Raw genomic sequence first — 72,089 nt, 5'->3', positions numbered from 1 at the left:
TGTTTGCTGCCCCCTCTGTTGGGGAGGTGTACATAGTACAATAATGATTGCCTGCAATGAAGCTTGTGTTAGCTTTATGTATGGTCATACAACAATAAAAAGATGGCAACAGATAGGGATGAAATTTTCTTGTACATTTCATTAAGAAATCAAGAAGTGAAGAACATTTTCACATGCTATTGGAGCTTTTAATTTTGGTTTTGAAGATGTTTCATTGATTTGAAAGATTGTTCTTTGTGTACACATCATATTCAGGTAAACAGTCGATTGGTACAGTACATACTTAAACAAATAGCACGAAAGGCATATTTGGGGACAGTCAGGAATTCAAACCTAACAAAGAGGACAGGTATAATTACAAACAAAGGTTACATATTTAGCTGGAAGCAAACGAAATAGGAGGTAAGGATAAAATAAATGTTTTCCTTGAAGCTGGGGCAGTGCTTTTAACGTAGCGTCCAATGTGAGATCCACTACTATTGAACATGCAGAAATTAATGAGATTCTGGATCCATATTATGGCAGGATTAAAAATGAAATTGCACTGAGGATTATGTTCCATTAAAGTAAACAGCTGCCAAGTAATACTATCTCAGATTACATTCTCAAGTTAAAGAAACTCTCTCACCACTGTGGGTACACTACTATTGGTATACAATTCAATCTCCATGAAAGGTAGCCCAGAGCTTGAGATTGCAAGGAAGATATTTTCCTGAAGCAGCAGGGGTGTACCGCTTGACTTCAATGAGATTCAGGCCATTGCAGCAAGGTAACATTGACAGTCGGAAATGTTGATGCTACTGTTGTCCTGCCACCAACCATTGAAATGTCCTAATTTCCAGTCAAAGTGGAGTGCCTGTAGGAAAGTCCATTTTATCCAGATGGCATGCAAGACCAGAGGAAACGTTAATGGTCCATATTATTGTAAAGCTCCACATCACCATGTCGTACCGGATTGATGCTTGATGTAATAATAGATCTTAGAGCTAGTTCAGGACTCTGAAAGTCCTCCAATGAGCATTGATTGATATGGAAACAGAATTAAATCTTACTGTTTTTGGCTAAGTGCGAGTTCCATTGAGGTTTTTGGAGGGTTTCTTGCCTTGAAGTACAATCAGCTTTCTCACTGACATAGAATCCCTGACAGACAGCAGCTTGCCCTTTTTGATTGGATTGAGGAGCAGTCCTAGTCATTTTTCATTATGGCTATTTGGTTGAATAAACTTGCAGTGTGTTTGCCACTCAAGCAGCTGGTACATGTTGTAGGTATTAGATTGATGTTTCAATGTGCTGTTCATAAAGACAATCCTTCCCAGACAGATCCCTCATGTCAAGCATGATAAGTAGCCTGTCCGTGTGACAGTGCAAAGGTGCACATCATTACAGCACTGCTGATGGCCTTTGGCTCTGGTTGAAATTTCAATACACTAACAGATGTGGTATAGCAAGGATGCATGAAGATTCTTGGGAAACAAGTACTAAGAGAGCAAAGGAACAGCCCTGAGATGCAGCCTGGCCCAAATCCATGAGTTGGATGCCTGTCCATGTTTACAAACAGTCCTTGTAGCAACCTTTCAATACTTGTTGCCGGTGCACCTGACTATGCAAGTCTGTGCTTCCTAAGTGGCCTGCAAGTGAATTGGAGCAGTGCCATGATGTTCACAGAGGTTTGGCAAATGACGGATACCAACGTCCATGGATGATTGTGTGTATGGCTAGAGGCCATGGATTCTGCCTTGAGATGCTGTTTGGTGCTGAGTAACATGGGAAGCTTCAATTGTAAGGAAGCTTAGTCAGACTGCACCTGGAGTATTTTATGCAGTTTTGATCTCCTTACTTCAGAAAGAATATTATTGACATGAAATATAATGAAGGTTCACCAGTTTTGTTTCTGAATTGGCAAAACTGTCCTATAAAGAAAGTTTCTTTATCATTCCAGGGATGTGGACATCTCTGGCTGGGTCAGCATTTATTGCCCATCCCTAATTGCCCTCAAGAAGATGGTGGTGACCTGCCTTCTTGAGTTGCTGCAGTCCATTTGGTGTAGGTACATCCATAATGCTGTTAAGGAGGGGTTCCAGGATTTTGACCCAATGTCACTAAAGTAATAAATATTGAGCAAATTGGGCCTGTATTTCCTCGAGTTTTAAGGGATATAATTGCAACCTATAAACTATTTAAAGAGAATATAGATTGATGCAGGTTTGTAACATCAATAGCCACTGGTGAGGTGCCAAAAGACTGGAGGTTGGTTAACGCGATGCCACTATTTAAGATCGGTGGTAAGGAAAAGCCGGGGAATTATAGACCGGTGAGCCTGACATCAGTGGTGGGCAAGTTATTGGAGGGGATCCAGACGGACACGATTTACAAGGATTTGGAAAGGCAAGGACTGATTAGGGATAGTCAATGTGGCTTTGTTCATGGGAAATCATGTCTCACTAACTTGGTTGAGTTTTTTGAATAAGTACCAAAGAGGACTGATGAAGGCAGAGCAGTGGACATGATCTATTTGGACTTCAGCAAGGCGTTCGACAAGGTTCCACATGGTAGGCTGCTTAGAAAGGTTAGATCACACAGATGACAGAACTGTCTCGAAGGTAGGAGACAAAGGGTAGTGGTGGAGGGTAGCTTTTCAGACTTGAGGCCTGTGACCAGCGGTGTGCCACAAGGATCGGTGCTGGATCCACTGCTTTTTGTCATTTATATAAATGATTTGGTTGTGAATATAGGAGGTATGGTTAACAAGTTTGCAGATGACACCAAAATTGCTAGTGTCATGGACAGTGAAGAAGGTTACCTCAGAGTACAACGAGGCCTTAATCAGATGGACTGGTGGGCCAAGGAGGAGCAGATGGAGTTTAATTTAGATTAATGTGAGATGCTGCATTTTTGAAAAGCAAATCAGGGCAGGACTTACACACTTAATGATAGGGTCCTGGGGAGTGTTGCTGAACAAAGAGACTTTGGAGTACAGGTTCATTGTTCTTTGAAAGTGGAATCACAGGTAGACAGGATACTGAAGAAGGCGTTTGGTATGGTTGTTTTTATTAGTCAGTGCATTGAGTACAGGAATTGGGAGGTCATTTTGTGTCTGAACAGGACATTGGTTAGGCCACTTTTGGAATACTGTGTGAAATTCTGGTGACCCTGCTATAGGAAGGATGTTGTGAAACTTGAAAGTGTTCAGGAAAGATTTACAAGGACATTGCCAGGGTAGAAGGGCTTGAGCTACAGGGAGAGGCTGAATAGGCTGGGGCTATTTTCCCTGGAGCATAGGAGACTGGAGGATGACCTTATAGAAGACTATAAAACCATGATGGGCATGGATAGCGTCTTCTCCCCGAGGTGGGGGAGTCTAAAACTAGAGGGCATAGGTTTAAGGTAAGAGGGGAAAGATTTAAAAGGGACCTAAGGGGCAAAGTTTTCACGCAGAGGGTGGTGTGTGTATGAAATGAGCTGCCAGAGGAAGTGGTGGAGGCTGGTACAGTTACATTTAAAAGGCATCTGAATGGGTATATGAATAGGAAGGGTTTAGAAGGATATGGGCCAAATGCTGGCAAATGGGGCTAGATTAATTTAGGATATCTGGTCGGCATGGACAAGTTGGACCGAAGGGTCTATTTTCCTGCTGTACAGCTCTATGACTCTAAGATGTCTCCCCTGTTGTGGAGTCTAGAACCAGGGGGGCTGAATTTCAACTTAAGGGGAGAAGTTACATGGAACTAAGATGAGGGTGTTTTTTTGTACTCAGTGTGTTGTCAGTTGGAGTTTACACCACAGGAAGGTTGTGGAAGATCAGTCATTGAGTACATTTAAGGTAGAAATTGACAGATTTCTAAATTTCATTGATGTAAGAGGATATGGAGATAGTGTGTGGAAAACGGCATTGCTGTGGAGGATCAACTATGATAGTATTAGATGACAGAGCAGGATAGAAGGGTTGAATGGGATACTTCTGAATACTTCCATGCAGCAAACATGAGTTTAACATTTTTTAATCTTTCTTTTCCTGAAGCCATGTCCTATTGCCACCTCAGCAACCACAACTGAGTGTGAACAAACCTGCTGACCGCTTTGCTGGCTTGCCTCATTTGGTGGGCATCATCTAGTGGTCTGGCCCTAGAGGCCTAGATCTGCTAAGGAGTGGGGGAGAGAGACGTCTACTGCATGTGTGTAACTTCCTTGTTCTGATCAATGAAGGTGTTTGGGTTCCTGGACAAAAGGAGGTGGTATGGCAGGGCACCTTTGCAGTGTTCTGAGATTACAATCCCAGATACATGCTACTCCCTGTTGATGAGCAATAACACTTCCCTCACCCTTTGAGAGGATGGGCCATCTAGAGAAATGCCAAGGTCTCTCAGATCTTGCTAGCCTCACCAGTGAATGAATTCACCTATAGCTCAAACGATGGAGAGCAGGTCCCCGCATAGGCAGCAAATATTATTTGCTCCGCTAGACCTGACTGTCCATGGTGGCTGTCACCTATGTCATGGATGGAGCCATGCAATTGTAGGACAGAGCCACGGCATCAGAGACAAGTGCACAGCCACCCTTCACTCCGGTCCACACTTGATTGCTAGCACGTCTACTAGAAATTCCCCTGTTTGCCTATGCATTTCTGTCAGCTCACTATTATCTGAGTTTAAAGGTTCATCATTTGTACTGAGCTCAACAGGGACCTATTCTCCAGTTATCCTCCATGTATCAAAGAACTCGGCTGTTTCTTCCTCCTGTGGCTGATGGCCCTTATCAGTTGTGCTCACTAGAATTTGACCTTGTACTACACTAAATAGATTAGCCACTGTATTATGTGCCTCTTCACTGGTGAAGGGTGGGAAGGAAGGCCTTCACAACTGTACCTCCAGAGGTTTTGTTCAAGGTGCTGTTAGAGATGGGAGAAGTAAGATGGTCAGAGGATTCTGAATAAAAGGTAGTTCAGTGTCATCAAAAAGATATAGTTAGTGAAAAAAAGTAAAACAATACATGCAGTGTGTTCCTGAGATACCTATAAGGTGTTCATCCCAAAATCTTCTTTTGTGGTTGTGTCTTTGTCTCCTCTGACCCATTGGTGAAATACTACAAGATGTGTATATCAATGCAGCATGACAATCAACTAACATAGACCAATGCCCATGCGAATGCTGTGTCCCGGATAATCCTCATAACCCCTCCAAAACATACTTTCACAATGTCCACACTCAGTCTGAAATACTATCAGGAGATTGTTTATATACCATAGGACAGTACTTTCATAGAATCATAGAATGCCTACAGTGCAGATCAAGGCCATTCAGCCCGTCAAGACTGTAATGACCTTCCAAAAAGCATCCCACCCAGACCTACTGCTCCCCATCCTATCCCCATAATCCTACATTAATCATGGCTAACCTACCTAGCCTGCACATCCCTGGATACTACGGGGTATTCAGCATGGTCAATCCACCTAACCTGCATGTCTTTTGGATGGAACAACAGTTCCATGGTTGCCAGGACCCCATTGATTTTGTGATGGAATATACATCGATCTTTGAGAAATATCTGCACAACATTGATCCACGTGTATTATTTCTTTCTTATGGTGAAAACAAATTTGTCCTGTTCCTTCTGGATCCAAAAGAATAGCCCAGAATTCATTGGCAGTGTCTCAAGCTATGAACATCCTATAGTGACTAGCTCATGAAAGATTGTGGTGGGGCTTGTAAAAAACGATGTACAGGATTACTTTACTCACACCTCTAATCTATATGTTCTGTCCAGTTTCAAAACTAGCTACACATGTGAATTAGTTGTAGAAATTGTCCGTTGCAATACCCCTGTCTCCAGTAATTCCTTAACCATTGCCACACTGCTGCCTTTGCTTCTGTTCTAATAGGGTTTCTGACAGGAATCATTGCTGTTTCTATTGGTGCAATCCTGCTTATGTGCAGCACACGCTCGAGGAAGTTGGACATATATCAGACTCCGATCTTTGACTAGTCTCAGGTGATGGATATCAGCACCAAGTAGTGAGTATAAGCAGCAGTTATATCAAATATAATTTTTCTCCCTTTACAGTTTGCCAAATGATTTGTTTCCTTCAGGAATTCACTAGTACCCTTGTCCTTCTTATGGTATCAATCCCTACTATTGTTTTCCCGTTGTTAGGGCTAGCCCAAAAATGGACATGGACAATCACATTCCCTATCTCCAATAGTTGGGCTTCAGGATATTTGTCTCTAATTTGCTCACATCTGTGTTATATAGAAAATTTACTTTGTGGTTGATTGGGGATTGGGTCCGAAGCAATCATATTTACTAAAATTTTATGCTTCCCTAACAAAGCTATTGCAGATATTCATGAATCCTCTCCCTCATTGTCACCAGATGCTGACATAGTGTATTTAATTCTCACGGTCGTCTCTTGATTACTTTAGTGACCTGCTCATCAGTAATGTTTGTACTGGACTGGTTCATTTGACTGGGCCACATTCCTCTTTTCCTCCTAGATTTACCGAGGGAAGGAGGGATTTTCTTGGGAGGAGAGGTTGATTAGACTGGGACTGTACTCTTGGAGTTTAGAAGAATGAGAGGTGGTTTTATTGAAAAACATAAGATTATTGGAGGGTAGGTGCTGAGAGATTATTTCCTCTTATAGGGACAGTCTAGGACCAGAAGGCATAATCTCAGAGTCTGGGGTCAACTAGCTAAGATAGTGATAAGGAGGAATTTCTTCTCTCACAGGGGAGTGCATTTGTAGAATTCTTTACCAAAGAGGGTTGTAAAGCCTCCATTATTAAGTGTATTCAAAGCTGATATGGACAATTTCATCTTTAATAAGGTAATCAAGGCTCATGGGAAAGAAGGGAAGGAAGTAGAGTTGAAGATTATCAGAGCAGCCATGATCTCAGTCAACATTAGATCAGACTCGATGGGCCAAATGGTCAATTTCTGCTCCTACATTTTAAAGTCTTACTCCAACGTTCCTTCTGCCCATGTCCCCATTTTCTACAGTTACTACACTTGGGCCTCCCTTTTTTATACTACCTGGAATTCCAAGGAAATTACTTGGTTTTAAAATGCTAAGTTACAATTTTGCTTGTCTGTAGTAGGATAGTTCTGAGTTCATCACCAAGAATCACCAACAAGTACAGATCTACAATTTTCAGGTGGTTCTGACTCAGTCACTCCTTTAGCATTTCCAGAATACTGGATCATTCTGAGTGGGGTTATACACTCCAGAGAATCCCTTGTTTGCTACATATTTTCTTTTGGCACATTCACCGGAGGTTTATTTCCAAGTTTTGGGAGACCTCTATTAGCACCATCCAGTTACATTGCCCAAAGCCCCTGTACTGGACTCTTACAAGGACCACTCGAAAAAAAAGATAGTTTTCAGTTCTATGCCCCCTCTCCATTTCCCAAACCAAATTGGCCTCAAACTGCTGTCTTTCTATTGACTTTGGAACATTTTAATAGTAAAAATTAAAATTGCAGGGACCAAACAAGATGAACAGAAAATGCACCAACTGCTGAGATGAGGTGAAGTTAGGGTAAAATTTAAGAGCGAACCCTCTCTGTAGCTCTATAATCTCCTCCAGTCATACAATCATTCAAGATATCTGCATTTTTCTAATTCTGATCTCTTGAGCGTTCCCAACTTTTAATGGTCCATGAATGTTGGATGAGCCTACAGCTGGGCCCTAAACTGTGAAATTCCCCCTGGGAACCTCAATAAGTTTCACTTTTCTTTTGTAAAAAGCGTCTTAAAAGCTATTTCTTTGAGCAAACTGTTGGCCATTAAATCTCTCAGTGTCATGTTTTGATTTTAAAACCCCTGTGAAGTTTAGTAAATTAGAAGGGGCACAGTGATAATTTTATATTTATTCAGCCTTCCGCCTCACTCTGCTGATGTCTCATACGCACTATCTGTGCCTCTTACTGGGAGAATTGTAAATTGTGAGGAGTACAGTGGAGAATTTCAAAAGGACATTTACACCTTGGTGGAGTGGCAGATAAAGTCCAATACTGAGGAACAGCACTTTGCCACTATCGAGTGTGCAGGAGGAGAAATCTGACTGCATGTACGTAAGTCAATAAAGGTAGCAGGACAAGTACAGAGAGTTGCTAATAAAGCATACAATATTCTCAGCTTCATTAATAGGGACATAGAATATAAGAGTGGTGAGATTATGATGAATTTATAGAATAGAAGAAAAATCCATACAGTGTGGAAGCAGGCCCTTCAGCCCAACAAGTCCTCACCAAACCTCAGAGCATCCCACCCAGACCCATCCCCCTAATTTACAAACCCCTGAACAGTATGGGCAATTTGGCATGGATGATTCACCTATACTGCAGGAGGAAACATTAGCACCCAGAGAAAACCCATGCAGACACAGGGAGAATGTGCAAACTCCACACAGATAGTCACCTAAGGGTGGAATTGAACCCAGGTCCCTGGTGCATGAGGTAGCAGTGCTAACCACTGAGCCACCATGCCACCCCTTATAAGGTGCTGATTTGTTCTGAGTACCACAGTGTAGCATGGATGTAAATCCAGTGGACAGAGAACAGAAAAGGTTTACAAGAATGTTTCCATCAATGAGACCATTCAGTTATGAGGAAATATTGGAGAATTTGGACATTTCTCTTGGAGGAGAAAGCTAAGGAGTGATTTGATACAAGTTTGAAAAACATGAGAGGTCTATGCGGAGTGAATATGGAGAAATCATTCCCATTCATAAATGGATTGAGAACCAAAGGACTCTCTGATGTTTTGCAAAAGAAGAGGTGAGAAGGTGTAAGGTGAGAAAAAGCTTTATCGCACAGCAAATAGTTAAGGTATGGGGTGCACTATCTTCAAGTGTGGTGGGGACAGGTTCAGTTGAGGCTTTAAAGAGGTCAATGGAATGATTATTAAAATTGGAACAATGTACATGTTTGTAGGAACAAATTACTGCAGATGCTGGAATCTGTACTGAAAACAAAAATGCTGGAGATCACAGCGGGCTGGTGGGGGGTGGGGGGGAGAAGGCTACTTTTGGAGTGCTGGGTGGGAAAGGATGTTGATAGTTCAGATTAAGTGATCAAATGTGAGAATGGCAGAACAGTGGTGTGTCTAACTGCCAGACTTGAAAGAACAGACAGGCCCACTGGGGTCGGGGGAGGGGAGAGAGGACATTGTAACAGAGAATGTTAACAAGTAAAGCTAAAAGAAAGAGAAGGAATGCTTTCACAATTTGAAGGTGTTGAGCTCAATGTTGAGCCCAGACGTTGTAAAGTGCCTAGTTTGAAGATGAGATGTTGCTCCTCCAGTTTGCACTGTGATTCGCTGGAGCATTGCCACATGCTGAGGACAGACAAGTGGGCATGTGAGCAGGACGCTGTGTTAACATTAATGGCTATGGGAGGTCAGAGTCATGCTTGCGCACGGACCAGAGGTGTTCTGCAAAGCAGTAACTCAGTCTGTGTTTGGTCTCTTCAATGTAGAGTAGGCCACATTGGATGTAGCGAATACGATACTCAAGATCGGAGGAGGTACAAGTGAAATGCTGCTTCATTTGGAAAGACTGTTTAGGCCCTTGGATCGTGAGCACAGAGGAGGTGAAGAACAAGTGTTGTACCTTCTGTGGTTGCATGGGAAGGTGCTGTGGGAAGGGGGGAGTGGTATTGGTGTTTAAGGAATGGACTAGGGTGTCCCAGAGGGAATGATCCCTGGGAAATACAGACAGGGAGTGAGGGGAAGATGTGTTTGATGGTGGCATTCTGCTGGAGTTGTCTGAAATGGTGAAGAATGATCTTTTGAATGTGGAGGCTGGTGGGATGAAATGTGAGAGAGCAAGGGGGACCCGATCACTGTGTTGTGAATGATGGAAAGGGGCAAGCGCGGAAGCACGGGTGATAAGTCGGATGTAGTTGAGGGCCCTGTCAACCACAGTAGGTGGAAAACTGCAGTTATGGAGGAAGGAAGCTGTTTCAGCAGCACTGTTTTGGAAGGTGGCATCATCCGAACAGATACGACATAGGTGACACACCATTGTTCTGCCATTCTCACATTCCAATACTTAACCTGAAAGTATCAACATCCTTTTTCACCCAGCACTCTAACAAACCACCTCCCCCCACTATTGCATAAATGCTGTCCCCTCCACACTTCACTTCAGTTCTGATGAAAAGTCATCAGCTTTCTCTCTCTCCATGGATGCTGCCTGGCCTGCTGAGATTTCCAGCATCTTTTTGTTTAATGTATAGGGTTTATGGGTGAAAGTCGGGAGATTAGCTGCATGTCAAAATTGTCAGAGAGCCGGCGCTGACACAACAAGCCACATTGCCCACATTACCTCCTTCTGCACTGTGACAATTCTGTGATCCTGTACTAATACAAGTTGAATCAGTTGTTGTTTTGCTGCATTCCACCCCAAAATTCAGATCTGCAAATACCAGTCAGTATCAATCAGACTGCCAATTCCCTCTTCTATTCCAAGAGCTTTTTTTTGTCTGTTATGCCCCAAAAACCCCCAACTTGTGGAGAGGTATAGTCATTCTATCAGCCCCACACCCTCTACCCCTTTTAGCTACCTACCTAAGGAGTTGGGAAGGAGCCGGGTCACAACTGCGAACAATGTGGTGGGAGCTGAATGTGCAGGTTGTGTCCTACAGTGAAAACGGATTGAGCGTGAGTTGAAGCGTCGGCGGTGGATCAAGAGTGGGCTGTGAGAGCAGGCTGGTGGGGCAGCCCAGAGCGTGAGGCTGGCAGCGGCACGGTGAAGGCTGGAAAGCCCAGAGTGGGACTGCGGCAATGAAAGGAAAGTTGGACTCTCTTAAGTTATCTTTTTTTTCTTATTCTAAGTTAATGTGAATGGCACCATATATGTACGGTGAAGGTACACACTTTTCACTGTATTTTTACATTGAAAACACATGACAATAAATGATTCAATTCAATTCAGGTGGTGGCATAGTGGTAATGTTTCTGGATTAGTAATTCAGAACCCCAGTCTAACATTCTGGAGAATGGCAAAGGTATAATTTGAACTCAAATTTTAAAAGATCTGGAATTAACCAGCTAGGTAATGGCAAACACATAATCTCCAATTGTTGTAAAAACTGAGTTGGATCACTAATGTCCTTTAGGAAAGGAAATCTGCATTCCTAACCTGGTCTGGCCTTCTTGCGACTTCATGTGGTTAGCTCGTAGCTGGCTTCTGGGCAAATAGAGATAGGGAATAAATGTGATCAAGCTGGTGATTTGACATCTGGAGTACTGTGAGCAGTTTTGGTCCCCTTATTTAAGAAAGATATTATTTCATTGGAGGCAGTTCACGGAAAGTTCTCTCGGATGATCCCCAGTTTGGAAGGATTGTCTTATGAGCTAACGCAAAACACGTTATAACTCTACTCATTGGAGTTCAGAAGAATGAGAGGTGATCTCATTGTAACATATAGGATTCTTAAGGGACTTGACAATGTAAATGCTGAGAGGATATTTCCCCTCATGAAGGACTCTAGGACCACAGGGCATAGTCTCAGAATTCAGTGGTGCTAATTTAAGACTGAGATGAGAAGGAATTTCTCTTCTCAGAGGATTGTGAGTCTTTGGAATGCCTTGTTACAGAGAGCTGTGGAGGCAGACGGCTTGTGCATATTCAAGGGTCAGATAGAGCATTGATCAGTAAGGGAATCAAGAGTTATGGGGAGAAAGCAGGAAAGTGGACTTGAGGAATGTCATATCAGCCATGATCCTATCAAATTGGAAGAGCAAGCTCAACAGGCCAAACAGCCTACTCCTATTTCAATTTCTTACGGTCTGTAAACTTGTGGTGACAACAAATAAAAGAAAAGGCCAGCAAAACTCCTACCAATTAACTCGTGGACACTCATCAGTCCTTATTAAACTCAGAATATTGTTCATATCAACTTCTTAAAACATAATAAATTTTAAAGTTTTGGCAAAGATCTGTAGCTCGGATTGTGGGTGAGGTTGTTGACTTACTCGTCAAGCTGGCTTGTTCTTGTTCAGACATTTCATCACGATGCTAGTTGACTTCATCCAATGAAGCAATGTTGTTCCACTCCACTTGGAATTTATACTGTCCGGTCCATTATGGTGAGTACTGTCATTTCCGATTTTGATCTGTATAGGTTTGTATATGGGGTCCAAATCTATATGTTTGTTGATTGCATTATCGGTGGAGAACCATGCCTCTAGGAATTCCCATGCATGTCTATGTTTGGCTTGGGCTATTATGGTTACCTTGTCCCGGTTAAACTGATGGCCTTCATTGTCTGAGTGTACTGATATTAAGGAGAGTTTGTCGTGCCGTTTTGCTGCTAGTTGATGTTCGTATATTCTGATGGCTAGTTTCCTTCTTGTCTGTCCGATGTAATGTTTGTGGCAGTCGTTGCATGGTATTTTGTAAACCACGTTGGTTCTGCATGTTGTGGGAATGGGGTCTTTAATCCTTGTAAGTGTTTGTCGTAGAGTGGCTTTGAGCTTGTGGGCCACCATGATTCGTAGTGTTCTTAGGAGTCTTGTTGTCAGTTCCGATATGTTCTTGATGTGGGGCAGTGTGGCCAGTGTGTTAGGGTGTGCTGTGTCCTCCTGCTGTTGTCTGTTTAGTAAGCATCTGTGGATGAAGTTGCGGGGATATCTGTTTATAGAGAGGATTTTGTATAGGTGCCCTTCCTCTTTCCTGCGTAGTTCTGGAGTGTTGCTGTGAGTTATGGCCTGTTTAAATAGTGTCCTAATGCAGCTTTGTTTGTGGACATTTGGGTCATTGCTGTGGAAGTTGAGGATTTGATCAGTGTGGGTTGCTCTTCTGTGTACTGAGGTTTGGAACTTCCTGTGGGTCATACGCTCAACTTTAACAACCAGAAACGGAAGTTGATGGTGTTTTCTTCTTCCTTTGTGAATTTAAACCCTGCGAATACACTGTTGATGTGGTGGTGGGTCTCTTCTAATTTGTTGCGATTAATAATGACAAATATGTCATCTACATATGGATCCACAGTTTAGGTTGAGTGTGGGGGACGGTGATATGTTCTAGGCTTTGCATGACTGCTTCTGCAATGAGTCCTGAGATGGGTGACCCCATTGGTGTACTGTTGATCTGTTTGTATACTTGACCATTAAAGACGAAGTGTGTGGTGAGGCAGAGGTCTTGTAATTATTATTAGAAAATAATAAATTTTCACATGCACTTTTTCAAGGCCACACTGATGGTCATGGAAAACCACAAGTTCTGCCCCTTAACAGTTGCAGCAATGGAACTTTGGACCTAATTTTGAAAACAATCTGAGACAAGAAAGAACTAGATGTTTATTTTATTTTTACCATAATGACATTGCACATTTAGTACAATTATTTATATATTGACAATATTTAAGACATAATTGATGTTTGTAAATAAATTTTTTAAAAACTATTTGCTAGGGTGACAGCACCATATTGTTTGAGATTGCTCATAATACAGAACTGTGCTTCTGTACAAACATAGTGCCAAAAATACAATAATAAGCCAAAATAATTTCACTTATGATTCATATGTGGTGTCATGAAAAATAAGTGTGCATTCTTGAATATTGGAACTAATCTATCTTAAATAATATTTTACTAGCTTATTTATTAATGAAAGTAAGTCAACAAAGTTTTGTTTCATTGCCTTTGGCAGATATAAAGGAAAATGCTTAAATATTATTTTCTAGGAAGTTTTATCATTTTTATTCAACACCCCCCTTAAGTTCTGAAATTTACAGTACAATACTGTTCATGGATTGAAAGAATCAGCAATAACCTTTTCTGGAATAAATTGTTTTCCTGAGATCAAAGGACAAGGACAAACTGTTCTAAAGAAATTGAAAGCAATTAGCCATTCCAGGGAAAATTAGGGGTCAAATCTTCATAAACAATCTATTTTAACAGCTGCTTGATAACTTTTTGCTTTGTGACAAATGAGCAATTAAAATTGCCTGCACATGAATTGAACAGACAGCTAACACCAAATGTAACGAGGAAAAGGAAGCTACTCCTGATAAGAAAGTAAGCTACAGACTCGGTAACTTCAGAAGTGTCATAAATAACATTACACCACAAACTTAACAAGACATAAAATCCTATAAGAATTCAACATAAAGGTTCTTCAGCAGCAGAACTCCATAAAGCAACACTGCACAACGATCAAACCCTGGACATCCAGAGACAGATGCTGCTGGTTGGAATCTTAGCTAAATTCCACCATTAATTGGTTAATAGTTAAGTTGGGTTGTGAGGCTTAACTTGCTTTCTTGAGGGGTCTTATTTTGGTTGCTACATGCAATAAAGTTTAAGTGATTCTTTCAGTATTTGATTGTGGGTTTTCTTATGTAGTTGAATTAAAGGTAGCTTGTAGTAATTTACACACAACACTGTTCATGCCCGTCCCAGGTTAAATAAACTAAAAGCAGCTAATATGTGCTAACATCTCGCATTTATTGATCACAAATGAGCTTTTCTTGCTTCAGCTTATCCTCCAAAACAGTATTTCATATTGTACCCAAGCAATATTCAATATGTGGCCGATCATTTGTTGGTATCAATTCTTTTAATCCAGCCATGATCATGGCGACTAAACTTGTGGTTGTCTTCAAGGTTTGCTGGTGTTCTGTAAGAATCAATTATTGTAATTCAGTTCACATTGCAATAGAAAGGAGAAGCTAAGAAAATGCACCTTAAAACACAAGTGCCATTAGTATAAAGTTAAGTATTATTAGTTAGGGCTCCTTACACTTCTTTTTTGAAATAGGATCATTGAGAACAGATATATTGAAAAAAATTATAAGGAATGCGCTGCCAATTAGAATTGAAGTTCAGCAGTATAATAGTCAAGTTGGCATATATTTTTCTCTTTGTGTAATGTTAAAGAAAATACCTGTTACCAAGCTATCAATGATCTATGCTGACACCACAGTAATCTTTAACTTTATACATAAGACAAAATAAATCATAGTATATGCAAGGAATACAGACCAGAATTGACTGAGATGTTAGTATTCTGACTATTTTGATAGTGAATTTGTAATAGTTACAATGTGGGTGCAATATTAACATAACTTTATGATTTTTTTGCCTGCTTGTCTAATCGCAACAATCTAGATGATACAAGTACAGAAACTTACCTAACATACTGGGGACCCTTCTTACCCTCAACAACATCCTTATCCACATGAAAGCTTACAATATCTGAGTTAGGAATCTCGTACATAGGTTCCATCAGTAATTGTTCCTGAAATAAAAGGATACAAAATTATCCTTCAAAAATGTAACTTTAGCTAGACTTTATTAAGTTTGAAGGTTTTGCAGTTAAGTCGTTTTACTTGCCCCTTGGAGCAGATAAGCATCAGTGCGAACTATTCTAGCAATGACTTTCGCTCTGTTATGAGGACCAAAGTTGGATTGTTTTTCTAATGACTGCACAATCATCAGCATTAACTCCCAGACATTGAAACAGCTTTCTTTCATATGCAGCAAGACCTGGACAACATCAAGGCTTGAGCTGATAAGTAGCAATAAGTGTGTCTCAAAAGTACCAAGAGAATGTAACCATCACAAATTGGCTTTCTATTGTATTAACTTCACTGGAAACCCCACTGACAACATTCTGAGAAGTACCACAAACTGAGCATTCAATACCATGCTGCAAGAGCAGGTTGGATGCAAGGAATTCTGCTTTCAGTAACTTACCTCCTGACTCCTCAGTGCATGTCCACCTTCTATAAAGTCTAAGTCAGCAGTGTGATACAATATTTTCCAATTGCATGGATGGGTGCACTTGCAACAATACTTGACACGTGACACCATTCAGGACAATGCGGCCTGCTTGACTGGCACCCTGCCCACCACCTTCAACATCATTTCCTTCACCACCGACACAGACTGGCAACTGTGGGTCCCATCAAATGAGATGCATGGCATTCCTCCAATAGCATCTTCAAAACTTATGACATCTCCCAACGCGAAGATACATAGGAACGCCACCAGTTGCAAGACCTCCAAACCACACACCATCCTGACACGCAACCACATTGCTGTTCCTTTTTGGGTCCAAATCCTTGAACTCACTTCTTAATAGCACTGTGGGAGTATCTAATGCAAGGCTACAGAAGATCAAGAAGGCAGTTTACTTCCACCTCCTCCAGGGTAATTAGGGATGGACAATAAATACTTGCCTAGTCAGTGATGCCCACATCCCATGAACAAAAGAAACAATGGAAGTGCAGTAACCACAGAAAGCCAAATTGAAGCACAATATATGGTTAATACTTCAATGCAGTGAACCAAGGAATACAATATTGTTTATTCCCATCTTTTTTACACATTGTTTCTAATCTCACTCAGGACATAAAAGGAATGTAGGGTTTCACTTTTACATTAGTGGCAAGAAGTATAAGTCAAGAAATTTCCAGGTTTGGCATTTCCGTCTTGACATTTATTCTAGGGATGGGTGCATGCTCAAGTCAGCAAAAAGGTTTCCTCTCCAATACGGCTGATGGCTGGAAACACAAGCTCTTGAAAAGCTGGCCCAACTACACAAAAATTGGAGGGGTTTAGGAATTGCCTATCCCAACTGTGAAGCCGGCCAGGTGGAAATGCAATGTGTGGGTTCATTGTATCCACATTGGTGAAAGTTATGGACAACTAGAAAAGGAACAAAAATCCATTTTTGAAGGTACCCAGTCTTGCCAATTCAGTGGTGAACACTGTGATATTCAAAAGACAGTCTTCCTGCCCTCTCAGCTGGTGATGGGGCAGGAAGGCAATTTTTGGAGGAGGGGAGAATTAAAGAGTTCAAGGGGCAAATATAATATCACACAGACTTAAATGCAGTTATGTTGTTTCAAAAAACTGTGAAGACCACTAATATGATAACGAAGTGTGACATCAGAGGTATAGAAGGAAAACCCCTCTCTCATTAAAAAATGGTGCTCTGGTTGTGTATTACTGAGATAATAGGCTCAATACACAAAATCAGAGAGTAACAAATTGATTTTAGAGCCAAGCAGTACTGATGTTACTAAAGGAACCCAATTCCTCCTTCACAGAGAGGAAATAAAATCGGAAAGCTCATCCTGGTGCACACTCTTGGAGTATATTTTGCACCATTTCAAAATAGCATTCGTGAAGACTAGGCAGCAGGCCGATTATTACCTCAGTTGGCTGCTCGTATGTGGTCAGAAAGAATGAATGAAATAGAAGAAATGTGACAGAATATAAAACTCAAATAACACATTTGAAATGAAGAATAATGGAGTCAGTCAAAATGTTATATCATATTGGGATTTATGAGGTGTGTTTGCAATGTAAGAGCGTTTCTGGGATTGAATCTTAAGTTTTAACATGAAAGTAGTATTACTTATCAGTGCAAAAGCAAATCACTGCAGGTGCTCGAAATGTGAAATAATAACAGAAAAAGGAAGAAATACTCAGCACCTGCGGAAATGGTGGTGAATTGGTAATGTCACTGGCCATGTACTCCATGAGCCCAGGCTAATGGGGCAATGGTTCAATTCCAACTTATGATAGCTGGTAGAATTTAAATTCATTCATAAAATCTGGAATTGCAAGTAAGTTTCTGCGATGGTGTTTATGAATCTATCATTGATAGATCTTTTTTGCAACAATCTGGTTCACTAATGTCTTTCAAGGACAGAAATCGGCTTTTACCTGGTCTAGCTGACATCTCGTCTACCAGACCAGCAACGTATTGACTCCTATCTGCTTTGTCTAACAGTTTGCCAGCGACACTTGTAACTGTTTAAAGAATTAAATTGCCTGACATTCTCAGGAGAAAGAAACCAAATTAGTATTTCAAGTCTGTGTCCTTTCATCTGATGAAATATTGATGAAATGAAATGATGAAATGTTAACAGTTTCTCTCTCCACAAATGCTCCACAGCTGTTGGGCTGATGTTTACCAAAAATTGGTTAAGTTTCAATTTCGGGTTTTTCTCTGAGAGTTCTGTGGAGTTATCTCATGAAATTCACTGCTGCTCACTTCATTATATATGGACCTTGCCTCTATGATGCTGCACTTTCATGACCACGTACTCAATAATAGCAGGAGTGCTCGCCACTACCAGGACATCCTGGGATATCTGCTGTGGGTGCCATGTTTAAAGTTCAATTGTGTACCAGGTCACTGCCAGCCATGAACAGCCATTCACAGTGCATGTTGTAGGTGGGAAATGAAAAAGAACAGCTTCTGAAGGCACATGGGTGACACAGTGACACTTCAATGTAAATGCAAACTCACATTTGTAAATGTGTTACCTCTCTGATTGACTATCACTATAACTGCAGCTACAAAAATCAAGCTACACGGGTTACCTGTCCTTAATGCCATACCATGCCCGAACATTGGCTGAAGAAATGCTACTTCTTCCCTAAAGCCCAGCATAGCTCGACAACATGTCATTGTTCAATGTGGGAGCAACACACCTTAGAAAACCTTCAGTTGACAGCTTATTTTTTAATTGAACAGGTAAGAACTAGAAGAATAAATAAAGAAAAATGCTTCTGGAAATAAAAAGAGTCTGCTTGCTTTTTGACCAGTGGCAAATTCGCAATCAATGAATGATCACTTGAGCTAATTCAGATCTATTGGAAGTGGTGTCAATTAAGACCTGTCTGGCTTTAAAAATAAAATTAGGCAGAATATATAAAAGATATAAAAGAAGATATAAAAAATGTACAAGTAAAATGAAGAAAAATCCCAAATGGTTCATAAAGGTGATAACGATACGGCAGAATTTTGTTTTCCTAGCAGATATCCTTCATTCTCTCTAAGTTCTGGGCTGCAGTTATAACTACAAACAAGACTAAAGTGCTGAAAACAAAATTAAAGGCAGGAAACTTGTGGCGAAGCACAAGGAGGTACCATACTTCTCTGTCACTCTTTTTAAGAAAGGCAGCTTAAAATGGTGAAAGATGGCTCTAATGTAAGAAAGTGATTTGAGAACAAACTACACAAAACAAACACAGAAAAAAATGCCTGACACTGCAAAGAGGTATTACTTAGATCCAAACTTTGGTCAATTCAACCATTTTCTTTTCCAAATCATATGAAAATAATAAAAACATACATGGGACATCATCACTGCTTCTTGTTTTGGTGTGAATGTCCCCTACTGGGAGAAGTCTGTAAATTTTAAAATACCAATAACAGATAATAATGGAAAAATAGAGAAGTCAAAATGATCTTAAAACAAAAAAAGAATTACATTACACTGCATGTTTTTATACTGAAGCTTAAACATCATATAGTAAACATAGCAGAAGTAAACATCTAACCATGGACAGGCAATCTATTGGCAGTTAAAGAAAGGCTAAATCTTTATTTCCTGGATCAGTAAATGAATGACAGACCGTCAAAGAAGTTCTCACTGAAGGGCTAGAACGGTTAAGAGAATAAACTCTTTGGTATTTCTGAAGATGACCAGAAATATCCTGATCATTTTTTTCTGATTTTAGAAGATCAACATAAACTTAAAATTAGCTATAAGCAAAATTGTGACCTGTAATATAAATAAATATTTGGAAAGGTATTGATTAATCTTGGATTTCCATGGATTTGTAAAGCAAAGGTCACGTCTGATTAACTTCATTGAATATGTTGAGTAGGTAATAGAGAATGTTGTTGAATAAAGTAATGTTTCATGCAGTCTAAGTGAACTTTAACAAGGCTTTTGACAGGGACTCATATGGCAGACTTGTCAGAAAAGTAAAAGTAAAATGGAATCCAATGGAAAGTCGTAAGATGGATCCAAAGATTACTCAGTGGCAGCAAGTAATGATGAATGGTTCTACTCCCAGCTTTGAAACAGCAGGGGAGCTCCAGTTGGACAGAGGAAGTGTTTCAGTGATAACCTCAAGGACTCACTTGCAAAGTGCAGAATTCCCACAGACATCTGGGAATCACTGGCCCAAGACCATCCAAAATGGAGGAGGAGCATCCAGGAAGGCATTGAGCACCTCGAGATTTGACATCTGGACAAAGCAGAGGCCAGGCGAAAACAGCGAAAGGAGCGCGCTGCCACACCAAGTCCCCACACATCCCTTCCTGTCACCACCATCGGTCCCAAATGTAACAGATCCTGCGGTAGCCACATCAGTTGCACAGCCACCTGGACACTCACCCTGAGAGTAGAAGACAATTATCCTCATCTGCGAGGGATGACCAATGAATGATGAATTGTTGACAGCTGTTTTAAAACTGGGAGGCTGTTTACAGTTAGGCATTGCAGGCCTCACTACTCAGACCCTTGCTTTTCAATGTGTATATCTTTGATTAAGATTTAGACGTAGCGGACATGATTAAGAAGTTTGTAGATGGCAACAAAAATTCATTGTGTCATTAATAGCATCAACTGCAGGAAGACATCATTCAAATGGTCAGATAAGCAGAAAATGTGAAATGGAATTCAATCCTGAGAAATGTGAGGCAATGCATTTGGGAAAGGTAGAGAAAGGGAATAAAAAGTTAATGTTACAATACTGAGAAATGTAAAGGACCCTGGATTGCATGTCCATTGGCATTGCTTGCGAATATATTATGTTTAAAAACCTGTTGTCATCTGGACAAGCACTGTCAGTCCAGAACCGTCCTGTATAGCTGTTGCTATTTGCTTGGGTTACAGCAGACAGGGGGAAATCGGCACCCCACACTGCGTGCAGGGTCCTAGAATCCTGCTGGACAGGCTGATGCTGATGCAGGACTCCTCCTGCCCCTGTATCAGCAGTAGAAGCCAAGACACTAGACCATGCCAGCCTGGTCCGAGGTTGCACCTGGGTTAAAGCAGCCTCGACCATCTGAAGGAATGCCCAGCACACTAGGAAGAAGTCCTTCTTCACTCTGCCAGTGTAAGTGCTGGAATCTTGTCTCCAATACCTCATACACCACTACAGTTAATCACTCTCACTACTGTCTGCAACATCTTCCCTACTTGCTGACACCCACTCCATCCTACACTTACACCTACACCATGAACACTGCATGCTCTCTGTGCTGCCTACTCACTCACTCAGGACACCTCTCCACCTGCATCAACAGGAATAGGGGTGACATCCACTTTCATCTCACATAATACAAACATATGAATATACAAACAACAAACAGCTCGGCCTCCTCTTCCATTGAAAAATGTCTTGGCTGATCTGATTTTAACCTCATAAAAACTGAAAGAACTGTAGATGCTGCAATTTAGACAAAAATACACATTGCTGGAAAAGCTCAGTAAGTCTGGCAGCATCAATGGAGAGAATTCAGAGTTAACGTTTCAGTTCAAGGGAAGAGTCTGGGGAAGGGTCACTCGACCCAAAACATTAACTCTGATTTCTCTCCATTGATGCTGCTGGACCTGCTGAATTTTTCCAGCAATTTCTATTTTTGTCTCTGATTTTAACCTCAACTCTACATTCTTGAATACCCTCAAAAATCTGTCATCCCTTCGTAATCAACAAGGTATCTACCTCTGCCTGAAACATTTTCAAAGATTCTGCAAACACTGCCTTTGAGGAAGAGAATTCCAAAGACACACAGCCCTCAGGGAGAAAAAAAAAATCCTCATTGCTGTCTTAAATGGACAACCCCTTGTTTTTAAACTATGACCTCTAGTTCTAGATTCTCTCATAAAAGCAAATATCCTTTCCACATCCACCTGTCAAGTCCCTCCATGATCTTATATGTTTTAATTAAGTCACCTCTGACTATTCTAAACTCCAGCAACTACAGGCCTCTTCTGTCTTGCCTTTCCTCAGAAGGCAAGCTGCTCAATCCAGGTATTAGTTTAGCAAACTTTGTCTGAACATCTTCCAATGCATGAACAAATTTTGTAAATAAGGTGACCAGTATTGTACACAGTACTCCAGATGTAGTCTCACCATTGTCCTATATAACTAAAGCATAACCTCCCTGTCCTTGCATTCAATTCCCCTTGCAATAAAACAGAACATTCTATTAGCTTTCCTGATTACTTGCTGTACACACATACTGACCATCTATGATTCATGCACTAGGACACCCAGGTCTCTCTGAATCTCAGCGCTCTGTAATCTCTTGCTATTTTGATAATATGCTTATTTTTTAATCTTTCTGCCAAAATGGACTAATATCCACTTTCCCACATTGTACTCCATTTACCAGACCTTTGTCCATTCCCTTAACAGATCTATATCTCTTTGTAGTCTTATGTTCTTTTCATAACTTAATTTCCTACCTATCTAAGTTTGTGTCTTCAGCAAATTTATTTACCTTATCCTTGGTTTCTTCATTCAAATTATTTACATAAATTATAAAAAGTTGAGGCGCCAGCACCAACCCTTGTGGCACACCACTCAGGATATCCTGCCAGCCTGAAAAAGATCCATTTATTCCTACTCTCTACTTCCTGTTAGCCAGCCAACCTTCTATCTATGCCAGTATGATGCACCCCGCATCATGAACTTTGATTTGATGGGACATCTTATGTCTTCAGGAAATCTAAGTACAATATATCAAATGGTTCCCCTTTATCCATAGCATAAGTTACTTCTATAAAGAACTGTAATAAAATAGATATAATTTCCCCTTGACAAAACCATTTTGGCTCTGCCTGATTATCTTGAACTTATCTAAGTGCCCTCTTACAATATATTTGATTATAGCTTAATAATATTTTCCCAATGATAGATGTTAAGCTATCAGGCCTGCAGTTTCCTGCTTTGTGTCTCCCTGCTTTTTTGAATAAAGGAGTTACATGAGCAGTTTTCTAATCTAAAAGACCTGTCCCAAAATCCAATGAGTTTTAGAAAATTAAAACTAATTCATCGACTGTTTCACTTGTTACTTCTCTTAAGAGCCTAGAATGAAATTCATCAGGACCTGGGGACTTGTCAACTTGCAGTTCCAACAATTTACTCAGTAATATTACCCTGGTGATTGTAATTTTCTTGAGTTCCTCTGTCTCTTTCAATTTCTGATTTACAGCTATTTCCAGGATGTTACTTGTATTTTCTCTAGTGAAGATCAATGCAAATCAACATGTCTGTCATCATTTTATCCTCCATTACTAATTCTCCAGACTCATGTTCTACAGGGCCAACACTTACACACTTAATTCTTTTGTTTTTAAACATCTGAATAAAAATTTAGTGTCTGTTTTTATATTTTTGATTAATACCTGCCTTTCTGTCATTCAAGGAGGAAATAGTCCACAACAGGGGAGAAAGAATAAAGACGGTTGCTGTCCTGCCTATCATTTGGCTCCTCACAAGGGGAGGCGATGGCCTAGCAGTATTATCACTAGATTATTCATCTAGAGACCGAGCTAATAATCAGGCAATCCAATTCGAATCCTGCCATGACAGATGGTGGAAATTGATTCAATACAAAGAAAAAATCTGGAATTTAATGATGACTATGAAACTGTTGCCAATTGTTAGGGGGAAGCCCCCAGCTGGTTCACTGATCCCCTTCAGGGAAGGAAACTGCAATCCTTACCTGGTCTAATTTGCATGTGACTCCAGACCCGCAGCAATGTTGATTCTTAGTTGCCCTCTGAGCAATTAGGGGTGGGCGATAAATGGCGGCCTAGCTAAAGACAAAGACATTCACATCCTGTCAATGAATATGAAAACCTCCTTTTGAGGAGAGGATCAAGTCTCAGACTGCTCTAAGCGGGGCTTGGACTGGTACGAGAGGCCACCCTTGATGTATTGTGCCAGATCTCCCTGAGCAAAGGCTATCCCCTTTGACTTAACTGAAGGTTGATGACAAACTTCTTGGTTTTATTTATGCAACAAATGGCAAGGTAAGACAGCAATAAAATGAGTCTCTAGCTTTGGTTGAGAAGGCAAAGCACAAATCAGCTGGGCAAGGCAATGCAAGGCTTGGATACTGTCAACTTCAGGTATGTTCAGAATGAATGAGTGCTACGATAGCAATCAAAGAGCCTGGAGATGCAGTTTGGTCCAGTTCATGAGTCGGATAAATGTCCTTGATTATGTGTCCTTTCTGCTGCATTACAATGAGAGTTGTTGGTGTAGCCCAGTGTGAAGCATTGAAGTGCAGAGATATCCTGAAAGTAATCAGAAATGATCCATGAGGCTCATAAAGGCATCTTCGAGGCTGGCACATGTCAGATGCCAATGTGTGTTTACACAGGATGCATGTCGCCAGTGCCCATGGGGCATACCCTGAGATGTGGTGCCCTATCATATGGATGATAATGGAATAGTTTTGGTTAGAAGGGCTTCAGATTGGTTTCACAGGTCGGCGCAACATTGAGGGCCGAAGGGCCTGTACTGCACTGTAATGTTCTATGTTCTATGTTCTATGTTTCTAACATGGAAGTTGTTCAGAGCAAATAGCGACTTGAATCCATCAGGGCTTTGCTTTGGTTTCCTTGTTAAGTTTTCCTAATGTTGAGCTTGTTTAGCAAGTTTGGTAACATAGAGACTAGGAGAAGGAGTAGACCAATGGCCTTTCGCACCTGTTCCACTATTCATTATGATCAGAACTGATTCTCACTCTCAATGCCATATTCCCATTTTCTCCCCATACCCTTTGATACACTTAAAATCTAAATATAAGGGAAGATGAATATTAATGAGGCAAGTTGGGCTGTTAACAAGGTGTTTAACATACATTAATACCCATCGATTGGCAACTCGCCACTGCCCATCAAGAATCCTGCCACATCACTTGTGAAAAGCATAAAATATCCAACATCACCACACTTGTCATCTGATTATGCCACATATCTCTCCATAGCAAATGTTACTCAGACCAAAATGAATAAGTTGAATGTCATCCTTCCATGTCATAAGTTTTCTATGTCTCTATCAGAACGTGCATACCAGGTATTCTGATTAAAGTACCATTTTAGCCGACAGCACTTCAACAACAACAACAACAACAACAACAGCAACCACTTGTATTGATGTATCACCTATGTGTGTAACAAAACAAAGTATGAAATTGCGATAGTTCATCTATCCTTCTGAGCGGGGTCTTTGTTATAGTCTGATGTGATATCTTACAACAGAGGTCAAGAAAAACATTTTGCATTTTTTTTATGGCTGATTATTCATGGATCTACCATGACTGGTTTTGAGTTAGGTACTAAAATGTTTAAAATTTTACATCCAAAATCTGACTGAAAGCTTAATTAAATACAGGCAGCTCAGTAAAAATAAACTTACCATGATTGATCTCAATCCTCTGGCCCCTGTATTCCTTTCAATTGCTTTACGCGCAATAGCACGCAAAGCTGCTTCCGTAATAGAAAACTGACACTGAAATAAATGGTCCAAGAAGACTTCTTAGAAAATTCTTATATGACTGCTGTCGTGTTATTTAGGTTCAACTTTTTAAAATCATCTATGTTAATGTTAAACAACATATTGTACCTCATTTTTGGAAGATACTTTTTAATTGCTTGAATATACTTCAGAACAAAAGAGTAAACACTTTCTCATCTGGTATCCATGTCAAGAAGATAGACTAAATGTCACTGCTACTTGAGAAACTTGCGAAGGAGAGTGCAGCTTACTCCTTATGTGAGATCAGAAGCCCTGCCAGGGTGGCTAGCAATTTCCATTAAAACTAAGGATCCTTTGTGTCAGAATTTCAGTGTTTTGCAAATTATGGTAGTAAAGTCATTCTACAATCAGTGACATAATTTAGAAATACCCATCCATTAAATAGATGCCCTCATAACAGAAATATTGCCAATAAAAACTGATGTTCATAAAGCAAACCCTAGATTGTGAGACATATGCCAGAATTTGTGACTTTTTTCAAAATCTCAAGTAAGATTTTCTGCTGCAATAAAGAAATGCAATACAGTAAATCCAACTCTTGGTAAGATTAGAGGGCTACCAACTAAATAAATAACTGCAGGCTCTACACACTGAATCTGCTCAGCAACTATAATAAGAGATAATATAAATTTGACATGGTCTATGTTTCTTTATATAGTTATTCAGTTAATTTGCACAGTAATTATGTTCTCATTAAGCGTGACCCATTGTCTGCCATCAGCAATGTTTTTGAATATGTATTTCATGTAATGACATGTAATGAAATGATTCATTTCAGATCACAATATCACAATATAAAATCAAATTGTGGACTTCCCAAATATGCTGATTCTAAAAACACGAAGAACCATACTCTTGCAATTTCACTGATATATTCCAATCACTGGTGTTAGTCAGCAGAGAATGGTCTGTTGAGTGACTTCAAACATTTTGTAGTGAGAGAAAGGACATAATTACTTTTATATAGTGTATGTCACATATTCAGATATCAGCAAAAGGAGTACATTTGGTGTTGTCATTTTGTAAGGCAGACAAGGTTCAACTATTAGCATGGGAGACCAACCAGATAATCTGTGTTAGCGGTCCTAGTTGAGGACAAATATTAGAGTCTGAGAGATTCCAGCATCTGCAGTTCTTGCTACCTCTGAGGATAAATGTTGGTCATGTTACTGGGAGAAATCCCAACTTTATTTCTTTAATTTTGTTTATTTGAAGGAACTAAATATCCTAAGGCATCTCTAAAGATCTATGCTTGCTCACATCAATAGGTGCATTCTACTGTCTAGAGGTTAACAACTTGGTTTCTGCTTTTACAGTTTAATATCGATGTAGTTAAATTGTTTCAAATGATTGCAGGTGTTTAGTCACAATTTGTTTTCCTCTCAACAAACTCTCCCTCTCGTAATGGCGACATGAGGAAAAACATTTCCATGCAGTCAGTGGTTGGAATCTGGAATAAAATGCCTGGAAGTGTGATGGAGGCAGGGTCAAATGAGGCTTTCATAAGGAACATAAGAACATAAGAACTAGGAGCAGAAGTAGGCCATCTGGTCCCTTGAGCCTGCCCCGCCATTTAGTAAGATCATGGCTGATCTTTTTGAGACTCAGCTCCATTTACCCGCCCACTCACCATAACCCTTAATTCCTTTACTGTTCGAAAATTTATCTAGCCTTGCCTTAAAAACATTCAGCGAGGTAGCTTCAACCGCTTCACTGGGCAGGGAATTCCACAGATTCACAACCTTTTGGGTGAAGAAGTTCCTCCTGACCTCAATCCTACATCTGCTTCCCTTTATTTTGAAGCGATGCCCTCTAGTCCTAGTTTCACCTGCTAGCGGAAACAACCTCACTGCCTCCACCTTATCTATTCCCTTCATAATCTTATATGTTTCTATTAGATCTCCCCTCATTCTTCTGAATTCCAATGAGTATAATCCCAGTCAACTCAGTCTTTCCTCATAATCCAACCCTCTCAACTCTGGAATCAAACGAGTGAATCTCCTCTGCACCCCTCCAGTGCTAGCATATCTCTTCTCAAGTAAGGAGACCAAAACTGCACACAGTACTGCAGGTGTGGCCTCACCAGGACCCTATACAGCTGCAGCATTGCCTCCCTGTTTTTAAACTCCATCCCTCTAGCAATGACAGACAAAATTCCATTTGCCTTTTTAATTACCTGCTGCACCTGCAATCCTACTTTTAGCGATTCATGCACACGGACACCCAAGTCCCTCTGCACAGCAACGTGCTGCAATTTTTTACCATTTAAAACATAGTCCATTTTGCTGTAATTCCTACCAAAATGGATGGAGGAAATTGGATTATTATCTGAAAAGGAAAAAAATCACAGGACTATGAGGAAAAAAGGAAGTGGTACTAGGTGAATTGTTCCTTAGAAAGCCAGCACAGACATAATAGATTAAATGGTACACTCTGCTGCAATCATTTTCTGATTCTGAGTCACAAATTCTGGCAGCATATAGTTCTGCTTTCAAACAATGTCAACACTTCTTTTTATCAGCTGCAGACCTCTGCTTTGCAAAACAGTGTTTTATGTAATTGTGATTAATTCCATTTTTGTTTTACTGTGAGCTATACAGTCAGAACTAAACCATTCAATTATTTAATCATCTGCAGCTCTATAGGCCTGGACTTCTACTTCTGTTTTCTGCACATCTTATCATGTCAAGCAAGTTTCTTCATACCTTATCCATGTCAAACAGCATCTTGTACTGCGTTATTATTGCATTTTGTGGTTCTGTCAGAATACGAACCAACATGTCCTCGTTTAAACTATGAAGCACAAGAACCACTGGAAATCGTCCTACAAATTCTGGAATCATTCCATATTCTACCAGGTCTCTAGCCTCCACACTACAAAGCAATTTGTCTCTCTCTTGGGACTCTTCTTGTATATTCACTCCTGAGGAATTAGCCAGGCCAGCTGAGGCCACAGCTCGACGGCCAGTGCCCAGGCTAGACATTGCACCAAATCCTAGGTACTGAGTGAGAAAACAGAATATTTTAATTTACATTTGCTTTTAAGAGCTTTACTGAACATATGAAATTCAAATAGGTTGCAGTTTAAATTAAGAAAATATTAATGATAATACTGTCAAAAAGAGAGACATTGTTAAAAGCTTTCTTTTAGCACATGTTTGGGTCGGCACGGTGGCTCAGTGGTTAGCACTGCTACCTCACAGCGCCAGGGACCCAGGTTTGATTCTACCCTTGGGTGACTGTCTGTGTAGAGTTTGCACGTTCTCCCTGCATCAGTGTGGATTTCCTTTGGGTGCTCCGGTTTCTTCCCACAGTCCAAAAATATGCAGGCTAGGTGGATTGGCCGTGAAAAATTTCCTGTAGTGTTCAGGGATGTGTAGGTTAGGTGGGTTATAGGGGGCCTGGGTGGGATACTCTCAGAGTTGGTGTTGATTTGTTGGGCTGAAGGGCCTGTTTCCACACTACAGGGATTCTATGATTAGGACAAATATATGTTTTAAACAATTGCCATAACATATTTCAAGAGCTAAGGGCTGGTGATTGATTTGGTTGTAGACTTTGATTACTGTTCTTTGAAATAGGAACAGGATTAGGCCATTCAGCCCCTCAATTCTCCTACTGATCAAGAATCTATCTCAGATTTAAATATACACAAGGATCCTGTGCTCACAGCTTTCTATGGCAAGGATTCCAAATACTCACACCCTCTGAGAGAAGAGATTCATCATCATCTCAGTCTTAAATTGGCACCTCTTAATTCTGAGACTATGCCCTCTGGTCCTAGACTCTTGCATGAGGGGAAATATCCTCTCAGCATTTATCCTGTCAAGCCCCTTAATAATCTTATATGTTTCAACGAGGTCATCCGTCATTCTTCTAAATTCCAATGAGTGGAATCCCAACCTGTTTAACCTTGGCTCATAAGAAAATCTGTCCACACAAGGGATCATCCTAGTGAACCTTTTCTGAACTGCCTCCCATGAAATTATATCCTTCATTAAACAAGGGGACTAAAACTACTCACAGCACTCCAGGTGTGGTCTGATCAGCACCTTGTACAGTCGCAGTATGACTTCCCTACTGTTATACTCCAACCCCCTTGAAATAAGGGCCAACATTCCGTTAGCCTTCCTGATTGCCTGCTGCACTTGTGTGTGCTAGCTTTCTGCATTTCATGGACAAATACTCCCAAGTCCCTTTGTGTTGCAAATTTGCTCCACTTAAGTAATACTCTGATTAGCAGAGGCATTATCATGCAGAGAACAAGGAGACTATAGGTTCGCATGCTTCAAGATAATTTCTAAAAAAAGTGCAAGGTTTGAACATATTCTTTTTGTTTGCACAGAACGAGTCCTTACGTCTGAGCATACCTTTCCAGCAAGTGTAAAAAGAGTTGGATTATGAACTCACTTGATTATATTCTGCAACATAAGGTGTTAATGGTTATTCTACTAGTTGGAACACATTATTGGTGGTGTCACATGATGTCAGATCACATGGTACTGGGGCCTGAGAGAATGTTTTAATACTGTCCTGCAAAACCATGTCTTTGTAAATAAATATAAACTGTTAATAGTGTTCACTAGAATGGGTTCCATTCTTCATCTATCAATCAGAAATCTGCTCAGTGAGAAAACAAGTTGGAAGAAGGTGCAGCTATTGCCATTGCTCACCTGCATTGTGACAGGAAACCCAATGTGGTGTATGGGTTCCTTCAAGCCTGAAGTGATCTAGTTTGAGCTAGGATATCCACCTTTTTGAACTAAATTGAAGAATTCCACCTCAATTTGTTGTATTAGTGAAACAATTTGCAAATTAAGTGAATATCACTTCCATTACTGCAGAGATTGTTGGAAGCAATCCAGTTTCAGGTCCATCCCCTACAAGTGTCTTCTTTACTCTGACCAATTCCAAGTGACATCATGAGAATAGGTGGCGCTTACAGCACTCAACCAATTGCTAATCCTTTCAGGCTCACATACGTCAAGTGCTTTCACTACTGCTAACTTTGCACAGCTTTTTTTTTATTTCAAGGGCGCCTCATGAGATTTTCTGGAGGGCTACTTGTTGATTTTTGGAGGGTACGTTTTAGTTTTTGGAGGCTACTTTATCACTCTCACTAACTTAATTATTATGTAATAGAATTAGTTAGTTGAGTTGGCTGAACAGCTTGTTTATGATGCAGAGTGATGCCAACAGATTGGGTTCAATTCCTGCACTGGCTGAAGTTACCATGAAGCACTCTCCTTCTCAACGTCTCCCTTCACCTAAGGTGTACTGACCCTCAGGTTCAACCACCACTAGATGTCTCTCTCTCTCTAATGAGAGCAGCCCCATTGCAGACTATGGTGACTTTACCTTGACAACTTTATTAGGTGATGTAGTCACATAGCAACAATTTTGTATCTGTGTTGTCATATGGGGTACTTAGAGTAATTTATCAACATTGTCAATAACAAGGAACTCGCCAATAAACATAAAGCAAGGAAAGCACTAATTCCCCAGGTACAATGGTATTTAAATTTTCAACAAACTTCTTAAAGAATAATTGACACATACTTCAACATACAAAAAGTTATCATCTTAAATCAATTTCCACAGATTAGTGAGGTCAAAGCTAATGCATTTCCAGCACATATTTTGAAATCTGGATCATTTTAACCAGGCAGCTACTTCCCTTTACTTTAACTGCATCTCAGATCTCAATCCCAGATTTAATTTTAGCAGTATTCATTACAGTAAAATTCACATTTTCTTCAAGTATGGGAGCTCCTGAACCAGAACTAGATATTCTACATACATTTGTAAGGAACTGGTTACCTCAGTAATTCACAGTTTTCTTGGATCCCAGTTAGCTGTGTATTTTATTGACAGATTGAAACTGTTCCCTCTCCATTTCAGTCTCCTTCCCCTGTTGGAGCTCACACACTGTCCCCACAAGCCACTTCCAGCCATCTCCTCAGCTCCCATTTCCACCCCTGCTGCTCACTGACCCTTGACTCATTTGACAGAACTTGGCAAATGGCTGCTCCTGATCCCAGACTCAGTTAATGATGGCTCCTGATCGTGGTCTGGGGGAAAAGTTTCCCTGGTAACTCTTTCTTTCTATCTCTTACATATCCTGATCATGGCTCCTACATTCTCAGGTTTCTTTTCTCCTGTGTTTGTTGCTGGTTAGTTTACTGGTGAGCCGATCAGTAGCAAGCATAAGGCAGTACCAGCCTGTGAGTGAAGGAGTGACTGCTCACCATTTCTATCCATACAATTTACAGGGCAAATTTTCTCTGATTGATGCCCCCATGAATGATTTTGTCAGGGTGATCTTGGGTCTCATGGGGGTGCATTTGCCCATCGCACACATGTACTTTGAGAATTGTTGCCCCACCATTAATGCTGTGTGCATTTGTCCTGATGAGAGTAAGATGAAGAACTTCAGCGACATGCCTCTCTTTTCAACAATGTTCAAGTTATTTATGACCAAGCAACAGTTTGTTAACATTAAGCAAGTTTGCTGAATTCTCAGAACATTAAAGATAATCTTTTCAAAATGTTATAAATCTCATGGCAAGTACTTGGTAGAAAATTATAGCAACTTTATTTATTTTTAACGGTAGATTTTATTCAAATTAAGAATGTCTGTAATCTTAATTTTATGTTTTCATCTTGAAAAAACATAATATTTCCCCTTCATTTTCTTTTCCTTCCTCTTCTGTAAAATATAGTTCCATGGATATCCACTCATTAACACACCCAATGGCTAGCAGCTCTGAGATAGGGCTTCCTATTCCTGATTGGAAGAAATGTCACTTCTAGCCAATTAGTGGCTAAATGGCTGCAGGGCATCTGGTGCTTCCTCCAGTGGGCTGTTGGCATGATGAGTGACTGGCAGTGGTGATGGGGAAGATCTTAGGTAATGACTGTTTTTGAAGAAGGTTTTGGGCATCAGATGCAATATAGGCATTGAGTGGAAAGTTTAGGAGTTTGGTTAGTGTGGAAGTTCAGTGGAGTGGAGGAAGGTGTATCTTTATATTTCTGAATACATTAGCTGCTGGGAGCTGGTGCATGCACTCAGTTTGAAAAAAAAAGGTTAGAAAAAAAACAAGTGTGGTAAAAACAGGGGTGTGAGAAGCTGATTCGCTATAAAATCCTTAATATAATGAACTGTGTAAAATGATTCCCCAAGGACACTTGAGTTAGGGAAGATCTATGAAAAGAAAACACTAAAACCTTAACACAGATACCTAAGAGAATTTGCTGTTTATTTAAGGATGTATTACTTTCAGTTCTAAGCGAGATCAATATTTAATAAATACAGCAAAATTGTGTTTAAGAATAGCAATTAATGTGATTGATTAAATTAATAAATTACATTTACCTAATTGGCAAATAGACAATAGTGGAACAGGCATTGTATTGAAGCTATGAATGTGGGAGCTTCTGGACCTAGAATCATGGAGTCATAGAGTCAAATAGCATGGAAACAGACCGTTCAATCCAACTCGTCCACGCTGACTGAGTTTTCCAAACTAAATTAGTCCCACTTGCCTGCATTTGCCCACAACCCTTTAAACCTTTCCTATTCATGTACCTTTCCAAATGTCAGGTCAGGCAGGCAACCAACTATGGGGGCCTTGGACCTAGTGTCATGCAAAGCTGTGAGACATAAGTTCAAAAAGTGGAAGACAGATGGTGGGATCAGTTTTGCAGAAGGTAATTTTAAGAAACCAAGGTAAAAAGAGACAACAGTTCCAGTGTTTGTATTCTGAGTTGACATCCAGTGGAATGTCTCTGTCTGATGGGGTCAGTGTGTTAACACTCATGGAATCTAACTTCTCTTCTGTCTTTAACAACCTGGCACATAAAATAAAAGAGGGTCTTAACTATAGAAACAACACAGAGCACCGACTGTTGAATGTAAGTGCAAAGAAATAAATAAGTCACTTCATATGCTATATGGAAGAGAAGAGGAAAAGTCAAACTTGTGTCAGAGAAAAGTAGACCTAGAGATAACAGATAATTATATTTTGTTTCTTGTAGCAATTTCAAAGCACTCTCACCAAACACACTTGCAGTGATTACATGATGGATCTCAAATAAGACTCTCGTGTGAGGACTCCAACATCTGGAGTCCAGACCCTTTTACATTGATCTAAGTGCTAAAATCCACCCTACCTTAAACCTAGATCTTAAACCTGTGAATAATCTGTTTTAGATATTATATAGGCCATGAGAATTACTCTGGTAGAATCACCACCAAGACATGTCAAACAAATTACTATGAATATTGGAAAGAACATTTAGTATTGCAGAATTAAGAAAGGACCTTTTCATTTTTCCTCCTGCTGATTACTCTCTCTAGTCCATTAAAAGCTCCTGAACCAACAAAAAGAATGTTGGTAGTGTCCACCGGAATGGTATCCATACGATATCTCTTCGAGTTTTTTTCTGGGACATTTACGATTGTTCCCTCCATGATTTTCAACAAACCCTGAAAAAAAAGTACCATTATAATGTTTGCTATGGCAGGCCCTTGAAATTGTAATTCAGGTTCTCTGCACTATATATTGCAAATTACAAAACCGAAGAATAATTAAAATACCTTATAAGTCCAGATGATAAAATTAACTAAGATCTGAGCAGTTGTTACCTTGTCAATTTTCCTGAGTCTGGAAGATTTCTTCCTCAACTGCTCCTAGGTTTTGTGCATAGATGAAGCAGCAGCCTGCTACTTCTGTACATAGTTCTGGTGTGTGTATTATAAAAAGAATATTGAGGAAATGGGGAAGGTGCAAAAGAGATTTACTGAAACAATACCAGAACTGAGAGGTTACATCTATCACAAAAGATTTTATGACCTGGGACACTTTTCTCCAGAAAGAAGAAAGTTGAGGCACAAATTAAAGTTAGTTCAAAAAGAGGGGTAGTAAGTCTCAGATAATTGCTAATGAATCCATTTTGGAATTCAGAAGAATTCTTTTCACCTGGAAGCGGGTTAGAATTTGGAGCTTGCTATCCACAAAGAATTGTTGAGGAAAGTAACATTAATGCATTTAAGGGAAACTTAGGTAATCACATGAAGCACAAAGGCATAGAAGGGCACACTGATCGGGGCAGATAAACTTACATGGAATGATGCTTACGTGGAGCATTAACACCAACATGGACCTTCCAAACCAATATTTCTGTTCTGTAAAAATTATGTAATTTCCATCAGAATACTCTAGTCCTGTCCTTCATTGTAGGGTGGCCTTTCACTCAAAAGGACCATATCTATTTGTAGCAGTAGAGCTATAATAAGAAGAATACGAATTCTTTCATGAGCTTTCAGATAAGATGTCCCTTAACTCCAGGGCACTTGTAGTATATCTCTAGGATGGATATGGTTACAGTTTACTCCACATTTGTCAACTAGCAGGCTTTATTATTCAAACCTTGAGTATGGTACATTAACCCCTGACGAGTGCACAAACTGTCATGTCCAGGTTATTTGTTACTTGGCTTTCAATGAGAAATCAACCAGCAAATCAAATAATTAAATATCTCTACTGTTTAAGATTTTTGGGTCTATGCCTAGGATTACTTGAGTAAATGGATAACGAAAAAAAAATCAACAGACCATTGAACATGCCACAATTGAAACTTTCAAGATTTCCCCATGTTTAAACGAACAGACTGAAATCTCAGATATTTTTTATTGGTTTTTGATTTTATGTATCTGGGAAGGAAACTCAGGAAAATCTCTCCTAAAATGTGCAAGTAACAAAAATTTTAAAACTTAAGCTGTAAAAATATCACTTAATTACAATTATCTTAAAAGTTATTGTTTCCTATTTACATGCCTCTAAAATCTTGTGGTTGTAGTTTCTTCTCATAGTCTGCTGCATAAAAATTTATCTAGGCAAATACTGGGGAAAATGTAGTTGTTGAAAGTTGTTACTTTTTCAATTAGTGATAGAGTCACAGAGATGTACAGCATGGGAACGGATGCTTCGTTCAAACATGTCCATGTTGACCAGATATCCTGAATTAATCTCATCCCATTTGCCTGCATTTGGCCCATATCCCTCTAAACCCTTCTTATTCAGATACCCATCTAGATGTCCTTCAAATGTTGTAACTGTACCAGCCTCCACCCACTTCCTCTGGCAGCTCATTCCTTATACGCACCACCCTCTGCATGAAAAAATTGCCACTTAGGTCCCTTTTAAATCTTTCCCCTCTCACCTTAAACCATTGCCCTCTAGTTTTTGACTCCCCCACCCAGGGAAAAGACCTTGTCTGTTTACCCTATCCATGCCCTTCATGAGTTTATAAACCTCTAAAAGGTCACCCCTCAGCCTTCGATGCTCCAAAGAAAATAGCCCCAGCCTATTCAGCCTCTCCCTTTAGCTCAAACCCTCCAACCCTGGCAACATCCTTGTGAATCTTTTCTCAACCCTTCCAAGTTTTACAACATCCTTCCTTTGGCAGGGACACCAGAATTGCACACAGTGTTCCAAAAGGGCCCTGTACAGCCGAAACATGACCTCCCTACAGCTATACTCAAAGCACTGTCCAATGAAGGCAAGCATACCAAATACCTTCTTTACTATCCTATTTACCTGAGACTCCAATTTCAAGGAGCTATGAACCTGCACTCCATGGTCTTTTTGTTCAGAAACACTCCCCAGGACCTTATCATTAATTGTGTGAATCCTGCCCTGATTTGCATTTCCAAAATGCAGCACCTCATATTCATCTAAATTAAACTCCATCTGCCACTCCTTGGCACATTAGCTGATCTGATCAAGATCCCGTTGTACTTTGAGGTAACCTTCTTCGCTGTCCACTACACCTCCAATTTTAGTGTCATCTGCAAACTTAATAACCATACCTCCTATGTTCAATCCAAAATATTTATATAAATGACGAAAAGCAATGGACCCAGCACCAATCCTGTGGCACACCACTGGTCACAGGCCTCTAGTCTGAAAAACAACCCTCCACCACCACTCTCTGTCTGCTACCTTCGAGCCAGTTCTGTATCCAAATGCTAGTTCTCCCTGTATTCCATGTGATCTAACCTTGCTAACCAATCTACTATGAGGAACCATGTCGAACACCTTACTAAAGTCCATATAGATCATGTCCCCTGCTCTAACCTCATCAATCCTCTTTGTTACTTTGTCAACAAACTCAATCAAGTTAGTGAGACATGACTTCCCATGCACAAAGCCATGTTGATTATCCCTAATCAGTCGTTACCTTTCCAAATACATGTAAATCCTGTCCCTCAGGATTCCCTCCAACAACTTGCCCAACACTGACATCAGGCTCACTGGTCTACAATTCCCTGGCTTTTCCTTACCACCTTTCTTAAACAGCAGCACCACATTAGCCAACCTCCAGTCTTCCAGCGCCTCACCTGTGGCCATCAATGATATCAATATCTCAGAAAGGGGCCGAGTAATGATTTCCCTAGCTTCCCACAGAGTTCTAGGGTACACCTGATCAGGTCCCAGGGATTTATCCACCTTTTTTCATTTTAAGATGTCCAGCACCTCCTCCTCTGTAATATGGACATTTTTCAAGATGTCGCTATTTATTTCCCCATGTTCTGTATCATCCATATCATTCTCCACAGTAAACACTGATGCAAAATACTTGTTTAGTATCTCCCCCATCTCCTGCGATTCCACACATAGGTGGCCTTGCTGATCTTTAAGAGACCCTATTCTCTCCCTAGTTACCCTTTTGTCCCCAATGTATTTATAATATCCCTTTGGATTCTCCCTAACCCTACTTGCCAAAGCTATCTCATGTTACTTTTTGCCCTCCTGATTTCCTTCTTAAGTATACTCCTACTACCTTTGTGTTCTTCTAAGGATTCACTCGATCTCTGCTGTCTATACCTGACAAATGCTTTCTTCTTTTTCTTGACCAAAATTTCAATTACTGTGGTCATCCAGCATTCCCTACACCTACCAGCCTTGCCCTTCACTCTAACAGGAACATACTTTCTCTGGACTCTCGTTATCTCATTTTTGAAGGCTTCCCATTTTCCAGCCATCCCTTCACCTGCAAACATCTGCCCCCAATCAAGGTTCTTGCCTAATACCATCAAAATTAGCCTTCCTCCAATTAAGAACTTTAACTTTGAGATCTAGACTACCCTTTTCTATCATTATTTTAATACTAACAGAATTATGGTCACTGGCCCCAAAGTTCTCCCCCACTGACACCTCAGTCACCTGCCCTGCCTTATTTCCCAATAGTAGGTCAAGTATTGCACCTTCTTTGGTAGGTACATCCACATATTCTTCTCAACTGGCCTATAAATCTTATGGTCTGTGCTTTATTTCTGCAAGAAATCCACAGGATCAATTACATTAAAGTGAAAGAGAAACTAATGGGGCTACAGACCAATAAGTACCCTGGACCTGATGGGATGCATCTTACGATATTAATACATTTAGCACCCAGGATGCTAGATGCACTGGTAATAATCTTGCAGGCATCCTTAGACTTTGGAAAAGTCCCAGACAATTGGAAAACTGCTAGTGTAATACCTTTATTTTAAAATGGATAAACAGTTAGCTTCCAAGGTGATCGACGGTGAGGGTGAGATCAAGCCCTTGTGAGGAGTGCGAGCCTAGCATGGCCAGGCGCTTGTGGACTGTGATGTGGAACTATTAGCTGTGTTTCTTTGTTTTTCTACGCTTTAGTAAGAAGGACTGCAATGTTTAACTTCTTAACTTGCTTTCTTTATTTTTCTGCTTTACACTAAGATTCTGTGCCTAGGTACATTTGTACCTAAGATGGGCACAGAAAGTGGCAGCTTGCAAACTTTTCACTGTTACTCATACGAGGGAGTACATGCGAAAATAACAGCTAATTCTAATTCTAATTCATCAGTATTATTGGGAAAATGTTAGATTCTAGTATAAAGGATCAAATAACAGAGCATTTAGGCATATATATGATTAAGCACAGTCAACATGTCTTCATGAAGGGAAAATCATTTTGTATATGAATCACAAAAAGCTAGCCTCTAAGTTCAGCAGGGAATAAGGACAGCAAATGGAATGTGGGTTTTTATTTCAAAGGTATGAAGTTTAAGAGTAGGGAGTTTTTGCTCAAATACAGGGCACTAGCCAGACCACAGCTAGAATACTGTGAACAGTTTTGTGTCCATTATTGAAGAATAGATATATTAGCAATGGAGGTAGTCCAGAAAAGGTTCACTAGGCTAATCCCAAGTATGGAGGGAATGTCTTATGAGGAGAGGTTGAGTGGATTGGGCCAGTACTCACTGGAGTTTAGGAAAATGAGAGATGATATTATTGAAATATATAAGATGTTTAGGGGACTTAAGAGGGTAGATGTAGAAAGGTAATGTGAGAGCCTCGGACTAAAGACATAATTTCAGAATAATGGGTCATCCACAAGACAGAGCTGAGGAGAAATTTTGTCTCTCAGAGGGTAATGAAGGAATGCAGAAGTTGGGTCAATAAGCATATTCAAGGCTGAGATAGACAGGTTTTCAATCAATAAAGGCTATGGGGAAAAGGCAGGAAAGTAGAGCTGAGGATCCTCTGATCAGCTATGCTCTCATTAACGGCAGAGCAGACTTAATGGGCTGAATGCCTACTTCTGCTCCTATGAATTATGGTCTGACAGAAATGGCTCTCTGCTACCTTGTTATGTATCAAGGCAGATTTTCAGGTTGAGAAAACTGTGTAGACCTTTAGAAATGAAAGGCAGGGCCCAAATGTGGAAGACCCTACTTCATTTCAATACATCCTATTTTCACCAGCAAGGGAAAGGGTTGAGGTGTGGCTCAGACAGGAAGGAAATCCAATCTTAGCAGGTCCATTTGAAGTTAGTGCTGTTTCAAACATGCCCCATTTTTGCCCCACATGACCACAAACATGGTCTCCTCTACATTGGGAAACGAAGCGTAAACTGGGTGCCCGTTTCGCAGAACACCTACGTTCTGTCTGTAAGAAGGTCAACGAGCTCCCACTTGCCCGCCACTTCAACACACCACTTTGTTCTGCTGAGTTGAGAAATCCTCTGATTCAAGCTACCTGTCTCGTCATGAAAATCTTTCTTATCACTCACTTGCTGCACACCTTCTCCTCCTACATCACGAAGCTGGTGTATTCCTGGAACTGCTCCAATCTTATCCACTTCATCAAGAAACACAATTCCTTGTGGAATAAAAGAGACATACATAAATATTCAAAAACAGTATTGTCTCAATATCACACACATACACTGCAGCCTGCAACACATGTATTGAGTATGGCTCCTTCATTATAGGTATTAGTAGTGACCCACATGATATTCAGGCTTCCAATGTAGATATTGAGAGATAAGTTGACTACCTAATCGCCCAAGGTCAGTCCTTCTGAATGTTTCCCTGTTGCTTGAGGCACATTGAATCAGATGAACAAGAACTGCAAATTTGAGCACTGACAGCCAGTGAACGAGTTCCTAGCCATGAGGGGCTATTGCCACATTTATCTGGTAAGTGAGGGGGGAGGACAGGATGAGAAAGGGGGAATTAGGCTGGTATGGATTGTGGGAGTGATTGGGAATAAGTAGGCCTGCCCTCATTCCCTGTTTCAAATCTATTGGGTGATGTGAACATTGCACAGATACTGTATTTGCATAATAGCAAGCTTCCCTACATTGAATAAGCTTAGAGGGTATAATGAACTTTACACACAGTTCACCAGCAAACTCCTAGTACTCTGAGCTGGTAACCTAATATTTTGTAGAGTGAAAGGCCAAGTAAGTAGATCAAGTTGTGTCCAATTTTTAGATATAAAATAGAGCAATTGCTTACTCATTCTGCGCTGGAACAGTTCAGCACATACTATCAGTAGGCATCCAGAGCAAGTGTCAGAAACAGGCATTGGTCTGTTTGCATGAACAATGAATGAGGCTAATGCTTGTTTGCCAACTTTATACCTATTTTCTAATCAACCTACGCAGCAATATTATTACACACCTCTGGAACTAGTGGGACTTGAACCCAGTCTTCCTGACTCAAAGGTCAGGATACTACCATTGAGCCACAAGAGCCAATTTAAAATGTAGGAGTTAAACCCAGCTCCTGGCTCAGAGGTAGGGACACAATCACTGCATCACAAGAGCAGTCACCTCTGCAGCAGGTGGAACTTGAGGCTGGATCTCCTGGCTCAGAGACAGGGACACTACTACTGCACCACATTATGAAAGATTGTTTGTAGCTGATTGCAGCTGGGGTTGTCAATGCTGTTATTAGTTTTTTTTATGGGACTTGGCTGTCAAATTGACAATTCTTAAAGGGCATGACTGAAGTCAGGGCACCAACCCTCCAGAAACTGAAGATTGATCTCCAGGATACTACTGCAAGGAAATATGAAGAAAAAAAATCAGAGCATTAAACAATTTTATTTGCATTTTCTTCGGGTACTTTGTTTACGAGTTAAAAACATAATGTTGTTCAAGAAAAGAAAGGTTGTTTGGCAGACCACAAAAATCTAATTGCATCCTGAAAAGTTTATATGCTTACCAGTTGCTGTGGAAAAATATAGTTCCAATAAAAAAAGGGTCTGATGGACTGGCCAACAGCAGGATATTACGAGGTGGCTGGCATGCAATGAATTCTCCAGGAATACATCCAACCAGAGTTAGCAAACCTTTTCTGAAGGCCACTACCTTAAAGGTAGATATTTTTTATTTATTTTAATCTGAGATTACATCACCAGATAACTCCTGCCCACTATTCAACCCAACTGATTGTCCACTTTACATCAGGTTTAGAAACACAGGGACAGAAGCCTTTTAGGACATGGAGATAGCAAAAACTGCTGATGCTGGAGTCAGAGTCAATACAGTGTGGAGTGAAGGAACACAGCAGGTCAGGCAGCATCAGAGGAGCAGGAAATTTGATGTTTCGGGTTTACACCTTTCATCTGGACTGGAGAGGGGGACAGGAGCTCGGAAATAAATGGGAGGGCTGGGGCTGGGGGAAGGTAGGTGTGATGGTGATCGGTGGATGCAGATAGAGGGTAGTGGAGATTGGTCAGTGGGAAGTGTAGGGCGGAAAGGTGAGTAAAAAGGTGGACAGGTTGTGTCAGGTCAAGAAGGCGGGGATGAGAGGGAGGGTTGAACATGGGATGAGGCCAGGGATGGGGAGATTTTGAAACTGGTCAGTTCTACGTTCAGGCCATTGGCTGTAGGCTCCCGAGGCGGAATATGAGCTGTTGTTCCTCTAGTTTACATGTGGCGTCACTCTGGCACTGGAGGAGGCCCGGGATGGACATGTCACTGAGGGAGTGGGAGGGTGAGTTAAAATGGTTGGCAACTGGAAGCAGTGTTGATTATAGAATACAGAGTGCAGGTGATCCACGAACAGTCACCGAGTCTGCACTTGGTCTCACTGATGTAGAGGACACCACATCGGGATCAATGAATACAGTAGACCAGGTTGGAGGACATATCGGTGGATCCCTGTTGGATTTGGAAAGATTGTTTGGGGCCTTGGATGGAGGTGAGAGGAGAGGTGTAGGGCAGGTGTAGGACCTCCTGCTGTTGCAGGGAAAGGTGCCAGGTGTGGTGGGGTTCATGGGGAGTGTAGAGCGGACAATGGAGTTGCGGAGTGAGCGGTCCCCGCGAAAGGCAGATATAGGGATGTGCAAGGAAATATCTCTTTGGTGGTGGGGTTGGATTGCAGGCGGCAGAAGTGGCGAAGGATGATGTGCTGGATGCAGTGGGGTGGTATGTGAGGACCAGAGGGACTCTGTCCTTATTTTTATTGTGGGGAGGGTATTTGAGGGTAGAAGTATGGAAAATGCAATAGCTGCAGTTGATGGCATTATGAATCACTGGAGAGTCAAAAGTGCAGTCCTTGAAATAGGAGGATATCTGGGATGTCTAGGACTGGAACGCTCCATCTTGTGAGCAGATGCAGCAGAGGCAGAGAAGTTGGGAGTGTGGGATCGCATTCTTGCAGGAGGGTGGGTGTGAGCAGATGCAGTCAAGGTGGCTATAGGAGTCAGTGGGCTTGAAATAGATGTCGGTGCTGAGACGGTTACTATAGATGGAGACTGAAAGGTCCAGGAAGGGGAGGGAGGTGTTGGAGATGGTCCAGGTGAGCTTGAGGTTGGGGTGAAAGGTGTTAGTAAAGTTGATGAACTGTTCAAGCCCCTCATGGGAGCACGAGGCAGTGCCGATACAGTCATCGATGTAGCAGAGGAAGAGGTGAGGGATAGTGCCAGTGTAACAGCATAAATCCCACGAAGAGGCAGGCACAGTTTGGACCCATATGGGTGCCCATCACGACCCATTCAGTTTTTAGGAAGTGGGAAGAGTTAAAGGAAAAGTTGTTGAGGGTAAGGACAAGTTCAATTAAGCGGATAAGGGTGTCAGTGGAGAGGGACTGGTTGGGCCTGCGGGAGAGGAAGAAGCGGAGGGCTTTTAAGCCATCTGCATAGGGGATACAGGTGTACAGGGACTGGATATCCATGGTGAAGATGAGGTGTTGGGGGCTGGGGAATTGAAAGTCTTGGAGGGGGTGGAGGGCATGGGTAGTGTCCTGAACATAGGTGGGGAGTTCCTGGACTTGGGGGGATGGGAAGATGGAGTCGAGGTAGGCAGAGATGAGTTCAGTGGGGTAGGAGCAGACAGAAACAATGGGTCGACCGGGGACATCAGATTTGTGGATTTTGGGAAGGAGATAGAAACGGGTGGTGCGGGGTTGGGGAACGATGAGGTTGAAGTCTGTGGGTGGGAGGTCTCCTGAGGTAATGAGGTTATTGATGGTCTGGGAGATGATGGTTTGGTGATCAGGTGTGGGGTCATAATCAAGGGGACAGTAGGAGGAGGTATTAGCAAGTTAGCATCTGGCCTTAGCGATGTAGAGGTCAGGTCGCCATACTACCACTGCACCCCCTTATTGGTGGGTTTAATAGTGAGGTTGGCATTGGAGCGAAGGGAGTGGAGGGCTGCGTGCTCCATTGGGGAGACACTGGAGTGAGTGAGAGGGGTGGAGAAATTCAGGCGATTGATGTCACAACGGTATTTGGAGATGAAGAGGTCGAGGGAGGGTAGGAGGCCATGGGGTGGTATCCAGGAAGATGAGGTGTGTTGGAGGTGGGAGAAGGGGTCAGCAGAGGGTGGGTTAGACTCACGGTTAAAGAAACAGGTGCGGAGGTGGAGGCGGCAGAAAAAGTGTTTGACATCTAGGTGTGTACGGAATTCGTTGATATGTGGGCGGCAGGGGAATGAAGGTGAGTCCTTTGCTCAGGACTGACCATTCATCCTCAATGAGGGGGAGGTCTAGGGGGATGGTGAATACCCGGCAGGGCTTGGGGTGGGGCTAGGGGTAGAGCTGGAGCTGGGAGTGGGGGTGGAGACTGTCTCAGAAGTGGGTGTATGTACAGGAACAGTCACCTGGGCAGAAGCAGAAGTAGCGATGTGGTCAGCAGTGTTAATGGGAGTGATGTAGTCAATGGTGATGGAAGCGATGTAGTCAGCGGTGATGGAAGCGATGTAGTCAGCAGTGATGGGAGTGACGTAGCCGGCAGTGATGGGAGTGAAGTGGTCAGCAGTGATGGGAGTGACGTGGTCGGTGGCGATGGGAGTAACGTAGTTGCATTGGCGGAAGCGCGCTGTCGGCGTCAGCAGCAGTGTCAGTGGCGTTATTGGAAGCTGCATTGTCGGCGGTGTTGGCTGAAGTGATGTTGTCCGCTTCAGTGGAAGTGACGTCGTCAGCATCATCGGCAGGAGCGGCCGAGGCGACCGCGTGATTAATGGCGCCAGGTGAATTAGGATGAGGTTGCGGATAGGGTTGGGGTCTAGGATAGTGGAGGAGGTCTGTGCTTGGAGGTAAGCACAAGCAGGTTTGCTGTACTTATGATACTTGTTGTCCGATAGGGCAGAGTAAAAGCGTTGGTTGAGGGAGTGGATCCTACGTAAAATGAAGAGCAGTAGAGGTCCTTTGCAGGTCTGGGAGAGAGAGGCTGTGAGCTGGGGTAGGGCTGACTGTAGTGCGAGGAGAGACCGGCACATCACTGCGAGCGTGGAGCTGACAATGCGCACAGAAAACCGTTTCTGGCGGTTCTAGATGTACTGTAGCTAATGGTTGTCGCAGTTTGGAATGGTCTGAAAGTTGTTTGGAGTCCATGGGGTAGGAGTCAGCTGCATAGGCAGGTATTGAGAAAGGAGCCATGGCTGTAGTAATGGGTTTGTTTCAGTACATGGTCAAGGAGCTTCAGGCCAGAGGAGATCACCAATGGGTTGCAGTGGGAGAGAGATCCACTGAGATCTTTTCGGAGGGAGAAGGACAACTTCTTCAAGGTGGGCATCCTTAGAAGAGGCTTTGCAGTAGGCTTTTCAGTGACTAGGAGATAGCAAGAACTGCAGATGCTGAAGTCAGAGTCAATACGGTGTGGAGCTGGAGGAACACAACAGGCCAGGCAGGGTCAGAGGAGAAGGAAAGTTGATGTTTTGGGTTTACACCCTTCATCAGGACTGGGAAGGGGGAAGGGAGCTTGGAAATAAATAGAGGGAGGAGGGTTGGGCTGGAGGAAGATAGGTCAGATGGTGATAGGTGAATGCAGGTTGGGAGTTACGGCGATAAGTCATGGGAAGGGTGGGGCGAAAGAAGGTGAGAAAGAAGATGGACAGATTGTGTCAAGTCAAAGAGGTGGGGGTATGAAGGAGGGTTGGACATGGGATGAGACCAGTGTAGGGGAGATTTTGAAACTGGAGGAGGCCATTTTTTCGGTTTGGTGATCAGGGTGGGGTCATAATCGAGGAGACAGTCGGAGAAGGTGTTGGAGAGTATGGCGCCTGGCCTCTGCGATGTAGAGGTCAGTGCACCATACCATTACTTTTTTTTTGGTTTGTTGATCTTTCCAAATCTGACAGGAATTCACTTGTGCGTCCTCCAACCTGGTCTATTGTATCTGTTAATCCCTATGTGGCCTCCTCTACATCGGTGAGACCAGGTGCAGACTCGGTGACTGATTCACGAAGCACCTGCACTCTATACGCTGTACTCAACAGCACCTTCCAGTTCCCAACCATTTTAACTCCCCCTCCCACTCCCTGGGTGACATGTCCATCCTGGGCCTCCTCCACCATCACAGTGACGCCACACCTAAACTGGAGGAACAACACCTCATATTCTGCCCCGGGAGCTTACAGCCCAATGGCCTGAACATAGAATTTACCAGTTTCAAAATCTCCCCACCCTAGCCTCATCCCATGACCAACCCTCCCTCTCATCCCCGCCTCCCTGTCCTGACACAATCCTGTCTTTCTTCTTTCTCACCGATCCGCCCTATCCTTCCCACAACCCCCTACCTGCATCCATCTATCACCATCCCACCTACCTTCCCCCAGCCCCACACCCCTCTCTCTCCCTTATTTCCGAGCTCCCTTCCCTCTCCCCAGTCCTGATGAAGGGTGTAAACCCGAAACGTCAACCTTCCTGCTCCTCTGAAGCTGCCTGACCTGCTGTGTTCCTCCAGCTCCACACTGTATTGACACTACCTTTTAGGATATGCAGCCTGCTCCACCATTCCATCAGGCCATGAACAATCTCTGATATAACCCCAAACGTTTGTCCTTGGTACCTCTGGTCAAAAGAATCTCTCAATTGTAGATTTAAAATTAATGATTGATCGAACATCACTTCCTAGAAGAAATTCCAAACTTTCATCATCCTTCCTGTGCCAAAGTATTTCCTAGTTTCACTCTTAAAAATGTCTGGCTATAATTTTTAAACTGTGCTCCCCAACTTAAACTTTCCAACTGAAAGGAATACTTCAAGAGCAAAGTTTTGCAGATGCTGGAAATTTTAATAAAAACAGAAAATGCTGTTAGTACTCTTCGGGTCAAGCAGCATCTATGGAGAGAAACAGTTAACAGGTGGAACTTTCCCCATCCCTGGAGTGGCATGAGCATATTTCACAACCTTGAATGGCAGTTTGCTCCCCTCAAAAGCTGATAGCTAGAGTGAACTTTTACATGCAGACATGTATGGAATCATCATTGATTTTGTACTGTCATAAGCTACGTGTAAGTGCCACTAGTTCTCACACTTCCTCTCCCTACCCTTACACAAATGTCTGTGCCCGGTGCATGCCACCTCATGCTGAATCTTCCAATCACTGTGGTTCCTCATGCCCCATGCATGCTAAGCTATGCTCCTCCACTTACCTTCAATCCCTGTGATACTCCATAGCAAGTTATAATACTTCCATACCCATTGATGTACTGTATTGAAACAGTGAATCCTATCATGACAATAAGATATGTAAGCAAGAAGCTTTTTAAAAAGCCATTCATTCATAACTTTCCACAATGTTAAAAAGTCCTTTCAGCACTGGGAAATGAAAGCACTTATCATCCAGACTCTTTAAAGTTTCAGACACTTGAAATCTCTGTTAACTTCTGGAAATAAACGTTGTGCAGTCGATGGAAGAGATCAGAGCCAGGGTTGTCAATGAAGCAACGTTTTCCATAATATGACCATAAGAAAGAGGATTAGGAGAAGGCAACTCAGCCCTTCGAGCGTGTTCCAAATTCAGTCCAATGTCCCGCCCTTGCCCCATCACCTTTGATTACCTACTGAGCAAGAATCAATCTATCCACCCTTAAATGTAGACAAGGACTCTGCTCCTAAACTCTCTGTGGCAAATAGTTTCAAAGATTCACATCCCTCTGAGAGAAGAAATTTCTCCTCATCTCAGTCTTAAATTGGCGCCCCTTAATTCTGATACTATGCTCTTTGGTCCAAGACTCACCTATGAGGGGAAACATCTTCTCAGCAGTTACTCCTGGTGTTCAGCAATTTCAGCACTCAAATAGATATCTGGGTTCTCAGTCAAGACTGATTATGTATTTTTGGTGCATAACTTGGCATCAGGGGCATGAAGAGCCATTAGACAAGTGAGTAGAGGACATAGTCTGGCATGGGGGCATGTCAGCTATTGGAGGAGTGGGTAGATGGGCATAGCCTGGCATGGGGCATATGGGTCATTGAGAGGATGGGTAGAGGGACCTAAATGGCAAGGTCATGGAACCTGGGAAAGTCAGTGTAACTTGGAGTGGGGAATGAAGGATCATAGGGATACGTGGAGTTGGGAACCCAAAATTGGGATCCAAACGCCATTTTTAAAATGTTGCTGGCTCAGTGAAAATCCAAACCATTAACTCTGCTTTTCTCCACAGATCTGGCCGGACTGTTCAGTAGAAATAGTTTCTCTCTAATACACCCCATTGTTCCTCTAAATATCATAAAAACTTTGGTCAAACATCACTTCTCCTTCAAAATTCCTAGCAACAGAATACAAGCTTGTGTAACCTCCCAACAAAATGGCCCAGACACAACACCTGACACCTGCCACCATGACTCCCCCCAATTCCATGGAGGGAAGGTTTGTGGGCCCAGTGGAAGATGAGGGTAATGTGACTCCATTCAGGGTAATGAGTAAGCCTGTCAGATCTGGGAGGTCGGTTCTGAGGAAGGGTCACTGGACCTGAAACATTAGCTCTGTTTTTTACTTGACAGATGCTGCCAGACCTGCTGAGCTTTCCCAGTGATTTTGTTTTTGTTTCAGATCTGGCAGGGTTGGGTTTAGAAATGGGGTTCTGACTGGCGAGTGTTTGTTGGGGGTACAAGGGTGTAAGGTGTTGGGGCAGGTATAATTGGGTGAGTTGAGGGGTTCAGTTTAATAGCTCCCCAGGAATCAGAGTAGATTTTAAATCCTCAAACCTTTGCTGGTTATCTATGAAGTTCAAGTGAGTCAGCACCCTTTGAATTTTCTGACTTAATAGACTCTTTCAGAGAGTTCTGGGTGGACGGAGCTCCAGGCCCGTCCATAAGTTCAGTTTAAGATAACAAGGTGTAGAGCTGGATGAACACAGCAGGCCAAGCAGCATCATAGGAGAAGGAAAGCTGACGTTTCGGGCCTAGACCCTTCATCAAAAAAATAAATTCAGTTTCCTGGCCAATTCCTGTGGAGTCAGCTGTATTAGGGATTCCACACATTTGTCTGCACAACTTCAGTTTATGCTGCTCCATCAGCTGCCTGGCCATCAGCATATCTGGGCCATTTTGTTGGGAGGTTACAAGTGCCAAAGTGGTTCACCTCTTAAAAGGATACTGCCCCAACATACAGAACAATTATACATAACAATGTAAAAAGGTTCATCAGCATAATTTAGATATGAAGGACGTTCAGGTTCTGTCATGTTACTGATTATGACTTATTGGTCCTGTATTGATAAATACCAATCTTAAAAGTTTAATGGCTTTAAATATTTATACATTTAAATAGATTTGTAAACAGTGTAACACATGCAATAATCTCACTTTGAAGTTTGTATCACATTGACAGATTAGTAGCAATATAATTATTATCATTTTTTTAAAAAATGAGCAGAAGTGTTTTCAGGAAAGATAAAAGAATCGCATCTTACTTGTGATGCTTAATGTGCATAACTGGTCATGTTTAAATCAATTACAGTATTATAAGCTTTATGTTGTTTGGAGAGGTTCTGTAAGAAGAGTATGATGTACTTTTTGGCAAAAATAAAAATGATTATACCTTGTTGAGCTCTTGCGACACTGAAGTTTGCATTCTGCAGTAGCTTAGCAATAACCGATTCAATATCTTCACCGACATATCCAGCTTGTGTTAGACAAGTACAATCACAGATAGCAAATGGTACATCCAAGCACTTGGCTAGTGTTTGGGCCAACAATGTTTTCCCTACGAAAATAAAATAAAAGATTTGACTGTGAAATAAAACTGTCAATAAGTAAGAACATTTCACGAATATAAATATCTCCAAGGAGCTGCAGCTGGTTAGATTGTGCCATGACCTCTTCCCGCAACTTGCTGATAATAAGTGTGGAATTCCCTCTTCCTCTCCACTTCTTGGACCAAGACCTCCAGTGCAACATTATGCAAGCTTGGCACATGCTTGTGGTCACCTTCTGCCAATGTTCCAACTTTCCATCATGATTTATACCTTAAGCTCCATTTGAAATACAATGCGCCCCGTACCTTGCACCCCACCATCCATATTTAATAAGTTTCATCTTTCTTTAATTACTTCAATCCATTCCCTATATCAGGCTTCCCCCGATATGTACAGCAAACTGGCAGCCATAATGCTCGTTACATAAAGCAATCATTAAATTTTGCTGGAGTCTCTGGACATAGTTTGAAAATACCTGATTTTGGAAGCAAGCTATCTCAGGCCTGGTTAGGACGTGGATGGGAGACTAGCTGGTTTGTGATAAGGGCCTTGATTTGATTGAATAAATGATTTTATTGTCATGTGTACTTTATAGTTAGCAAAACAGTAAAATACAGAGAAAAGCTTTTCCACTGTCGCCATGATCCAGCGCCATTTTGAACAGTTTTAAGAATAAGAAAAGAATAAGAAAAAAACAGATAGCTTTAACAGAGTCCATCAATCCTGAGCTACCTCATCATCAACGACACCTGCACCATTATCCCCCCTCCACTGCCTCACCGCCATTGACACCAGACCCAACAACATTGAAGTCGCCAATCTTCTGGTGCCATCCTTCACTGCTGGGTGGATTCTCCTCTGCCACTGCCTTGCCGGCCCCTGCTCCCAGCCCAACATCATAGTCGCATTTCTTGCTGCTGGGCCCATCTCATCAATGTCACTGTGATGCCCTTCCACCACTGCCAGCACCAGACCCAACAAACATCGAAGTCGCCAATCCTCAGATACCATCTTTCACCACTGGGCCTACCTTGCCAACGTTGCCTTCCCTGATGTAGCAGTTGCTGATTCCGATGCCAAGGCCCATGCTCACCTGATAGCAGCACTGTGTAAATTAAATGTCTCTATATACCATTTTAATAAAGGTACTAAATGATTTATTTTAATTAGGTTACTGACAGGTAAAATAGAAGACAAAGGCATTTCATAGGAGCATGATAATATACTTGTGACTAATACTGTCAGTAAATGTTGACCCATCATGACACTGCAAAGAAATGAATGTAGTAAGATTTAATTTCAATCCCGAAATGAAACCAGAAATGACATTTTGCCATGGATTATACTTTCTGATATTTACTTCTGAAACTGTAAGTTGCAAATTCAGATACCATTCTTTGAGCATGTAGATAATCTGACATTTCCAGGAAAGCTGCATTATGTTTCAGATGAAATGTTAAAAGGGGGTCTGTCCATAAATTCCAATGATTTGGGTTTTTATGCAAAATCCTCACAATACCATTCAAAATACAACAGGAAGTTCTTCCAGACCCCTAAAGAACATACTTCCCTCAACCAAACCATCAAAAGCAGATTAATGAATCATTCTTCTCAGTTCTAATCTGGGATGTATCCATGTTCAAAGTGATTGCTTTCCTCACACTCCAAAGTAAATAACTAGATTTGAAGCTTTTCCATTGTTATGAGTGGGATGACACCCCCATATAAATGCAATGTTTTCAAGGTACATGCCAGATTGATTTTTATTCAAACTTGATATAAACCTACATTTAGAGGTAAATTTCTTTATTCTATGTTGAACCACTGAAACAAAAAGATAACATGAAATTGTTAGAATAATTAGAAATGCATTTCTCAAACTACTGAAACTTCATCATACCTGAGCCAGTGGGTCCAAGCAGTATGATGTTACTTTTGTCTAGATGAACAGTGTCATGATCAGATTCAAAATTCTTGCGGAAACGTCTTGGTAATGACTGTTGTGATAAATAAGGTGAAGGTGGAATCAATCCTGTTAATTGTAGCAGTTCTGTTGGAAAGATACAGATGAGCACTTTATAAAAATCTTTATTTTGTAGCGGTGCTTTTCATGTTGTATATTCTGGCAAAAAATCCTCAATCCAGCAATAAATCTACAAGGAAATATAGCATGGAGGTATAAATTGAGTTGCTGTTGGGTATGATGGGATGCTCAGTTGCATAATCCATAGAAAGAGGCACTGAGAATGTAGTATTAACACATGCACATTCATTGCATTGTAGGCATTAAACTGATTTCATTTCTTGGTCCCAGAGATTACAGCATGTATTCGCTGCTACGTGTACTGCAAATTGGAGCTGCAGATCTGCATGGCACTTAATATCATAAGTGACTTGTGATACACAAGGGTATAAACAGGAAGCATGTCATAGTTGAAATAAGTGGTGATGACTCCTTTGTGACCTGATTCTGTGGACCAATGCTCTGAAGAATGGCACAACATGCAACAGGACAGGCACAAGGATTTTCTTATGCTGCACTGGAGACTTTGCTACAGGTCATAGTGATAACGAGAGGCATTCTGCATTTGCAGGTGGGAAGGAGGCACTGGAGGCATATGCTTAGGTGGCAGTGGGAAGAAGTACCAGAGCTCAATGCCAGCAGTATAGCTCTTAGAATAACAACGTGGACAAAATTTAATTACCTGGTATCTGTTGCAAAAGTGAGTTCAAAATTCTAATGGGATATCCTACCAGCTGCACCACCAACCTCATCATCTATTCAAGTCACTTAACTCCATCATTCACCCAACAATAATCCCTATCAATAAAGATTCATTCCTGACATTTATACGTTCTGATGCACCAGTCATTCACTCAGCAATCCTCATACTCCTGATTTACTGCTCACACAGGCTGATAGCTGTTCGATCATATCACCTAAACATATTGCAGGACACTCACTGCCACACCATGGGTTGAAATTTCAGGTTTTTCAGATAGGTTCAAGTTGTGTGGTGTTTAGTGGAGTGACTCTTTCTTTGAGACTGAGTGAGTTTTCCTGCTGAATCTTACAAAACTCACCCCGTTAATTTGCTGTTCCCAACCGCATGGTGAGTGTCATGTCTGATTTTCACACCATCTTACGTGCTGTTTCCAGAACAACACACCATACACTGGACCTGGAATTGAATGGCAAGCCTGGCATAGGCGTCACCTTTAAAAGCCTGTTGTGCACTTGGAAAAGCCGTCAAACATGGGGAAATTGGCACCCAACTTTGTGACCAGGGACCTGGATCTCCTGCTGGATGGGGAAGCGCACTGGCGGGACTTCCTCTTCCCCCAGAACCAACAGTGGGGTTTATGACACCAGGCCATGCCAGCCCAGTCCAAGGTGCCACCTGAGTAAAGCAGTCTAAACCATCCGAAAGAAACCCCAGCAATTTAGCAAGTATTTAATGACCTTCTCCATGCTGCCAACAGAAGTGCTTCCTTTTGTCCAATACCACACACTCACTCTACATTTGTTACTGTAGCCATCTCCCACCAAGGTCTATATTCTACCACTCTCACTATTGCCTGCAACATCTTCCCCATTCACCCTCACCAATTCTAATCCCCAACACCACTAATCCTGCAAGCCCTCTGCACTGCTTAATCACTCACTTCTCTCCTCCTGCACATACAGTAATAGCTGCGCCACCCACTTTCATCTTCCGTAATAATTTCCTTTCTTTCAGTCCACCATTGGCCAGAAAGTGTAAAGACAGATTCTGCATTGCCTGTCCTTTGGCTCCTCACCCCTTAACTACAGAGGTTCATGACCATTCTGAGCTGGGCCTGGACTAGTATTGAAAACTGCCCTTGACTTACTGTTCCAGAGCCCCTAGTGAAGGCTATACCCTTGACTTGACTGAAGCCTGCAGAAAACTATCAGTTTCATTTAGACAAATGTGATGTGTTGCATTTTGGCAAGGCAAATGAGGGCAGGATTTACACAGTCAATGGTAGTGCCCTGTGGAGTGTTGTTGAACAAAGAGACCTAGGGGTTCAGGTGCACAGTTCCTTGAAAGCGGAGTCGCAGGTCGACAGGGTGGTGAAGAAGACATTTGACACACTTGCCCTCATCAGTCAGAACACTGAGTATAGGAGTTGGGTTGTCATATTGCAGTTGAATAGGACATTGATGAGGACACTTTTAGAATACTATGTACAATTCTTGTGGCCCTTCTATAGGAAGGATGTTGTTAAACTTGAGAGGGAGCAGAAAACATCCATTTACAAGGATGTTACTGGTACTGGAGGGATTGAGTTATAGGGAGAGGGTGAATAGACGGGGACTTTTTTCCCTGTAAGATTCCACAGTATACTTTATCTTGCAAGGCACTGGTAGGTGTAGGAAATTCCAAAGCGAAAGCAACAGCTTCCCATAATATGTGTTATGATCTGTCAGGTTGTGTCCTGCAAGCAGTGATTTGACGTTTTCTTGCATGCAAACCACTTTATAAAGATGGGATGTCGTACAATACTATTTTGAGAGCTCAGATGGCTGCATAGTGTGTAAAAAAGATGGGTCCCAATTTAACTTCAAACACATCAGCAGTAGCAGCAGCATCCACTTTTACAGTGATCAGGAACAATAGCCATAATTCATTTTCTTCCCTTTCCTTTCATGTAACCTTTACTGCCACTCTGGATTAAATTAGTTAATACAATCTAGAAATCAAACCTAAGTTATTCTTTTCTGATGTAACTGCAAAGCTTTATAATTTAAATGTCTCATACAAAATTGATTGAAAGTTGATGATTTTGCTAGGGCCAATTATTATTAAGTTTAACCAGAAACACTTTAAAATAGTAAAGATCAAAAACATCAAATGAAACTTACCTTTAGAAGAATTGGGGTAACTATTACCATAAACCTCAGAGTGCTGTGCAACTTCAGATGGAATGTTGTTGTTGAGTCGTTTGTAATGATTGTAGACAGCCACTGAGAGAACTTTCTTTGTTTCATGTTGACCAACAACATACTGATTCAAAAATCGATGGATCTGAAACCAAAGATATTTAACAAATTCCCACAACTGTCAAATACTAGCTCATTAAATTGGAAACTGGAAGCAAATGCTGCTATGAAAGTAAAATTCTGTGGATGCTGGAAATCTGATGCAAGCACCAAGAATGCTAGAAAAACTCAGGAGGTCTGGCCAGAGGTGTGCATCCAGAAACAGAGTTAACATTTCAAGTCAGGCATAACCCTTCCTCAGAAACCCCTCTGAACAAAACTGGAAATATCAGGAACATAGAGATCAGTCAGAATTTAACAAATGGATGATAAATAATGCATTTACTCCATTTCACATTGTAGTGATTGGAACCAGGTGGATCTTACTGATTATGAGATCCTCGTTTGGGGCTGTTAAACTGGGTCCATCAGGGAGCCCTGGCTGACAGCTATAAACAAAGGTTTTAGAGAGTCTCTTGACTTCTCTGAGCTGGTTGGCCACAGCTAGTATACTGTGCACATCTAAATAAAGGGTGGCTTGGTGATGGGATACCGGCCTCTGTGCGATCATTTCACACCCAGATCAGCCAGTCAAATTAACAGGCTATTTGCTAGATGGAGAAGCTTGTGATAGCGCTATAGGCAGAACCACTGGGGACCATCCCTGCTATTGAAAAGCATTGGGATTAGTGAAGAGAATGTCTTTTTTTCACCATAATTAACCTCTACATAACATAGGTGGGACAAAAGTGGATAAAACTGTCATATTGTCTCTTTCAATCATCACCAGCTGGTTTCTCACTCTGGAATAGCATAAATCCCAGGAACTAAGAGGCATATGTCAATGAACTGAAGTTCAAATGAAACAACACATGAAATATACCTATGCTGCTTACTTCTTTCGGTGTTGGTAGATTCACTTGACATTCACTTTTATCAGTTGTATACAACAATTCTACATCTTTGTAGCTGTTTTCAGGAGATTTCTTTGATCCCACCATCAAAAAAAATTGTTGACATTTTTTGCATTTTACAAATGGTACGGAATCTAGAAAAAGATAAATACACTTCAATATAGGATGGCATGGCCTGGATTTCAGTTTGTGGTATTCACCGCTGTCCCTTGAAGGAAGATGCTAACAAGGATCTAGCAATCCATGTGGCATGGAATTCCACTTTTCCAATATCAGATTTAATCTGGGGCCAAGTCAAGGACATCTCCCGGCATTGAGTAACAGTGATCTTATTAGCTGGATCAAGCAACTAATCATAGTGAAGCATTCCCACAGGTGGAATATCAGGAAGTGAAGCACACATTTTTATACTTACAGTTATGCATGGGAACTTTTCAAAAATAAAAATGTGAATCTTGCTTACATAATAGAGAAATTAGACATTTCACAAATATAAAATTAGATTTTTAAAGGGCCATTGAGATCATTCAAAAGTAATTATGACTTTAGTGTGGCAGTATAGCTCAGTAGAATATGACTTAGTCAAAAATTTTTTATAGTGTGAGTACTGGTGTACATGTAGAAGTTCTTGTCAGTTCAATGATTTCCACTTGATTGCTTACTGGACAACCTTTAACAGTGCACACTATAGGGAAATGTAGAATAACCACCAAAGATTTCCGGATTTCTGCATTGATCCATGCTAGCATGGATTCCATTGTTGCTGCAGTTTCAGACAGGAAATGACACTGAAGACAGTTTCACTGACATTATCATTCCAAGATTTAGGTCACTGCATTATGCAAAACATTATGCTTATGCAAAGAATGGTAGTAAGTCTGAGGATTGGGAACCTATTAGAAACGATCAAAGGGCCACCACAAAAGAGTAAATTCGCCAGGAACATACAAGTAGATTGTGAGAGCTTTTATAAATATAAAAGTAAAGTTGCCATATCTTACCAGACCATAGAGCTGCTCTCATTAGAGAAAGACAACTGATGCATGTTTAACCAAGGGAGGGGTTGAGAAGGAAAGATTTTCATGGTATCATCAGCCAGTTCAGGAATTGAACCTACGCTGTTGGTGTCACTATGCATCATAAAACAACGATTCAGCCAACTGAGCATTTCCTTAAGCTTAAACAAACCAAGTTCCAGAACTCTCTAACAAACTTCGAGGCACCCTAATTCACCGTCCTTGGTCAATAACAGTCAAAAGACATAAAAATTCTTTAGAAGTACACAAACCCATTCACACTAAAGCCAGACTTCAAAAACTTTATTTTTAAATAAATCATCATGGCTACAGAAATATTTACTGGTTATTTACCACCTTCATACACAAAGAAGATCCACTGGTTACAAACTCAAAACCCAGGAGCCCAAACTCACAAATAACAAATAAGATGAAAAAATTATACATACCAATCCAACAATTTGCATTACTGTACAAAATTAAAAATGGACAATTTCACAAATATTAGTAGCAGGTCAGAAGACTGTTTGGAATGTAAAAAGCAGTAAAGAATGACAAAAGAGTTGGGGAAAATTAGAGTCGGAGCCAAAGCTAGCTAGAAATATAAAAACAGGCATTAACAGTCTGTATATATATTTTAAAAACCTTTTGTAGTTTGAATTTACATCTGAGAGTTTGAACTCAAGACTCGTTGGTTCAGCAGATGACAAAGTCAAGAACTGTCTTCAAATTTAGGCTTCTGTAAAACTCTATTTACTGAAATGCTAACACTATATACAACTATACATGGTCATCTGTGAAGTACCAGGTTCACAGCTTATTGTTATATTGTTCAGAGATGATTATCCACAAATGCTCTGCTTTCACTCAAGTTCAAATCTAATTTCAATCAATCTTCCACTTTAATGTACCTACCTTTCTGACTCTCTTCATCCACACTGTGCTATTTATCTCAGCTGTCTGGATGGCTGGTTTGCAATGCAGACTAACCTGGGTTCCTTCTTTAAGGAAAGTAGCTACTCTCCAACTGTGCATTTTTAACTTAATCATTTTCTGGACTCATTTCATAATTTCTTTGAATTTCATTATATTCTTCTTTTGCAGTACACTCCACTTGATCTGCATCAGTTGCCAGGAACAGATCTAAAACTGTTTCTCTGCTGTGCTGGAGACATAACTAGGGCTATTCAGGCTAATGAAGATCTTGTACATTAGTTGGAGAACCAACTGCCCTTAAGGCGTTTATGTGGCCGACATTAGACTTCCCCAGCAGTAGAGATCTGCAATAACAGAAATCCAGCCTGTCAACAGCTATTGGTTGAGCAGAGGCCAGCAGTTCTTCATGCTTCCAGTGGGGGTGCTGGCTTCTGGCAGTTGTGTATCTTCCAGGGGTCCAATATTATGATGGAATCTCAGGTCAATAGTGGGTGAGGGAAGAGTGGAGATCATGAGATGGAAATTGCAGAAGGAAGGGGGTTGAGAAGGATCAGAGGCAAGGCCAAAGCATGGCCTTCAGCAGCAATCTACCAGCACCAGCAGCACCCTCCTGCTCCCTCCATACCCAACAACCCAATGTCAGGTCCCTTGATCAGTCACAGAGGGCCTAATTTTGAGAGAACCTTCCTTTGAATGCTTTTACTCTGCAGCTGTCTGAAGATGTGGAAGAGCCCTGTGGCCTCACTTAAGCCCTGAGTCATCAATGAATTGCAGTAGGCTCCCCAGGCAGCCAGGAATTCCTGGCAAGCCTCTTCTGCTCTCCCACTTCATTGAGTGAGGTTTCACTACCATTGTGAAATGGATCCAGGGCTCTCTCACAATTAACTGGGACAGGTGTCTGTGTTTTTCACCCCAATGAGCTTATTAAATGCAACCTATTGACTGATGAATTTTTCCTGAACATATATCATATTGTCCTCTCCTACTTACCTTTTGCATTGTTTATTTTTCTTTACGTATAACCTGTACAAGGATAACCTTTTTTCCTCTAATTTTATTTCATGCCATTGAAATTTAGAAAAACAAAATTAGTCATCTATCTCCTCATTGCTTGAGGCCCTTTAAAAACTCCCACAATAATGTAACAGGTTTGATTTTGTTCCTTAACTCAAGAAAATTGTGTCAGTCGTGGAACCAAAGAGAATACAACTCCCATTTAAAACAGTAACATTATCCTTAATCAATACTGCAAAGCCTCCACCCTTTTCTACTTCTACATCATTCCTGTGTACTTGGTATTCAGGAATATTAATCACAGAATTATTACAACTCAAGGGAGGCCACTAAGAATCCACTCTCTTCACCTTGTTAAAATTATAACTCTGTTGGAGCAGCGGTCATAACCAGATGTAACAAATTATGTGTGCAGCTCATTTAATATTTCACTCCCTACATCAACAGAAACAATGTTTTTGATAACTTCTCAACCATAAATCCACAGCTGATACTCTCAAGGCAGATATTGCTTCAGCTTTCAAAGCTCCTGGTCATATTCCAGTAACTGTCTTCAAAGGTGCTGGATTTCTGTTCACAGGAAGATTCCATGCACTCATATACACATTTGAGAGGAAAAACAAAACTCCCACTGACATCACAACACTCCACCAACCTTTCCAACTTTAAAAGTGAGACAAATGTAACAATCTAAAAGAAGGGAAATTAATCTTGCTTTGGAAACTATTTTCCCTCTTGTCCATCCCTGGGTAGCAGAGAAAAGCCTGGCATAAATAATTCTAAATCACTTGCTCTCTGTGGCTGAGGAAATCCTCCCAGAGACATTACAGCTTCAGACCCTCCAGAGGAACCTTTGTTGCCAGAAGAAAATCTAAGACTACGTCAAGAACAACACCAGAAATTTTACATTGCATTCGTCAACCTGATCAAAGCATCTCACTCTGTAATGTGAGGTTCTGTGGATTGTGCTCCAAAGATTTGAATGACCAAGAAACTTCTTCATAATCCTATAACTGTTTTCTGATGGCACCTCTTACACGGAAAGTCTGAAAGAAACACCTTCAAAATCCAGACTTGCGACAAACAAGACTGCATGTTAGCCCCCAAAATATTTACAATGTACATGACAGTGGCTTTTTACCTCATCAAAGATTAACTGACCTCTGGTGTGAGCATTAACTACCTCCTAGATTTAACTTTGGTTACCTTCATGCCAAAATAAACTGACCATCACAGACATACATGATCTACAATGCACAGATAACTGCAGTATCTTTGCCCCACTGACTTCCAGATTTACTAGCCACTCCTGATGTCTTCATTTCTGCATTCAAGAAACTACGCCCGTTCTTCAACATTGCAAAACAAAATTCATAGCTACCCACTCCTGATCAGCTAGGTATTCCACCTCCCACATATATATAAGGAGAATCTCTCGAATAAGTTGCGCACTTAGAGTCGTAGAGTCATAGAGTTGTACAGCATGGCACAAGACACTATGGTCCAACTCGTCCATGCCGACCTGATATCCTAAACTAATCTATTCCCATTTGCCAGCATTTGACCCATATCCCTCTACACTCTTCCGATTCACGTACCCACTCAGACGACTTTTAAATGTTGTAATGGTAACAGTCTCCACCACTTCCTCTGGCAGCTCATTCCATACACGCACCACCCTTTGCGTGGAAATGTTGTCCCTTAGGTCCCTTTTAAATCTATATCTTCTCACCTTAAACCTATGCCCTCTAGTTTTGGACTCCCATACCCTGGGGAAAAGACTTTGACTATTCACCCTATCCATTCCCCTCATGATTTTATAAACCTCAGTAAGGTCACCCCTCAGCCTCTGATACTCTAGAGAAAATTGTCCCAGCCTGTTCAGCCTCTCCCTATACCTCAAACCCTCCACCCTCCAGCAACACCCTTGTAAATTTTTTTTCTGAACCCTTTCATGTTTAACATATATACCTACTTCCTGTACCTTGTTAACCACATCTCTCAAAAGGCCACCATCATCAGGAAGACTCAACATGTGAGCAAGCTACAACTGTGAGTGTATGATAAAAAAGACTTCCATAAGTTAATATAAGTCCTTGAGTAGATAACAGTTGTCATTTCCACACTCCTGTATGGAATTGTGTAGGTGAGATGCATAAAAGTGCTGGAGAAATTCCATTAGGAAACTGCTAGGTATGTATGTAGGCTTGTTCAAATCTAATAACATATGCCTATTGTGAAAATTCAAAGGGAAGGTACACAACATGTTCAACCAGGCCATGCTTGCATAACCCAAAACAAAATATTCACTGTTAGATGTGCTTCTGCACTTGGGCAGTGTTTGCTGAATAATCCTGATGGTTATGACAATCAATGAAGCTCATAATGTGGCTTAATTTTGCTTGCTAGAAGTGAGATACATTCTCACATAGGGAACTATTCTCTGCAATCAAAAAGAATATTTTCAAGCCTCATACCTTTTCTAAATTACTGAGGAGTTTGAATAAACAATAGGTCTCCTTTGCTTTCTCCATGACAATACCGTAGCCAATCAATCAATTAGCCATCCAATTGACATACTTTTCCCTGTGTTATATATCGTGATTATTTGAAATTTCTGATTCTTGCATTTGGCTTGATGAGTGCAAGCCTAAAACCTTTAGCAACATGATTGTACCTACTTTCCTACCAGGTCACATAACATAATGTGAAACATTATGATGTCTTTCATGTGTCTAATAAGCTTTGCCTAAGTTAAATAAAACTTTAATTTTGAAAAGGTATTGAGCATTTTCTTTTATTTCAGATTTTCACTTATTGTTTTTTTTCTAACTTTGTCATAAAAAGAAAACTTGTATCTCTTTTGCTTCATTTTTCTCCTATTCTCTCGCTGTTTATTTACTGTTTATCACCAGTATTTTCTTTTGTCTATTCATTTTAATTAATCTGCAGACTGATTGTTTCTAATTTCTTTAGAAATGAATTAAAACTAATACACAGAAGAAAATATTGAAATGAACATAAAGATCTGTGGATGTTGGAAATTTGAAGCCAAAACTGAGAATGCTGGAGAAACTCAGCAGGTCTGGCAGCATCTTTTTTTAGACTCACAGAATCCCTACAGTATGGAAGCAGGCCATTTGGCCCATTGAGTCCACACTGATCCTCTGAAGAGCATCCCAATCAGACCCAGCTCATTACCCTATCCCTGTAACCCTGTGTTTACCATGGCTAATCCACCTAGCCTGCACATCCCTGGACACTCTGGACAATTTAGCTTGGCCGATCCACCTAACCTAAACATCTTTGAACTGTGGGAGGAAAACGGAGCACCCAGATGAAACCCAAGCAGACACAAGGAGAATGTGCAAACTCCACACACACTGTCACCCAAGGGTGGAATCGAACCTGGGGCCTTGGTGCTGTGAGGCAGCTAGGCTAACCACTGAGCCACAGAGAGAAAAACAAAGCTAATGCTTCGAGTCCACTGACTCTTCAACAAAACTAAAAAGTTGAATCAGAAAATATTGAAATGTGTCTTTCCAACAGTCTTCCACTTTTTCTCTCAGCACAACCCTCACATGTTCCATTGTTGCCAAATGCTTCTCTCCATTTTGTTTCTAAATTTTTATATCTCTCCCTTCCTCCTTCTCCCTCTATTTTTCTCTCCCTCTTTCTGAAGATCTCTCTTATGCCTTAACTCTCTGCTACATGTCCCTTGTACCAGCTCCATTAATGTTTTGCACCTTTCTTTAAAAAGGGTGAGGACATACAGCTAGATAACTGCAGTTATGATTGGTCATAATATGTCATAGGGCTAGGAAAGGATTGGCTAGGGCTAGGTGAAAGAAGCAGAGGGACTGAGAAGACCGACTTGCAGAAGGGCCAGAGATGAAAAGTCTTGGCGTGGACAGAATGTCCCAGCCAATTTGCTCATGGTAAGCTTGTACAAATAGCAATGAAATAAATGATATCATGTTTTTTTTAAGACACTGATTAAGGGATAAATATTGACAAAGACAATAAAAGTATTATTTTTTTTTCTTAAAAGTTATTTTATTCATGGATATTTTATCCATGGCATTATTAGTATTTTTACAAGATCATATGCATTAGGAATAATAATATGGTGTGTGGTGCACATCCAACATGCAATGAACACTATATAGAACCATTAGATTCGCATCTGTAAAAATTACACTTGCTTTTACAAGATCCTACACAGTGTTTGCAGTTAGCTGCGCTGAAGACTCCTAGCTCCAACAGTGATAGCATTGTAGGCCTAACAATATAAACTACTTATCCTGGACTTACAGGTGATGGCCTCCATGAACGTACTTTGACTTCCACACTTTGGACAGCATAATGTCTCGTTTCTCTTCCCAAAAGACTTTTTTATCTGTTGATATGTTACATTCATTCCATTTTTATGAGTATCCTGTTAAAATAAATTAAAACACAAAGTAACTCCAATTTTAACTCAGAATATGAATCGGTTGAGCACAGGGTAAGGCAGCTGGGTGGCACTAGTAATTTTAACATCCAGGGTCTCATTTCTCTTTGATTAATGATCTGCCGTCATGTTGACGTTGGAAGTGATCCTCCCATTTTATATCAAAGGACAATTTAGAGACGGAATTTACCTCATAAACGGTGGCTGCTACCCCGCTTCCACTTTGTACTGGAAGAATGCTTCCTAATGTCAGAACAGATAAGCAGAAGGGCATGGTGAAAGTCAACCGACAGGGTCATTGCCGACAACATTGTTGCAGGACCTGAGTTTCATGTCCAACACAGTTCAACAGCTTTGTCAGAGCTGCAAGGCAGGATGAGGGTATAGTTCTTTGTATCACCAGCTGTCCCAGCAACACAGGATAACACTCCTTTCTGTCTCTTCTCAGTACCAGTTTGAACATTTCTTTCCCCATCATCATATAATTTCAAACACAGTCAGGACTTCCCTTTATATTCATTGCCTGCTCACTTTCATTCAGTTATGTTTATTCCACACATTCACAATATACAGAAGCCCCTAATCTCTCTGCTTTTCTTCTCAATTGATTCAGTAATTTCACCTATCGTTTTGTACAGAGGAGTGAGCAAGGTGAGGAGAATTGTAAGACATGCAGTCTGCATCACCAAGAGGAGCTGGTAAGGTGAGGACTCAGAATCAGAGCTGTGGCAGATTCATGTGGGACTCTGAAGTGGCAGCAGTGAGGTAATAGGAGCAGTGGGAACAAAAAGGTCCCAGAAGCAGACAGACCAGTGGTGGACCTATGTGGGGCTCGGGAGCAGAGGCAACAGGGTTAAAAGGAGCAGCAATAGTGTGGTAGGCCGAAAAAGCAGACAGTTCGGAAGCAGATCTCTGTGGGACTCAGGAGTGGCAGCAAGAGCAGAAATATCCTGGAGACAAACTGGCAACAGACTTGTGTGCGATTCGAATGTGGTCCCAGCAATGTTAAATGAAGCAGCAAGAAGAGAAAGGTACCAGAAACAGGTAAACCACTGGCAGAGCTATGCGTGACTTAGGAGTGGTGGTAGCTAGGTTCAAAGGAGCAGCAACAGTAGAGGGATCCCAGGAGAAGACAAGTGCCTGAGCTCGGACTTGGGAGCAATGACATCAAAAATGGAAAGCTTCCAAAACAGACCGACCAGGGGCAGAGCTGTGTGGGACATGGGATCAGTGGTGGTAAAGTTTAAAGGAGCAGCGAGAGGGAAGGATCTTAGAGCAGACAGACCAATGGTAAAACTGTTTTAACAGAATTGAAATGTGATGTTATAAGAGTGCAGGTAGCTATTTGTGGGCATTTCTTTCTTGCTTCTTGTGCTGGGGCTGTAAGTACAGCTTGAAAACTTTAAGTAGACACTGAATATCTTAGAACTTCAAAATTAAGTTTCTTCATTTGATAAAGTAAAGGATTCTGCTTGTTTGTCTGATATAAACACAAGTAATACTGTTCATGTTAATAGTTAAGTAGAGTGTAGGGTATATTAAACCAAGGGTCCAAGTCTATTTAACTACAATACATCCGGGGAGGTCAGGCCTGTGATTTAACATCCTGCTCATGTGGAAAATATTGGACACTCCTGGCAGTCTGGATGACTATGTGTCTGGCTGGAACACCTCAATCTCCAGGCTTTGCAGCTCGTGACACTATGGTGTATTCATGAGGCTGACAGGTTTATGGATGTCACATTTCACAATGTAGCTTAAGGAAGTGCATGCAAAGGGGGAATGGGTGACCACAAGAAGGAGACCACGAAGGTAGTGAGAGAATCCCCTGAGCGCTTCTTTGTCGCAAACCATTTTTCAACCTTCAAAACCAGTAGAACTGATGGTTTCTGTCTGGAGCCAGCAAAGGGCACGGAACAATGGGTGGTCCAGCTGCTCACGAGGGGAGAGTTGAGAAAGGGAGAAGATGGAAGGAAACTGCCATTCTTACCTGGTGTGGCCTAAAAATGACTCCAGACCCGCATCTGGTGAATGTAAAAAAAAAGTATGGAATGACAAAAGAGGCAGGGGATTTGATAATGACAAGAGGCGGGGGATTTGTTAATGATAGAAGTGATAGCCTGGTGGTATTATCACTGGAGTATTAATCCAGATAATGTTCTAGGGACCTGGGTTCGAATTCTGCCATGGCAGATGATGGAATTTGAATTCAATAACATATCTGGAATTAAGAATCTAAAGATGACCATGAATCCATTGTCAATTGTCAGAAAAACCCATCTGGTACTAATGTCCTTTAGGGAAGGAAATTACCATCCTTGCCTGGTCTGGCCTACATGTGACTCCAGACCCACAGCAATGTGGTTGACTCTGAACTGCCCTCTGGGCAATTAGGGATGGGCAATAAATGCTGCCTAGCCAGCAACACCCTCATCCTGTTAGTGAATAAAAAAAATGTAGACAGGCGCTTTAGTGGTCATAGGTGTGACTCCATGATGGTATGTTGCCTCCCGAGTGCCAAGGTCAAGGATGTACAGAAGGCATGCGCCAAGGTGCTGCACTAAAGGTGTGGCATAAGTTAAAATAAAGGTGCACAGCATTATGGGTAATCTATTAGCATGGATAGAAGATCAGTTAACTAACAGAAAGCAAAGAGTGGGGATAAATCGGTGTTTTCTGGTTGGCGATCAGTGGCTAGTGGTGTGCCTCAGAGATCAGAGTTGGGACTGCAATTGCTTCCAATTTACATTGATGATTTGGAGTTGGGGACCTCATGCAGTGTATCAAAGTTCACAGATGACACTAAGATGAGTGATAGAGCAAAGCAGAGGACACTGAAGATCTGCAGAGAGATATAGATGGGTTAATTGAGTGGGCACGGGTCTGGCAGATGAAGTACAATGCTGGTAAATGTGAGGTCATCCATTTTGGGAGGCATAACAACAAAATGGGCTATTACTTAAATGGTGAAAAATTGCAGCATGCTGGTGTGCAGAGGGACCTGGGAGTCCTTGTGCATGAATCACAAAAAGTTGGTTTGCAGGTACAGTAGGTAATTAAGAAGGCAAATGGAATATTGTCCTTCATTGCTAGAGGGATGGAGCTTAATAACAGGGAGGTTATGCTGCAGCTGTAAAGGGTACTGGCAAAGCCAGACCTGGAGTACTGTGTGCAGTTTTGGTCTCCTTACTTGAGAAAAGATATACTAGCACTGGAGGGGGTGCAGAGCAGGTTCACTAGTTTGATTCTGGAGTTGAAAGAATTGCCTTATGAGGAGAGATTGAGTAGACTGGGACTATACTCATTCGAATTTAGAAGAATGAGCAGGGGATCTTATAGAAACATATAAAATTATGAAGGGAATAGACAAGATAGAAGCAGTGTGGTTACTTCCCCTGGTGGGTGAAACTAGAACTAGGGGGCAGAGCTGCTCAAATAAGGAATATCAGATTTAGGACTGAGTTGAAGAGGTATTTCTTCACCCAAAGGGTTGTGAATCTGTGGAATTCCCTGCCCAGTGAAGCAGTTGAGCCTACCTCATTTAATGTTTTTAAGGCAAAGACAGATAGATTTTTGAACAGTAAGGGAATTAAAGATTATGAGTGGGCAGGTAAGTGGAGCTGAGTTCACAAAAAGATCAGCCATGATCTTATTGAATACCAGAGCAGGCTCGAGGGGCCAGATGGCCTACTCCTGCTTCTATTTCTCATGTTCTTGTGTTCTGATGTCACAGAACAGCTGCAGGGCATCTGTAGTTTGAGAGTGAACAGCCAGTGGTCATGGTCCACGTGGGACCACTGACAGGAAGAAAGAGAAATAAGGTCCTGAAAGCAAACTTTAATGAATTAAGAAGGAAATCAAGATGTCAAAAATAGTATTCTCCACATTACTCTTGGTGCAATGCAGTAGTGAGGTCAGGAATAGATTGACAGAGCAGATGAATGTATAGCAGAGAGATGGGGCAGGAGGGAGGGCTTTAAATTCATGAAATATTGGCACCGTTTCTGGGAGAGGTGGGACCTGTACAAGTTAGACTTTTATTTCTGAATAGAAATAGGATCAACATCCTTGTGGGGACATTGGCTCATGCTGTTGGGGTAGATTTAAACAAGAGTTACAAAGGGAATGTGATCCTGACAAGTAGCTCAGAGGGGAGAGAATCTGAGATGGAATTACCAGCCCTTGTATGACGTTATGTTTAATAAAGCCTACTAATGTTGCTTACAAAGTGTATGCCTGGTCTTACCACAGTTAATAGGACAATTGAAGAAAATGGGGATTGAGATAAAATGATAGGGACACAGAATGGACACAACAGTTAGGATTACTGTCTGCATGGATATTCACTACAAACTCAGACCATGTGATAAGTTCTATATAGCAACACAGCTTAGTAGTGTAAGAAAAGGAAAGTCCTATTTTGTGGGATATTTCTAGTTGAATTGCTTGAAATTTCAGCGTAAAATAAGACTAACAATTGAAGAACATTAAAAACCAGATACCTTTATGTATCAAGGTTGTACTAACAAAAGGTAAAATGTAAAAGTGCTGCCCTACCTTTTTGTTCCATGGATTACCTTTATCACAGTCTTCATACTTTTTGCTAAATGTCGGACTTACAGAAAATGTTCTCAGTGGGGTACATGCTGGCTTATGGATCAGTTCACAAGATGTTGTTGCTATGGCTAGAAGTTTGGTTGCAGGCACTAAAACATGGCAGGCTATGAACAACAAAAGATTGAAGCACTCAGAGCATGTCTTCAGTTCGTTTTGAATCTCGGGGCCCCAACGTTAAGTTCTATATATTCTTTCTTAAAATGTCTTAAACCTTGATTTTTAACCTTAAGCAGGAATTGGAAGGATAGTATTGAGGCAGAAGGCAAATGACGCCCCACCACAGACTTAGAAACATTGATTGTAACTTTGTACCCTTCCCTGTGGAGAGTTTCAGGGCAGCAGGCATTTAATTAGGCTGGTCTGTGATGGTTGGGAACCTCACTACCTTCATACCTTCACACCGATTAAATCCATGGAAAGCTCCTGGCCAGACTTCCCATGAAAGCAACAATTAAGGCCCTTACATTTGCAACTAATGCCCAGTTGAGAGCGTCATCCTGCCACCCATCTGCAAGCAGGGGCTTGGTCATACAGCCAGCGTGACAATCAAAGCCTGGCATTATTACTTCTGGAGCACCCAAGTGATGGTTCTTTATTCAGTGGTACTCAGTGCCTGAGAGGCCAAACATCAGGAAAGATGGGTAGAAGGATGTTGCCAAAAGCCATCTTTCTACTACTGACTCCCTCCACCCCTCCCAAATACCTCCACCCTGTGATTCTGTACCACCACTGGAGCCTTCCTCAGTCAAAATCTCTGGGTGGAATTCTGGCACCAGCCAATGCTTCACTGTTGAGCACAGAAGTTGGCAACAGCTCTCAGCAGGCAGGGCAAATATCCCCAGGGACCTTGATCCCAGTGGGGAAGATGCACTGCTGTCCTGTTCAGTGTACCTGCTTGGTGTAGTCTGTGGCTGACTTTCTTGTAAAAAGGTGACACCACTATGCACGCTGCCTCTCACTAGTAGCTGGTGTCACTAGCTCTTGCACTCTGAACTGGTATAATTAAGAATCAAGGCTTCACATAAGACCGTAAGACATAGGAGTGGAAATTAGGCCATTCGGCCCATTGGTTCTGCTCCGCCATTCAATCATGTCTGATAAGTTTCTCAACCCCATTCTCCTGCTTTCTCTCTGTAACCCTTGATCCCCTTGACAATCAAGAACCTATCTCTCTCTGTCTTAAATATACTCAATGACCTGGCTTCCACAGCCTTCTATAGCAATGAATTCCATAGATTCACCACTCTCCGGCTGAACAAGTTTCTCCTTATCGCCGTTCTAAAAGGTCTTCCCTTTACTCCAAGGCTGTGCCCGCCGGTCCTAGTCTGTACTACCAATGGAAACATCCTTCCAATGTCCACTATGTCCAGGCCATTCAGTATTCTGTAAGTTTCAATTAGATCCCCCCTCATCCTTCTAAACTCTATTGAGTATCGACCTAGAGTTCTGAAATGTTCCTCATATGTTAAGCCTTTCATTCCTGGGACCATTCTCATGAACCTCCTCTGGACCCACACCAGGGCCAATACATCCTTCCTGAGGTGTGGGGTCCAAAATTGCTCACTGTACTCTCAATGTGGTCTGACCAGAGCTTTATAAAGCCTCAGAAGTACATCCCTGCTTTTATATTCTAGCCCTCTCAAAATAAATGCCAACATTGTATTTGCCTTCCTAACTACTGACTCAATCTGCAAGTTTACCTGAAGAGAATTCTGGACCACAACTCCCACGTCCCTTTACACATCAGATTTCAGAATTTTCTCCCCATTTAGAAAATAGTCTATGCCTCCATTCTTCCTACCAAAGTACATGAGCTCACACTTTTCCACATTGTATTCCATCTGCCACTTCTTTGCTCACTCTCCTAACCTGTCCAAATCCTTCAGCAGCCTCCACACCTCAATACTACCTATCCCTCTACCCATCTTTGTATCATCTGCAAACTTAGCCAGAACACCGTCAATTCCTTCATCTAGATCATTAATGTATAAGTGAAAAGTTGTGGTCCCAACACTGACACTTTTATCCCCACTCTCTGCTCTCTGCCAGACAGCCAATCTTCTTTCCATGCATGTACTTTGCCTCTAACACCATGGGCCCTTATCTTACTCAGCAGCACCTTGTCAAAGGCCTTCTAACATCCATTGGCTCTCCTTGGTCTAATCTGTTCGTTACATCCTGAAAGAATTCTAACAAAAGAGAAAGCATATAATGCGATGAAGGGAAGTGGGAAGCCAGAGGATTGGGAAGTTTACAAAGGCCAACAGACGACAATGAATAAAGAAATAAGGAGGGAGAAGATTGAATATGATGGTAAGTTAGCCAGTAATATAAAAGAAGATTGCAAGAGTTTCTTCAGATATATAAAGGGCTAAAGAGAGGCAAAAGTGGACATTGGGCCACTGGAAAGTGACACAGAAGTAGCAATGGGGAACAAAGAAATGGCTGAGGAACTGAATAAGTACTTTGTGTCAGTTTTCACGGTGGAAGATACGAGTAATAAAAAAATCAAGAGGTGAGTATGGTGGCCATCACCAAGGATAAAGTGTAAATAAAACTGAAAGGTCTGAAGGTGGATAAATCACCTGGACCAGATGGAGATAGCTGAAGAGACTATGACAGCTTTCGTGGTGATCTTTCAGGAATCACTGGAGTCAGGGAGGGTCCCAGAGGACTGGAAAATCACTAATATAACTCTCTGTTTAAGAAGGGAGTAAGGCAAAAGACTGGAAATTACAGGCAGATTAGCCTGACCTTGGTCTGGTAAGATTTTGGACACCATTTCAGTCCACAATCAAAATACAGCAAAATAAAAATGATTTTTACACTTGTATTTATATAAGGCTTTTCATAACAACCTGATGTCTAACAGTGTTTTTTAGACAAACATTTCTGAAATGTAGTTATTGTTGCACTGTAGGAAACTCAATAAACTCAAATCAAAAATCATAAAACTCCCACAAGCAATGTGATAATGACCAGGTAATATGTTATATGATATTGAATGAGAAATAAATATTGGCCAGGATTACTCATATGCTGTCTTTCAAAATTATGCCATGGGTGTTGATAACCCATGTTATTCAAATACCCAAAGGAAAAAAAAAGACATACGTCAATTATGAAAATATTTAAAGGGTAATTTTCCTGATAATGCATTTGCTCCTATTCACAGCGTTATAGATATCAGGAAAATCTTCGTTATAGTAAATGTAGGAGACTAGAACTGGTGCTGATCAAAACCGACTTTACATAAATAGCTATGGAATGGGGAAGTTACATAGAGATTTTACCCATCAAAAGACGAGCGAGGTTGGGCCAATCCTTCTGTACTGTAAGTATTCTATGATCCCGTTACAGAGGATGTTTTCTCATCACATAAAGGGTTGTGGCCTCTTCGTCCCCCACCTTACACTCCCGTGACACTCCCTTTACTTTCTACCCTTGTCATAGAAAGTATACATAATTCATAAGTCAAACATCACAGGGATAGTTTACATTTAAACAACTGTGAAGCATGGAATGTCAGTTTTGCAAAAAGTTTAATAGTAAATAGTACGGATGAACAATACGGCCTTGCTATTTCGTTGATATTAAAACTGACAAACAAAAACAAAAGGACTTAATTCTAAACTACCTTTCGCTCCAACTGCAATGATTCCAAACATCATCATCTGCTGTCGGGATCTCCCTATATTTGATATTGTGACGGAGCTTTCAAAGCCATGGACTTAGCCATTGACAGCAGGGAAGAAAAGAAAGACTCAGCACCATAACAGGGTTGAAATACGTTTTCACCGGCGTGGGTGTCAACGTAAACAAACGAATATGCCCCATCCTATGGCTCATGTTGCGTCAGCTCATTGCAACACACACATCCATGTGCATGATCACAAACACAAATCATTTTTAAAAATGCGCAGATCCCTGTCAAAAACAAATGGATACACATCTAAGTCCTGAGACCGAACAGGCCATTCTTCCTATGGGATTCTGTTCTGCTTGATTCCCTTCAGTTTACCTTCAAATGTGATGATACAGCGATTCAGATAAGAGTTGGGAAACTTCTCCAAGCTTCATTTAACCCTTTCCGAGCAGGCTGTTGCTTTCAATGATTCTGGGGACAAACTAATCTAACAGTAAATTTAAAACTGCCCAATCGTTTAATAAGGACATCTATAGTACTGTTGGATTTAAGCGCAAAGCTTTAAATACAAATTAACCAATCTGTGTATTTGTTAGCAATTACTACATGCGTTTTAGAGGGTTTATGTATTCTACTCAGAACAGAAATGCAAGTAGAAATTTGTAGAAATTTTATGCGCCTCTGTTGATGTGACATAATTGTTTGGGGCGGCACACAGTTATTATTGATAACTGCGTCCTCAGTTATACATGTTAAAAAAAACGAATATTATTGGAATTCACTGTCTGACGACTCAGGGGTCAGGCTGTCCCCCAATGCTGTCATGATTTTGCAATGTCAGTGTCACTCAAGTTGTCATTTGGGCCATCACATAGTAACAAACTTAACAAAAAGTGACACCTTCGTTTTATCATTAATAATCTTTTTTTAAAACAATCACCTAGTGATGGGGCCTGAGAAACTAATCTTCGTTTCTGCTCTCTGCGGGATTAATGTACAATTGACAAGTTTTGAGTTTTAAATTAACTTAGAAAAATGAGAGACATCCTTATTGAAACAAATAAGATTCTTAGGAGAATTGAAAGGGCAGAAATGGAAACGTTGTTTCTCTTTGTAGGAGAGTCTAGAACCAGTGGGCATAATCCCAGAATAAGTGGTTGGCCATTTAAGACAAAAATGATGAGGAATTTCTTCTGTCAGAGATTAGTGAATCTGTGGAATTATTTACCACAGAGTGCTGTTATATAGAGTCATACTTTGGTCCAACTCATCCCTGCCAACGAAACATCCCAATCTGACCTAGCTCCATTTGTCAGCATTTGGCACATATCCCTTTAAACCCTTCCTATTCATGTACCCATCCAGATGCCTTTCAAATGTTGAGGGTGGTTTGTTCAATATATTCAGGAGTGAGATAGACAG

The 72,089-nt window shown here is 41.3% G+C and overlaps 1 protein-coding gene across 1 annotated transcript; it reads right to left on the bottom strand.

Annotated features, from left to right (window-relative positions):
• Positions 1–14,531: 14,531 nt before the first annotated feature.
• LOC109911491 (ATP-dependent Clp protease ATP-binding subunit clpX-like, mitochondrial) lies at positions 14,532–70,689 on the bottom strand. Its single transcript, XM_048595225.1, has 13 exons — positions 70,659–70,689; positions 66,962–67,125; positions 62,266–62,389; positions 54,968–55,119; positions 53,955–54,117; positions 50,967–51,116; positions 48,910–49,074; positions 39,419–39,507; positions 33,639–33,803; positions 28,021–28,317; positions 25,196–25,288; positions 15,136–15,242; positions 14,532–14,621 (listed from the first exon to the last, which is right to left on the bottom strand). Exons 1-13 carry the CDS (start codon positions 70,687–70,689, stop codon positions 14,540–14,542), a joined length of 1,782 nt encoding a protein of 593 aa, XP_048451182.1. The 3' UTR covers positions 14,532–14,539.
• Between the last annotated feature and the right edge of the window lie 1,400 nt (positions 70,690–72,089).

The sequence above is a fragment of the Rhincodon typus genome, chromosome 3 (genome assembly GCF_021869965.1).
Source record: "Rhincodon typus isolate 14 chromosome 3, sRhiTyp1.1, whole genome shotgun sequence".
NCBI classification, from domain to species: Eukaryota; Metazoa; Chordata; class Chondrichthyes; order Orectolobiformes; family Rhincodontidae; genus Rhincodon; species Rhincodon typus.
This window is presented reverse-complemented; position numbering and strand designations above follow the sequence as displayed.

What these genes read in the sequence shown, in the direction of transcription:
- LOC109911491 (XM_048595225.1), bottom strand. Translation starts at nt 70,689, where the DNA reads ATGTTTGGAATCATTGCAGTTGGAGCGAAAG. An exon ending in ATCTACCAACACCGAAAGAA is followed by an intron (nt 54,118 to 54,967) that starts GTAAGCAGCATA and finishes CTTTGGTTTCAG; the next exon opens with ATCCATCGATTTTTGAATCA. An exon ending in TTACCCCAATTCTTCTAAAG is followed by an intron (nt 51,117 to 53,954) that starts GTAAGTTTCATT and finishes TCTTTCCAACAG; the next exon opens with AACTGCTACAATTAACAGGA.